This window comes from Archocentrus centrarchus, chromosome 6 (genome assembly GCF_007364275.1).
Source record: "Archocentrus centrarchus isolate MPI-CPG fArcCen1 chromosome 6, fArcCen1, whole genome shotgun sequence".
In the NCBI taxonomy this organism is placed as follows: domain Eukaryota; kingdom Metazoa; phylum Chordata; class Actinopteri; order Cichliformes; family Cichlidae; genus Archocentrus; species Archocentrus centrarchus.
Window position 1 is genome coordinate 23372803 of NC_044351.1, and position 72089 is coordinate 23444891.

Sequence of the window (72089 nt, forward strand, 5' to 3'; positions counted from 1 at the left end):
AAAACAAAACAAGTTGGCTTTTAAGGCTCTTGTCTTTTATGTAAACAGTAAGTGACTGATTTCATTAACTAACTGCTATATAGTTTAGTGTTTATTTTCACAAAATCCCAAATCCTAGTGGTTTAATGTGACCCCAATGAAAAGCTTTTAGGACAACAAATACAGTATTAGGCTTCTTGTTTGGTCCTTTTTTTATGTCTCTTTACATTCATAGCACATAGCAGTTAACAGTTGCAAATGGTGGCAAAATGCATCAACTCGAAGAAGTAATGAAGACGAGTCTCTGCTGTAAGGTCATTGTGGCGGCCATCGGATCAACCTGTTGTGTTCGCTGCTGTCCTCCCCTCCCTTGCAGGCTGGTTGTTATTACAACCTTTAAAGGAAGGAAAAAAATGTTGTCAAAATGTTATATATTATCACCAAAAATTGCCTTAATGAATGACTGTGAGTATATGTGGAACAAAAAGAAAAAAGAAAAAGAAACACCATTGTGACAGCAAGGGTGAAATATTGAGGTGAAAGAGTGGATATGTAGCATGGTGTGACGATAATTAGCTGACATTTTGGGAAGCTGCATGAAAATGTCAAAAGTCACTGTGACAGCATGACAAAGACCGATGAGCCAATGAGTGAGCCAGCAACACCAGCTTGAGTGTGTTTGTGTGTGTGTGTGCTGTGACAGTGACGTGGGGAGAGGTAAAGCCATTGTGTGCTCAGAGGGGGGCTGATGGAAAGATGCTGTAAGATGGAGCGCTGATATGAAGGGAACCTGCTAACAGAAAATGATAAAAACAAACAACTGAATTAATGTGTGCTTGTGTGTGTGGCAGCTGCCCATAAGTGTAAACGTCTTAATATGAGTTTAATACTTGTGGTTGGTCCATTTGAGATGTCTTCTGCTTCTACGGCATCTGAAGAGCCAGAGACAAGACAAATTGACAGAAGGCCTTTTCCGTAACCTGAAAATAAACTGGCTTACAAGCATTAAATAGGGGACTAGGATTTCTATAGCACCTTAATGAAAGAAAAGCGTTAAAATAACTTAGCAGGAGCACCTCTTTTCAGCCTCCTCCTTGCAAGTTTAATCTGATCTTGAAGGATTTGAACCCAGTCTCGCGGCCCAGGCAACTTCTCTATTTTGTGATCAGTGCAGTATTTCTCTGTAAACACTGGAAACAATGCATAGTTATGTTAAAGTTTGCTCAGAAATTTACTGTTAGTACACTATACTACAGTACTGTTGTTGTTTTTTTCTTTGTTACATTTTGGTTTGTTTTTCTCTGCCCTACCTTTAATGGCACCCACAATGTTCTGGTCCAAGCCCTTACGGTTATCATTTAGCCCTCTCTTCCTTTTACCGTTTGGCAAGGAGTTAGCCAGTGTAGCGTCATCAAAGAAGGCACACACCTAAACACACAGTACAGCTCTTGACCAAGCAGCACATGTACATACTGTAGTAGTTCTTTGCTAAAACTCCACATGATTGTAAAATGATCAAAGGGACAGAGAAAATGCTTTTAAAAATGATAGATGTGCACCAGTTTCCGGAACAGCAAGCTGCCTGAGCGTGTATAGTTGACCAGAATGGAGTCTAGCTGGGCCTTAGAGATAAACACGTCATAATCTTCTGCAAGACGCACCTCAGACTGTGAAGAAGTCAAGCAACACAGAGTGTTAATTGTAAAGCATTACTTAAATATTACCAGTTGCAATATAAATCTGTTAACTGTAATTTCCCCATTGTGGGATCAATAAAGTATCATTCATTCATTCATTCATTCATTCAAATGAGTTTTTTAGAAAGAAAAAGAGAGAACACACAAACTGTTTTGCAGAAGTCACTATCATCAGTTCTAGCCTTAGCTCAAATTGTAGATGTGTTGTAAAATAAACCACAAGGATAGCTGCACAAATATTTTTGTCTCATTAAAATCAAGGAAACATCAGGGTACTGACATTTACAACAAGAGCCTAAAACCTATTTTAGCTTTCGAAAAAGAAACATTAAGGCAGCAAATTGTCTTCATATACATGTTCAAATTCACAAGACAGAGAGAGTACAGTGTATCTGAATCAAATCCGGGATGCAAATTAGATTTGGTAAGCACACACGGACACATGTGGTTGCATACTTACATGTACACTAACATGCAGATTACCTCTAATGCCTGGGGTTCCCTTAGTTGGTTCAGGAGAGGAGGTGTGTTGTTGACTGTCACTGGGTTGGTCTGAGGTGGCAGCACAGAAACATCAGAGGAGGTGGGATGATTGTTGGGTGTAGATGAGTCTTGTTTCTCACATTCGCCCTGCTTTACAGATTCCACAGGTGCAGCTTTAAGCAGTGATGCATCCAGAGGGGTAAAACCGGCTCTTCTGGTGCTACATACAGATAGCGGAGTCATCTTATAGATTGGCCTCCTCTTTCGAGGCCTGTGGAGAGAACTGGGGCCTGGACCTAGACGAGGTTGAGATGGCGATGCTGCCCTTTCCTGCCTCTCCAAAGATGCTAGTAATACAGAAACACATTATATTATGTCGATGTCTTTCTTTCAGAGTGTGTACTGGAGTTCATTTACTGACCTTTTTGAGTCTGCATCAGTCTCCTCATTGCACGCAGTTCCTGCAAAATGGCCTGCAAGGTGCCCTTACAGTTACACATACAGCAGGGGGTTTCTGGCACAGGAGGAGGAACAACATCTGCTGGGGAATGAGGATTGCATTTCTTAGTTATTGTTCATTCTAACATATACACACAGGTGTAGATATGCTTTAATATGATATCGCTGACAACAAAAGCTTATATGTGTTTGTCTTGCATGGACAAAGTTTTTTTAGTAGTTTTTGCCTTTCAAACATGCACCTACCATTAGTTTCATTCCCTTTGATTAAACCCTTTGTGCTGTTGAGAATCCTGAGGGCTCTGGAGCGTGTGCTGTACTGGCCACAAGCTGGACCATTTGGGACTGGGGTGGATACGGATGAAGGTGAAGGCCCTGGGTCCTCCGGAGAGTTCCAGCTGTTGCTCTGGTGATCTTCTGACACAAGAGATAAAAGTGCAGGCTGATGTACCCAATTCGGAGGCTTATCCTGGGGCTCCTTTGTTAAGCTGTCCTGCTCCGTACCAACACGCTGATATACTCTGCTGGTCTTATCGCTCAGTAGCCTCATCATTCCTGTGATTTGCTTTTTGATCTCCATGCCTTCATCCTCCAGCCAAACTACAATAAGAGAGAATGGCGCTCATGTCATTAGTGATATCTTGTATGATATATAATATAAATTAATTCTCTAAATGGCACATACCCTCAGGCATAGCACCATCCTTAGGCTCCCCATTGGCATCTTTGGAGCTTGAGTTAGTCACATATGAAGGCTCAAAATCTGCAAGAAAAAGAAAAAAGCGCAACGATTTTGTTGTGTAGCACAGCTCTAATGAAACACAGTCAAACCTTTGTCACAGACGTTACAGAATTGCAGCCTTTTTCTTTGTAAGGTCTAAGCTTGTGATGGCTAATGAGCTGTGATGCCTACCAAGCAGAACCCCCCACCCCACACCCCATCCCATCCCATGCAAAAACCACCACCTGTAGGTGGTATGAAGTAGTGTAGTCAGAGAGGTGGTGTGGACCTTACAGCTTAAACAAAAGTGCACGCTTAAAGCCGCTTGTTAACAAGCTCAGAGTGCGCAACATATTTTCACATTATTTTTATTTTATTATTATTTTTTACAATTTGCTTTCTTGATTCATTCTTAAATATCTAACCGGAATTGGCCATGTTCAGACTGATGTCCAGGATGTTTCTTTTATTTTCTTTTACATGCCAGATTTGAATCCTTAGAGTTAGCTACTGGTTAAACCGAGGCACAGACTGGGCATTGTGGCGTGTCCATCGCTTTTGTTTACAGAGTCGTCTCTGCTGGCGTCACAAGCGCAAGACAAACAACCCAGACACAACGCGGCGTCTTGCAAGGTCTTGCATTCATTCACAGCAGCTTCTACCTCCATCCGTGACCAAGTTTAAAAGCTCTGCGACTTCCTTCTCCTCTTCCTTTCCCCAAACTCCATCTTCAGGGGGAATATCCAGTAAGTCGTGCAGTGGAAAATCGTTCTTCGGGAGGACGAGATCAGTGACTAGGATACACTCAGTCCGGAATCACGGTCCGTCTGCCTTATTAATCAGTTAATTTCTTCCCTGCTTGCGCTACAGATCTTTCATCTCTTCGCACATATTCGCAGTGTTAAGCTCAAACTGACTCGTTCAGTTGTATTCTACAGTCCATTCCCTTTGCCAAAATGATGCTGCTTCTTGGCTTCCGTCATGTAAATAAATTAATGACTTTAATAAAAAAAATCGTCACATATCCCTTTGCGCCACCTGATGGTATGTTCTCATCTAAAAGGTCGAGTCAGACATTTGCTAGTAGTCTCCAAACAGTGAACCGGGTATTAAACAAAAAACAGCGTTGAAGCCGCAAACAACTTTAGAGATTATTAAAATTGCTTTATTTTATAGGTTACTGCAGATGGGAAAAGAGTCAAAGACCAAACATTGCTGGATTGAAAGGAGAAACTGATAATTCAGTTACCAGGTGGATGGATTTTATTACACCTATAAGAATAAAATGCTGCTTATGGCAGTCGCGTTGCATGCATTTACAGAAATGTGGTGGATTTTTGTTATTCTAGTGTACTACACTAAAGAGAGCATGGCCCCTCTCCAGTCATGATAACTAGCAGAAATATAGGAAATAATTTTGAGTCACTTATAACTTGTGAAGCGTTGTTAAGTCTCTTTCCCTATAATTGTCCCCAATTAATATCTTTTATTACCTATCTAGAGCAGGATGTTGGGAGATTTTAGACTTTCTTAGAGTAGGAGCATGCTTGCCAGATACTGCAACTCTGTAAAAACTGCAGTGCTGTGGAAGAATTTTGAGAACCAGAGCAAACAGCCCCAGGATGTTGGCCCAGCTTCCAAATTCCCCAAATTAGAGACCCCACCCTTCACTTCACACAACCCAAAGGATGTTCTACCAACATCCCACCCTCCCCCTCACACAGCCAAAACAGCTCTGACCCATCGCAGCAGACGCTGGACCTCCGGGGCACCCCCTTAGGTCCATGTGTCTGGTGCCATGCGTTTGGCAGCAGGTTTTCTGATCTTGCACCTCTGTGGATTGAACCTGTTTCAGTGCATTTTGATGCTTGATCCCAGGGCAGACAGATCAGTAGGAAATTTAAAGGTTTATAGGCTGGGACCAATGCACTGGGCTGTTTTTCATGTTCTTCAAGAAATTATTTATTGAGCTGGGTTTTTGGGTTTTTTTTTGTTTTTTTAAATTGTGCTGGTCAGTTTTGGTGGGTTACAAATGTCAAGGTACTATCAGATTCACCGCAGAAGAATACTATGCTATGTTGTGTGTTTGACCTTGTTGTTGGTACCTACCTAAATTTTCTGAAAAAAAAAATACAAAGATTCAGCTGACATAGGTCACATTGTTTTTATGCTTTTATTTTGAAACAACTATTTTGAAAATTCGAAAATGTTTTGGGGTTAACTTCCGGTTTAAGCCGTCGCGTTTGTAGCGTTGTGGATCGACATATTTTATATTTTATGTGTCGTTACTTGTTACAGTAAACGAAAAGGATCCCATATTTCCTTTCAGATGGATATACTTAAAGCTGAGATCGCAAGAAAGAGGAAACTGCTCGAAGAAAAAAATCTTGTTGACGTAAGTATCAGACGAAGTTGCTTGTTTTTGTTAGCTTGGCTCTGTCGATAACATGCCGTTTAACCTGGCTAGTTTAGTATTTCTATAACGATCTTTTTCATCCATAACAATAGATTCACCTGTACACCACTGAACCTTTTCTGCTGTACAAAATAAAGCTAACGTTAGGGTTAAGGTAAACGCAGAGTTGTAGCTTACGACGTGTAATAAAAACAGGAACAGCTTGCTACTACGTAACGGAGCTTTCATCATTTATTGTCATGGAATTCTGATTTTACTATGCTTAAACTCATGCTAACATATAATTCTTTATAGCAAACATAAGTAAGCTGGTAGGTAATTTTTGCCAACACCTGGCATTTTATTAGGTACACTTAGGTCAAGCTCATGTGGCATAAATTTGTTTTTCTCTTTCCAGGACTCCAAAAAATTCTTTAAAAGGGCCGATCTTGCTCAGAAGGAAAAAGAAGATTACTTCAGAAGATGTGGATACAAGGTTCATGTCAACATCACCCTCTCACTCTCTCTCTGTCGCTGACACACTCAGACATATTTAATTCATTTCTAGTTTAGTGTGACACACAAATAATGAGCAAACCTTTTGCCAGCGAACAAGATAAGGACAGGTGTTGATGCTCAGGTGTACAATAGTGTCTGTATTTGTGTTTACTGTGGTGTCTTTCCCCAACTTGCCTCTGCTGCCTGCATCTGTAGGTTCAGAGAGAGACTCCTGAGAGCCAGGTATGGCACTGCACAGTGAAAGTAGCCACCAGGATGCATGATAAAAGGATAAAACACACTGTGTCCCATATGCTCCTGCTTCCTAGGCATCCTTTCTGAAAGTTCTTAAGGAAATCTCTTAGGATGAAAGCAGAAATGACATGGTGGATGCTAAACCGTGTCATTTCCAGATTTCCACCATTGTTAATATGTAGTGTTTTAATTTAATATTTATATTTTATACCACAGTCATTATCACAGCTTTGCCTTATGCTGGACCAGTTACACATTAGTCACTTGTCAGAAAGCAAAGGAACACGGAAAGGAAGCTACAAAGCAAAAGTGGGACACTGCCACGGTGTTGATTTCAGCATGGGATTCTGTACTGAAGTAAAAAGAATTTTTGTTATCAAGCTGTGCTTCTTATTTTGCAGATATTTTGTGACAGAAGCTTTTAATATTTAGACAAATTATGGTGTTGTGCAACTTGTTTGCCCTGCCATTTTAACAGCTGCTCAGTGGCAGATTTTATTTCTGTTATACTTTGTGCAAAGCCTAAAACACCAAACTTATTAAGCCATTCTCTTTGTACACAGGCGGTGTACTATGTTTATTTCAGCAAGAGCCGTTGTTTGCTCTGAAGGCTTTTTGTCACCATTTGTTGGTTGTTCTTTTAGATTGTGTTTTTTAAACCACAATCTAAGAGAGCTGGAATGCATGTGCCTTTAAAGCATGATCTTTGAGTTTCTTTGTTGCAAAAAATAGTGTTTTTTTTTTTTCTTCCGATTAGGCCTAAGATGTTGCAGCCACAAAATGATAATTATTATATTAATGTAGCTTTTGATATATATTTGTTACTTTTATTGGTAAGTTATTGTGTTACTTTTCTTTCTTGAAGGGTTGCAGGTAAGGGAGTGATGTGAATGTTTTCAGTTCTGTTTATTTTGTTGTTTGTCTTTTTGCCCTTTGGCCACAAGGTTTCATCTCATGAAGAAACTGGAGATGATTTTTACATATTTCCTTTATATTAGTTTAATTTACCTTGGCCAAGAAAGATGAGTCAGATTAAATTCAGATCCTCCAAATTACATTCATGTTCCCCCAATAATGCTGGTGTATTTCTGCCCCCCAAATCCCTCATGTTGTCCATAAGACTGAGCAGAAAGAGGAAGATGAGCCATCCACCTCAACTAATCCAGTCTTAGAACTGGAGCTCACAGAAGAGAAGCTGCCAATGACACTTTCACGACAGGAGGCAAGTTGCTATGAAATATCAACACTTTCATCTCATTAATGTTTCCTCGAATATCGTAACAGTGTTCCTTTGCTTTCTGGCAAGTGATTTAGTATGTCATTTGCATCGTTTTATTTGTGTAGGTTATTCGACGGCTTAGAGAGCGAGGCGAACCAATCCGATTGTTTGGAGAGTCCGATTATGACGCCTTCCAGAGACTCAGGAAAATTGAGATTCTGGCCCCAGAAGTAAACAAGGTAGGATTTAGTGTTAACTGGGTTTTGGACAAAACATACAGTTCATATTCACACTGCACCCTCTGCTCTGGAAAATTGCATGTCGCTATTAATGTTCTTGAATGTATTAAGGTGGGATTTCATTTATTTTAATGTCCTAATTGCTTAGCATTAGAATGCTGATTGTCACTCATAATATTTGCTGCTTTACTCGTGTCTAGGGTCTGAGGAATGATCTGAAAGCAGCCATGGACAAGATTGACCAGCAGTACCTGAATGAGCTTGTTGGAGGAACAGAGTCAGGGGAACTGGACACGCAACACGACTTAAAAGTGCACGAAGAAAACACCACAATAGAAGAACTTGAGGTACAGCGCACAATGTCCAAGGAGGAAAAATGGACCCCCAATTATTTAATGGTCTTTCTTTCATTCAGATTAAGTTTTGGGAAAGTTTTTTTTTTTTTTGGTGAAGCTTCTTATGTGTTTTTGCTAGACAGGTGTTTTAAATGTTACATATATCAGAGGTAGAGAACTTGATGGATTTATCAGTTTATAAATATCATTAAAAATTGTGGGTGATGTTTGGGTTTTTTTTGTATGTTAATGAAATTATCCCCCTAGGCTCTTGGAAAACTCTTGGCACAGGGGATGATGACGGAGACCAGGATGTTATCGCCAAATTTTTGAGGGTAAGAATATCAAGCTTGATCTTTTGAGTTGGGTTAAAAAAACAAAACAAAAATAGTTTTAACATATTTAAAAAGTGTCGTTCAATAAATGTACCATTATCAGAAAGATAATTCATTCATTATAAGTTATTTTGATTTTTTTTTTTTAAATAGTGAATATCTATCTGGTGTTGGTTATCACTGCATTCCTTGGAAACATTTTCTTCAAAGAAAATATTTCTTGTTGGAGTCTAGTTTCTTCTTGGTGTTTGGGCCAAAGATCTGAACAGCCGAGAAGACCACGTGAAGCGCAGCGTTCAGGGCAAGCTGGCCAGTGCAACACACTCGCAGACTGAGTCTTACCTCAAGCCTCTCTTCAGGAAACTCAGAAAGAAGGTAACGTTTGCAGACTGAGTAAAACAAGCTACAGTGTATGGTTCTTCATGTGTGGATTTATTTTTCATTATTATCCTTTGCAGAGTTTACCAGCTGACATCAAAGAATCAATCACAGACATCATAAAATTCATGCTGGAGAGAGAATATGTCAAGGTATGGCTGTATTATGTAGCCCATGTTATTTTTGCACAGTTGTTTCTATATCCATTATAAACTTTGCAAAATGTCTTTCAGGCAAATGATGCATATCTACAGATGGCCATTGGTAACGCTCCCTGGCCGATTGGTGTGACTATGGTCGGTATCCATGCCCGTACTGGACGAGAAAAGATCTTCTCCAAGCATGTGGCCCACGTTCTTAATGATGAGACACAGAGAAAATACATTCAGGTGAGACCCTGAGTTACAAACACTTAAGTCTTGATTATAACCTGTTGCAGACATGGACGGCTGTAGCTGGCTGAGTAGTTGTTTTACTTCCTTGAAGTCAGCCTCCTGGGCTGCATGCGTAGTTGGTGCAATGTAATATAAATGTAAAATTTCCACAAAATTGACATCATTCAGATGCAGAAAGTGTAATCAAGGCTTTAAAGTGATTTCACACAGTACGAGATGATTTTTTTTTTTTTAACCTACCTATTCCAGTGTATCTCTTTCTGTTTATCCTGCTAAAGGTAGCGCCAGTAAAACGGCTGCATGACCTCAGACACCTGTCTCCCCTGTTTGTGTTTGTCTCTGTGTTTGCATTTTTTGGATGGGCGTTCTGTTAACTGTAATTTCCCCATTGTGGGACTAATAAAGGTATTCATATTCATATAGTTCATTTAGTCCGATTTGGTCCGACAGCTTTTTTTTTTGTTTTGTTTTTTCCCCATTGTTTGATTTTGTTTCATACAGAGAAAACTCCAAGTGCATCAAAATTCATCAGTACAAACCTGTGAGAATGTTCAGTCTGCTTATTGGCCAAATGTGTCAGATGTGGGGTAGGAGCAACAAAGTACAGGAAATAGATGCTGTGTTCTGGACTAGTTAACCTTCGGTTCATTTTATTGCTAGTTGCTACAATTTGTGTACCCTGCACTTTTGTGCTACTATGCCACATCCCAGAATTCTAAGCATACCTAACTACGGGAATGTAGTTAGTTCAAACTTGCAGCCTACACTTGGTAGTTGGATTGGATCAGATTTGATCTGAACCCAATTACAAACAAACCACACCAAGGGGGAAAGTGAAGCAGAGTTTGATTTAAACTAACTAAACTGCACAGGTATGACAACAACCTTAGACTTAAAACACTTTTCACTTTGCAGTAAGATTGAATACAGTCTAATAACCACTGCACATTTAAGACTGTGTTGATTCGTGAACATTATGAACACACTTCTTGCAGTTATGCAGCATGTTTACATTATTCAGTGCTTGTTGACAAATTGGCATTAGAATTCTGCACCATCAGGTAACAATTTTATAAAGCTTACATGTTTTAATAGTACATAATAATGTTCTTTATAGCTGTGCATCTCCTAAAACACTGTAAAAATGTAATTACTATGTAATCTTCATTTTGATTAAGGCTAACATTGGGTTTTTGCCTACTGAATGTCTAAAAAATAACATTGCTAGTCAATTTAGGAAATGAGCTCCTTGCAATGCCTAGTAATAATATGATCCTACTCTTGTCTTAAAGATGAATTCTACCGGAACTAAAAGTGGGATGTAGTCTAAAGTCTCTCTTTTAAACACTTTTCATTCAAAGTTTAATTTCCTTAATTGATTTTTATTTTGTCTTTCTGTACAGGGACTAAAGAGGCTAATGACTATCTGCCAGAAACACTTCTCTACTGATCCATCAAAGTGTGTGGAGTACAATGCTCTTTAACTTGTTATTTAAGGCTGCCTATTTGTTGTATCACAGTTCAGTGTTGGAATTTTTTACACTGAACAAGTTAGGGGTTCTGTTGATGGAATTTTGGTTGTGGCATAATCTTCTTTAGTAAGGGATTACTCTGGAAAAATGTACAACTTAACCAAGACTGAGTTACGTACGGTCAGAATTATGCCAACTTTTAAGAACTTGTACCAGTGGATCTCCTGTCCTTCCTTGTGAACTACTGGGAAAACCTAGAATGTCATTGTGACAGTGAACGTAAATTTATGTGGGTGAAGTCTAATTTGCAGGAAACATTAAAGTTAAGGTCAACAAATTATTTTCATGCTATGACAAGCAGTGTAAGTTTTATTACATCTGAGATGATATGCAGCTTGCTGTAACTATTGCAGATTCTTTTCTATGTACATGCTATAAGAACACAATAAAAACAATCACTGTGTCATCATTGCAGGTGTTTCTTTGTTTTTTTACACCATGTTCTGTAATTGTCAAGATTTTTACTCCCGTCTTCTACAGCTGGACTGCTAATGGGGATATTTTTACTCACCATAGTTTTGTCATTAGAAAAAATGTGAGAATCTGAAATGAAGGACTCTCACCATATCATGCTTCAGTGAAATCTCTGTCCACTTTTTTATTTTTTTTTAAAGAATTCACGGAGATATACGTGTAAGATATAAATACACAATTTAAGAAATCTGTCTTATTTTCATGACTAAACTCAATCCAGAGCATTATTTATTCAGAACTAGATTTGTACATTGATTTCTGATTAAACGCCCTCCAGTAGTTTTGTTAAGACGTCATAATTCTGACCTTATTAAACAGTAACCATGGTGATGTGCTCCATGTTGTGATAGCGTGTTCTCAGCTGCCTGAACCCACGTCACTATGGTTTCAGGCTGTCGGATCTAACCACGTCACTGGAGACCCAGCTGGGCAGGTTGACAGTTGGCAGTGCAAATACCGTGAACTAGTGCCGGATTTTCTTCTGAACTTTCTCATGGGATCCACGTCTAACCCAGCAGAAAGAAGACTGTCTCCTTTCAACAGTTACAGTGGGGAAACGTTTGAAGACAAGGAATAACCTAGTGAAGTAATCCACCCAGTGAGGCTTTTATCTGTTCATCCTTGAGATTAAAGTTAGCTAAATACTTCGGCTTTTGTCCAGCCTGTTCTGATGCATCACTGTCAGTGGTGCCTTGAAATGATGGTCAGAAGGAAAGCGTTTAATTCAGTGTTTTTAAAAAAAGTTCTTTGTGTCCTATAATACCTGAGGGTTTGTGGGAGTTCTGTTATCTCTCAGACCAGTGGGATTTTTAATTTTGGGTGGGGACCAGAAAAATAAAATCAATATTCAAAAATGAAATAAAGGCAAGTAGGTTGTGGAATGCTAAAGCTATCAGATCAGCTTGTGTGGTGACAATCACATGGGCTCATTCAGGCAAATGTCAGATTGATAAGTCTAAAATACATGCTGACAGGCAGCCTGGCTAACAAACACAGACAGTGGGGGGAATTGTGAAGTAAGGCTGCAAATATTTGAAATTTCTTGCTGGAATTAAAAAAATAAATAAATAATGTTAAAGGCATTGCATTTATGAATATATCAGCTAAATTTTTGTATTTATATACATCAGTGAGTTGAAGTCATTATTAAATTATTTAACCAGTGATGGAAACACACTAGTTTCATAGCTACAACTTCCCATTCCAACACTGATGAATTATGCATTCAAATAACTGTTTCTTTGACACGCTCTGCCCTTTGCAAAATGCTTTTTTGTGTGTGTAATTAAAACACAAACATCTGATTCATGTTAAGCCATTGTCTCTGTCTCTTGATCATCCTCTTCATTTCACTCCAACTTGTCCAAAGCCTTCAAATATGAAAGAAGACTACAAACTAATAGCTGGCCCCATCCTATTCTCTTGGCAGTGAGCCTGTGGGGAGATGCTGATTTAATAATGCCTGAACTCCCTGATAATAATGAGGGCTTGTATTCATTATGTGGGGGTGCAACTTGTTTTGTGTCTAATGACCATCAGATCTACGGGCAGCCCCTTTGCTGTCTGTAAGATGTGGGAAAACTGATAAAAACTTGCTCTCTGTGCTCCTTTTGTTCAGGCAAAGGACTGCAGTGGGACCCATGGAGGAGCCACTCATTGCACATTAAAATTACTAGGATTTGTGGAAGGATCATCTCCAGTTACAGAGTGTGGAAATCAAAGCAAAAATGTTGCTCAGATGTTTCTTGGTTATTTTTCTAATCTATTTTTTCATGGTAAATTGTGTTAGGAAGTATTTAAGGTGAGATACTTTGCTTTTTTTTATACTCTAAATGAAAAATTTGGTCCTTACCAAGCCGAGGTTTTTGCATTAAGTTAAGAACATCAGTTTAGTTCCAAAGAGTAACCATCAGTGCATCATTAAAGAATATTTCAGCTCAATACTTTATTTCTGGGCAACCATTCTCCATTCATTTTCCTGGAAAAGCCTCTTCTGTGGTTGCCTGCCAGCTTGTAGGTTGTAACTGTAATTAGAGCTTCATTTCTCTTTTCATCTGGGCTTGCTAGACAGTATGATCGTTGCCAGGCACCTTAGTAGAGGTGGAAACCAATTACTGGTGGAGGTATAGTGTGTCACACCAATATGCCACTCTCTCTCTATGTGTCTTATTTTTTTCTCCCCTTTACTCTCACTTTGAATCCTTGGCAGATAAACGGATTGATAAATACATACACTGTTCCCTCATATTCAGAAACAAATGTAGCAAAATGCCTCTCCTTGTCAGATTACCAAAAGGCTTAGTCTTATCTGTTGCCATTTACATAAACTGAGGTCACTATCACCTATAAAGTGCCTATAAGCAGGGCTCCAATGGAGCTTAAAGGTCAGAAATTTAGTTAAAATGCTAAAGCATATGATTAATGAGATCCATTGTAATCATCCTGGGGTAACAGCAGAGAAATCAAAAGTGATGGAGGATTCTGGTGATGTATGTATTTAACTTTTTTTGTTAGTTTTTTTTTTTAATAATGATGTGTAAGGATCCCATATCACCCTGGTGTGGACAGGGCACAAGATATATAAAACAAAAATGAAAAGAACACTGCTTTTGCATCTTCAACTGCTACTTTCAATGTGCCAATAAATCCATTTTCACTGAGCAGCAGCACCACAGAAATGCATCTTTTCATACGAATTGTCCTCTGAGGAGCCATCACCATGGTGAAACATCTTCCGAGCGACTGCCTCCTTTAGTTCACTGAGGAAATGAAAGAGAAATGAAAGAGGAAAGGAAAGAAAAGATGGTAGTGGAGGCATACTGCATTCGATACAGATGGCTGCAAACATGGTCCTTTGACTGCATTAACTACATGACACAGTGGGATACATGAGAGATTAGAAGGGATGTGAAGCTTCCTACACGCAGATGTAATTTGCAGTACAGTCGCCAGCATCTCTTTTCTGCTTGCTTTTTTTTTTCAAAACTGACAGCAACATTTGACTGACTCATTGATCAGTCAGATTTGTTAGCTCTTTCTTTTTTAAGTTACTGCTTTTCCACCCTGTATGCAATATTAATGTTGAAAAACAATATTAGATGTCTATTTAAAGCCCTGCTTTGGCCTTATACAATACTGTAGGTTTACAGTGGCAGTGACCTTGTGTTTTTGCATATGTGAGAGAAAATCGACTTCTCTTGTTTGAGAAAAAGTAAATCAATAATTTCTCAGAGAGTTAAACCAAAGCACACTGTAAAGTCTCTGCACTTTACAGCTAAGCATGCATTGGGTTTTAGGAGAGAGGAATGGCGAACTGCTTGTCTTGATGAAATATTGGCGCTTTCATAATCAGTAGTATATGCGTGTATTGTCTGGGTTAAAGTGCACCCTTTTCGCTGACAGTCTGGACACACACCTTATTCTACTCTAGGCGAGACAGGGAGGGAGAAAGTGAGAGAGAGTGTAGAGCACACAGCAGCGACTCAACTTACATCTGAGGGAGCGAGGAGGGGACACATGAGGCCAGTCGCAGCCGGTCAGGCTCTGTGCATGAAACCTGCTTCTATCGCACTGTGTAGGTACAAAAATGATGAGAGGACGACAAGCTAATTAAAAAAAGAGAGGATAACGCTTGTGGCATCACTCGTTAATAGCCTAAATTGCTCTCGCGGTATGGACGGGTTACAGTCAGAAAATGCTGGAGTTGGTGGCATCGCGGAAGACGCGGAGGAAAAGTATCGCGCTCTTGCCTATGACACTGCTCTGAGCACTTTGGTGGCAGTGGCCCTGTATGTTGTGATAAAAGTGAGCCTGGACGGCTTCAGACAGTGGCGGGCCAAGATCTCGGTGCTCGTCGTGGGTTCGGGACCCGTGGGACTGACGGCCGCGCTGGTTGCTGTCCGCTCCGGGAAGGTGCTGAAATTGACCGTGCTGGATGAAAGGTACCGGACCGCCCTGCTCTCCCGGCCCCAGCAGATCGCCCTGGATCCCCGCAGTGTGAAGTTTCTGCTGGGACTCGGGGTGGACTTTGATAACATGGAGGGCTGCTGGCACAACGATCATTTCTTCACCAGGATAGGCGTGTTTCAGGAGTACCTGCTGAGCATACTTGAGCAGAAGAAACAGAGGGTGGACGTCAAGGTGCAGTTGGGAACCAAGGTATGCTCTCTTCCTCGGTTTCAGGTTAGGTCAAGTGAGTTAGTAATCATGTGGTCTCTGTATGCAACATATCTCGAATCTTCTCGGTGGGTTTCTATGGATATATAACTTAATTGTCAACATGATCATTATGGCATTCATTCAGAAAGGATATACAACTTCAGTTCATTCAAAATAGACGTTAGTGATCTGGAAATAAATAAATAAATGTGCGATGACTCAGTACAGAAGAGAGACAGACTTCCCACGCTGTCTCATCTTGTAATGACTGACTGTCCAAACCTGATTCTCCCAAAGTGACATATCCCTCAGCATGACACTGAACTCTCCACTGAAACACAGGGAACATATATTTTTCACCACGCAACGTTTTATTAGTTGGCACCAACTAATAAAAACCACCAGCCTTACATTTCATTTTCTGTAGATCAATTTGCTCGTTCACACTAGATACACTATAAAGATACTACTCTACTATTTTCCAAGGGCTTAGAAAATACTGTAAAATGTCAGAGTGAAACCCAGCTGAAATAACCTGTTATGTAAACTGACCTTAGACCTGAGGAGAATCCTTTCTACAGATTTTAGGCCAGTTAAAGTAAACGACAGAATTATAGTAAACACATCCAAACCTATAGCACAAAAAACAACTGATTTTAAATTGTAATCTGGTTTTGATTCCAATGGAGTTCTTTATAGATTTCTGTATAACTTATTTTCACCCCAAATTCATAATAACTCCATGTTCTGGCACCTGATTATACACAGCTTTAATAATTACACCACAGGTTTTGATGAGAGCATAATGCCAAAATAATGACTGATAGCCCTGTTGTGAGCTTCTTCTTTTTTCCTTTTTTTTTTTTTTTAATAGCTTTCAGCATCTGCTTAACAGCAGCTCCTGTTCCCCTGTAGCTAAACTTCACCTCATGACAAAGAATTAACCTACTAACACAAAGATCTCTGAATGGTCGCTCAGAGTGAAGCTGTCAGTGCTCAGAGTGGCCAAACAATGATTTAATGTTCAGTGAATATTTGTGTCATGGCTGGAAAATAAAGCCTAGATTTTATGAATGTGAGTGCTGCCGTGGGTGGTTGACAGTACTTTTATTACACTTTGATGTTTTTCTTTCTTACTACTCATCAGACAGAATAAAAGCATTATTTAATCCGTCAGACGCCATCTCAGCTGATACTGCTTTCTGGCTCTGGCTAGAAGTCGCTCGTCTTTCTTCTGCTCTTCAATAGAAGATGGTAGATGAGGTTGACAAACATGTCAGATTTCATCTTTGTTTAGAATCACTGTCAAGTTCACAATTTCTTCTTTATTGGAGAGGACAGTGAGTTTGATGACGTGTATTTTTACCTCCTAGCGTGCCAATGCTTCAAGGATCTGTGAATACAAAAGGTGTCTTTTAAATCACCTGTTCACTGTAGACTAAATGGATTAGATATAGATCCCTTAGGCTATGAGTTCTTATAACCTCTCTATGGCCTTTTTGTTCTCCCTTTCAGCCTATCAGTCAGTCACCAAGTTGGTCCAATCCTTCTCCTCCTATCCACAGGGAAGATGTTGTTTTACTTCGAGGCAGTGATACATGCAAAACAATTGTAATAAATGTCTCTTGCTGAGAGAACCCCAGCCTTTGGAGGCTATTTTAAAGCCTTGTATTGGTATTTTTACAATCTGTCTGCTTTTTACATTAATAAATGATGGAAGAAGAGGTCAGTTAGCTGGTTGAGGAACACTTGCAGTAATGCAAAATGTAACTAAAAGTAGTAATGAATAGCAGTAAAATGTAGAAGACACACACAAAAATACAAGTTGCAACATTTTGGAAAAATTAGCCAGCCTTGTGCTTGCATTCAGAGATTTATTTAGATTCACTCAATCTTTCAGTGATCTGATGCACTGTAGGTTAAACCCCCAGATACTTTGAAAACATTAAAAAGTATTGTTTAACTAACTGCCAGTGCATTAGTTTACAGGGTGGTGAACCCTCCACATTTTTACTTCAAAAAAATGTAATCTCTTTTGACCCTCTTTTTTATTAACATCGTTTTTGACCATTTTTCAAGAAACAATGGAAGTTCTCTGTTTCTGCATGTTAATATGTTTTCTTTTCATTTACTATTTTCAAATAAATACACAAGGTTTAGATTTTACGCAGTATCCCAACTTTACTTGGAAACAGTATTGTAGTTGCAGCCATAGTAACCTGTGAGAAACCTTGGTGTCTAATGCATAATAATTATTTTTGAAGCCTCTTAAATGGTTTGCAAGTAAACTATAGCTACAACTCCAGTGGAGTGGAACATACAGTATGTTAAAGTGTTGTTATCCACACTTCTTTGCAAATTAGCTGTGAAAGTATTTACTGTCTCTTTTTGTTTTAGTTCAACGAGGATTACCTGCAGCAGATTCCACGCAATGATTGGCCACGTGTAATTGTGGTAGCTGATGGATCTTGTGGCGACTCCTGCTCTGTGTTGGGAATCAGCTCCGACTACACTGTGGAGTCTTGCCATGCATATGGAGCTAATGCAACTATAGAAAGATTAGACCAGAGACAGGTCTGGAAACATATACACACAAACCATCTGTATCTCCATGCATAAACATCATGCAAACACTAAAGAAAACCTGTGTGCAAGACAATCATCAACAGGTTTGTGAAAAGAATAAACACAGTAAAGGGATGTTGTACTGAAGATGACTTTATTTGGTCTCACATTAAGCTAATCTGAGTAGAAAGTGATGTGGACCAGCTGATATAAGCCACACACAATATATATAACTCATATAAATAGCCTGATTTCAGAACACTGTTGAATCCCATCAGCATCAACATTGGCTCTATTTTGATTTTACTCATTGAATTTGAAAAGAGCAGCTGCTGCTCTGATGGAAGCAGGTGAAGGAAATGATAAAGCTTTTGATTTATTACACTCCCCTCAACAGACTCATAATCTGCTCCTGACTAGGTGAATATGAATTAAAGTATCAAAACATCAGCTGTGCTGGGTTTTTTGTTTGTATGGTTTTTTTTTTTGTTTTGTTTTGGTTTTCTTGTCCTGTTGCCACTGATTTTCAGTCCAGTTCTTGTGTAATTTGGCATACCTCAGCCTTTTCTCCCTGTTTCCCTTCCTTAAGAATGGCTTTTTGACAGCCACCCTTCCACTGAGATCTGATGAGGCTTCGGAGAAGGGTCAGAAGCATCACTCAGGTCCTGTGACAGGTCGTTGCTGGATTTCTTTCCCATGTTTTCCAGGGCATGACATTCAGATTTTGTTTTTCTTAAGCTTAGTCCTCCACTTGTCCAATTTCCCCAATTTATTAAGGGCACAGCACACCATCCGAAGATATGCCAAGTTTTTGGCTAATAGCTCTTTGGGAATCAGCTTGTTGGTGCAAAAATGCTATTTTATGCTTGTCAAATTGTGTTATCTTTGGCAGTTTCAAAGATTCAATTAAAGAAATATGAGCAAATTATTTGTTTTGCGACAGGCCACTAGTAACAAAGTGCCTAAAGATACAATTTAAAATTGGTTCTTTTCTAGGTTGCTTGTTATGTCTAGACACAGCACTGGTTCATCCCTTGAGTTAGGTGCCTTTGTATGCTTGAATGATTCACGAATTAAGAGCCTCGAGAACTCTTCCTCAAGACCAATTTACAAAAAATTACAAGAACGTCTGGCTCCTTTGAAACAAAAAAAAAATTTTTTAATGAGAAATGGCTCAAGACTTTTGCACAGTATTCATACATGTTGATGAACTGATAAATATGGAACTCTTTCACAGTATAATAATTTCTAAAAAATTCCTTAAAATGAATCAGCGTAACTGTTCTCTAACTGTATTATATTATATAAGCTGGAGATTCTCCTAAATTGTTTAGATGGGGTGATGCAGTTTAACACAGTTCCACACAGTTTGGTCTGTAATTAGAATAGAATAGAACTTTATTGTCATTATACATACAATGAAATTAATCATTATACACACAACGAAGTTCTGTTCAGAACAACCATCCAAGAGGAGGACAGACAAGACTAACATAGGGGAGATGGGTGTCTGCAGCCGCTGCCAACTCTACCTCTTCTCTGAGCCCTTGGTATTTATTGAGCTTCTTGTGTTCCTTCTTATGGATGTTGCCATCACTTGATAGTGCTACATCTATCACTATGGCTTTCTTCCTCTGCTTGTCCATCACTGCTATATCCGATTGGTTACCCATGAGCAGTTTGTCAAGATTGTCTGTCTGTATCTGTAAGTCCCACAGGATCTTAGCTCTGTCATTCTCAACCACCCATGAAGGCATATCCCATTTTGACCTCAGGATTTCCATGTCATACTTGGCTCAGATATTTCTGTATACTATGCCAGCCACTTGGTTATGGCGTTCCATGTATGCCCTGCCTGCTAGCATCTTGCACCCTGCTGTTATGTGCTGGATTGTCTCAGGGGCATCTCTGCACAGCCTGCACCTGGGGTCTTGCCTTGTGTGGTACACTCCAGCCTCTATCGATCTTGAGGGCTTGTTCTTGTGCTGCCATGATTAGTGCCTCTGTGCTGTCTTTCAGCCCAGCTTTGTCCTGCCGCCTGTAGGATTTCTCGATATCAGCCACTTCTTCTATCTGACAGTGGTACGTGCCATGCAGGTGCCTGTCCTTCCATGATGGTTGCTGTTCTTTCTCAGGTTTCTGCTGCCTGAGGTATTAACTAAGTACATGATAATTTGTGACCATCTTCCTGATGTATTCATGGATCTTTGTTTTTTCATCCAGAATAGTGGTTCTGACACTCAATAGTCCTCGGCCTCCTTCCTTCCGCTTAGCGTACAGTCTCAGGGTGCTGGATTTGGGGTGAAATCCTCCATGCATGGTTGTCTTGATGTCAGTGGCTTCTATCTCCTCCTTTGGCCAGCTTATTATCCCAGCAGGGTATCTGATGACCAGCAATGGCATAGGTGTTGATTGCCTGGATCTTGTTCTTCCCATTCAGCTGACTCCTCAGGCCTTGTCTTACTCTCTGCAGATACTAAGACGTTGCAGCTCTCTCAGCAGCCTCTTCATGGTTCCCATTTGCCTGTGGGATTCCTAGGTACTTATAGTTGTCCTTAGTGTCTGCAATGTTGTCTTCTGGTAGTGCAATCCCCTCAGTTCTGACTACTTTCCCTCTATTTGTCAGTACTCCCGATCCTGTCCAGACCATCCAGACTTTAACTTTTGCTTATAATTGTATGAGTCATACAAATTCATGTGGATGAAAGGTTCTTTATTATATTAGGGCATAGATAATCTACATCAACAACACATAGGGAGGAAGATAAACAAACTTGTTCAGGTGAACAGCTTTCAGGCTAATATCTGACTAATATCTGAACACAAGCATAGTCTCCCTTTATGCCACTATAACAATTCACATCACGTTCTCTTTAGTGGCGGTGTGGCTGCCTTTTATTGGCCACTTTTCTCTCTGGCTGTTTCCTGTAGTGATTGAATTTACCTCCCAGGATATGACCTGGCCGTCCCTACTGTCCTTTCCATTGCCTCCCAGTGGCTGCCCTGTTCTGTCACTGTCTCCCTTGGCTGCACTAAATACTGTTTGATCCCTCTTGCCTGGTTTATGTCATTGAAAAGAAAAGTAATCAATTATAGCTTTAGGGGAAAATAGGAAGTAACTGTTAGATTTAACCACTGAATAAACATCAAGCTATGCACAAAATGAGTGAGTGAGCACATCTTTGCAGGCAGATATGGTGTCTGTGATAATGCCTGGTGATTTTTTCCAGATGCACATTGCATCCCAAGCTCTCTCCCGCTCTCTCTCTCTCTCTCTCTCTCTCTCTCTCTCTCTCTCTCTCTCTCTCTCTCTATATATATATATATATATATATATATATATATATATATGTATATATGTATATATATACATATATACATATATATATATATAGAGAGAGAGAGAGAGAGAGAGACACACACACACACACATACATGTCCTAATGTTATGATATGTAACATAATACTTATTTTATTCCTGGTGCTATTTAATTCAGTCTGAAATCATTTGATCTAGTAGCTCATCCTTCTCTCCCTTTTTTTTAAACTTTAGGTGCCCACTCCTGAGATCCGTGCTCACAGCCTTTACTTTGACCTGTCTGCTTATGGCGTGGAGGCGCTCAGAGAGCACAGAAACCCAACAACCAAGCCTGGCTTTCACTTGAAGATCTATGGCACTTTCAGAAACCGCTACATGGCCCTTGTCTGCCCTTCCTCTGACACCAAGATGGTTCGCTTTCTTAGGCAAACTGCACACTCCTCTGTAAGACTCTTTGTTGGCTTTGGTTTTTTTGTATACTGTGATGGTGACTCCAGGTGAGAAATTTATGTGGCTATATTTGGGTGTTAATGAAGTGGAAAGGCAGATGATGGTATTGCTGGCCTCCACCTCTTATTCTACCTGCTTATTCATCACCTTTCATCCAGCAAATGGCCTTTAATGCACTGATACATGAATCTGTTAGTGCCCCCCACCCCCATCCCCATGTTTCTTGTAGAGCAGGCTGTTGGTGTTTTATTTAAAGTCCTTAGGATTTCATGTCAAGTAACATTTTGATAATATGTAGCCTGTAGCCATAGCGTGTAGTGTAATACACACAGGTACGTAGCAAGGCCATCTTTGGAGCTCTTGTTGCTATGTGGGTGGCCATTTAAATACACTGTTACTTGGTAACAGTTGACTGTGCAAGTAAGGGTCGAAGAAGAGCAGAGTTGAGCAGCTGGAAAACTGTGAGAGCAAAAGGAGAGGCTTTCCACTCAGTGTGCACAGTTATGCTTGACAACTTTCATTGAACACATTTCTTCTTCAGTTTTCATGCATTAACATCATTTTAATGAGTCAAATCCAATGATAAAAGGAACAGTTCAAAACTAATTAATGTTTCATTTATACCATATATGACAAAGACAAGCATTTACATTTGATAAGGTTAGCTATAAAAATGCACATTAGACAGACTCATTGAAAAGCACCAAATGGTGGAGACATTCTGGTTTGAGAACTGAAGAAACCTTTTGGTGAAACATCTTCAAGAAACTTAAAGAAGTCCAGTCACCTTTTTTCAAGCTCCAGAGACTACCATGACCTGGCTGACTGAGAACCTTCACAGACTCATTGTAGAGCACTTTTTTGCATGTGTAAACATCATAGGAGTGACCTTTAATCCTGCTTTAAACTTTGCCTGTTTTTTTTTTTTTTTGGCCCAGATCATGAAGAACATTTTCCATCAATCTTTCAATGCCTATAAGACGGACATAGAGCCTCGTCTCAACGATGTGACCCTCCATCACATGCAGTGCAGCCGCCGTCTCTTTGAGATTCAGTTGTCGCACAGGCGTATTAGTGCTGCCTACATAGAAGGGGACAATGTGGCGGTCACTGTGGAGGGTGAGGCAGCACGTGTTCTTAATTTTGACACAGGTACGTGTGTATTCAACGTCAGTTATTGCACTGGCATGAAAAGGAATGAGTGTTTTTTTTCCATGGGATCTCGTTCAGCAAAATAAAGAAGCCTTGAACCGATGAGAAAATTAAAAAGAGTAGGATATGAAGAACAAGAGATGTGAGGAGAAGATAAATCCTTTTTATGCATGCAGTATAGCACATGTTGATGGGTGTGTGAGTCATTACTGCACTCAGTGGCCTTTCAGCCGACGCTTATCTCTTTTGTCTTAATGCTGCTGAATATTTATTAGTGTGCCACTGTGTGGTTTTCATTTAGACCATAAGAACAACTTCAAGGCTGTAGTTTAATATTTGTCTGAAAAATGTCGACTTCTTAAATATGTGTTTGCCTTAACAGATAGATTTTATTTGATGCTGTCTGTGGTTTACCTCTCCTCCTTTCCTTTCCTTTCCTTTCCTTTCCTTTCCTTTCCAGGTTGTGGAGTGAATCTAGGCATGCGTGGCCTGGAATCAATGGGGACATTCATTTACCAGACAGCCACAGCTGTGGACCAGAATGATATTCTTGAGGCGCTGTCAGCAAAGATGCTGCACTCTAGACAGGTGGCTGAAACCTTCAAGCAGACAGGTCTGGCTGAGTCAATGTATGAATGAAATAGTAGTGAATGCATATTGCATATTGCCACCTAGTGGAAAGTGGTGGTGGATTATTTACTGGGTGTTTGCAACAAATCATGCAAATCATGCAAAAAAATGGACCACTGGGGTGCTTCTATAGCCAAGTTATTAAGGTCACATACCACATGGGTTCTTATTCCCTGAGTAGTGAGCATGTGATTTGATTCCCAGCTGGAAGGATATTTACTACATTTCACATCCCTGTTCTCTTTCCTAGTATTTTGTGTTTGCCTGCACTGCCTTTTTTTCTGAAGTAACCTTTAAAAAGAAAAGGAAACAAAAAAAAACCAACAACAAAGTAAAAACAAAACAACTGCACTGCTCAGTGGAAGCATTCCAGATGTAGCTCTTTTGTGATGTATAGCGAGTGAATCTATTCATGCTGAGAAATACAGAACTGGAAAATATTTGCATAAACAGATGGATAATCTACTTTTTTTTTTAAATTAGGTAAACCGTTGACTTGCTGTCCTAAACTGAGCTGATTGCATTCCCAAATGTGTTCCCAGAGAAAAACAGTGTGTCAGTATCATGAACTTGAACTGATATCCAGTATACATGCAGAAGCAGCTGCTCTAAAGTGTTCTTATTTTTGTCTGCATGTGTTTGTCTAATGATGTGGTGATAATTATGGTGACAGCATTAAGGATTTCCTGGAGTGGCTCATTTTTGTGTGCTGCTTTGTAAATGAGATTTTTTTTTGGGGGGGGGGGGGGGGGGGGGGGCATATTTAAGACATGTATTTGGAGTTTTCCTTTTTTATATATATGTATATTTTAATTCAGGTGATTTAGAATGTTTCAGTGACATGAACCTGTTAAAGTGCCAATAAAGACTGTGACAAACAGAAACTGAAATAGTGAAATTTATGATGGTCAATTAATCTCTCTAAAAACCTTTCTATTTGTTTAGACAGAGATTAAATGCAGTTCAAAATTCAAAACTACCAAACATTTAGATGCTAGATTATACTAGTCAGAGTCTAAAAAAATCCCAAACTTATTTAAACACATATACAAATGCAAATCAGTACATTACAATAGATTATCTATTATTATATCAGTACATTATCTGTGTATTATTAAATGCATCAAAACTTTATTGATAATGATTTGTTTTAAATGAACCAGATTTGTCAACATTTTTTTCAAAATGAACTGAAATAAATAGAGTGTATATTTACAGATAGATTCCACATGAAATGGCACTTCCCTCTAGTGGTGTGTCCTGTTTGTTGCATCTGCTCTCAAACTTGAATACCTTTGAGTCATGTTTTTATTTGACCGTGAGTTATTCCAATATTTATAATTTAATGTACCAAAATATTGTATCCCTCTATGTACAGTGATCACTAGGGATCAATAGGGACACAATATATCCTCCGTAGTAAGTATTTTGAGAGGATTCATTACCAAAATGAATGTTTATTAGTGTCTTCCTTCCTTTCAGTCTTTTTCAAGTGCATAAATCCTGCCATCATTTTGCTTATATTACTTCAAACTGCATTGCTTGACTGAAAACTAACTCAATGGTTTCTTTTATCAATTTTGTCCTCTAATCCCCTCATGTGTATATTTAGTACCTTTCTAGAAGTGTTATTCATAGTCTCTTACTCTATCTAATACGTTACATTATAAACTGTTTTGTAAAATTATGAGTGATGCAAATTCATCATTCCTAGATCTTAATTTGAGCATGTATTTGAGATGCAAATTATTTAAAATGTGCTGGATTACAAATAAGATGCAACAATATTGAGTTACTAGTGACATATATATATATATATACATATACACACACACACACACACACACACACACACACACACACACACACACACACACACATATATATATATATATACAATCACCGACCTCTTCAACAGGCCACCTGTTTAATTTCTCGTTAATGCAAATATCTAATAATCCAATTGCATGGCAGCAGCTCAGTGCGCAGTTCAAAATTAAGCATCAGAAAGGCAACAGAAGAAGATTTAAATGACTTGATGGTGTGGTTGTTTGTGCCAGATGGGTAAGTCTGAGTTTTTCAGAAACTGCTGATCAACTGCAATTTTCTCACACAACCATCTCTGTGGTTTACAGCGAATGGTCTGAAAAAGAGAATATTTAATCCAGTGAGTGGCAGTTCTCTGGGTGGAAATGTTTTGTTGTTGCCAGAGGCCGGAGAAGAATGGCTAGACTGCTTTAAGCTGATAGAAGGGCAACAGAAACACAAATAACCACTTGTTACAACCAAGGCGTGCAGAAAAGCATCTCTGAACTCACAACCTGTCAAACCTTGTCACAGATGCTTAGGTGCCACTCCTGGCAGCTAAGAACAGGAAATTAAGGCTGCAATTTACATGGACTCACCAAAATTGGGCAATAGAAGTTTGGAAAATCATTGCCTGCTCTGATGAATATTGATTGGTGCTGCACCACTCAGATGGTAGGATCAAGATTTGGCAAAAACAAAACAAAACATGAAAGCATGGATCCATCCTGCCATGTATCAATGATTCAGTTTGTGTTTTTATAATGATGTGGGGGTGTTTTTTTTTGTTTTTTTTAAACTCTCTGGACCCCTTAGTACCAACTGAGCATTGTATAAATACCACAGCCTGCCTCAGCCTACCTCAGCCTACTTGTTGCTGTTCATCTCTTTATAACTACAGTGTTCTGTATCCATCTTCTGATGGCTGCTTCCAGTTGGATTACGCACCATATCACAAATCATCTCAGACTTGTCTCTTGAACATGGCAGCGAGTTCAGTGTAGTCAGTGGCCTCCACAGTCACCAGAGCTCAATCCAATAGAGCACCTTTAGGATGCAGTGGTATGGGATAGTCACATCATGGATGTGCAGCTGACATATCTGCAGAAACTGTGTGTTGCTGTCCTGGACCAAAATCTCTGAAGCATATTCCCAGCACCTTGTTGGAGCTGTGCCATGAAGTATTAAGTTCTGAAAGCAAAAGTGAGTCTAACTCAGTATTAGTAAGGTGTACCTAATGAAGTGGCCAGTGTACATATGTTTCCATAAAAACTTGACTTTTATGAACTTTTTCCACAGGTAACCTTTCTAAAAAAAAAAAAAAAGAAAAAATTACACTATAATAGCGCTTCAAACTAACAGAAATTTGTGTGACAGAAAAATGCTGCATCTCTAAATATTCACAATTTGAACCATATCAATTAAATATTTACTCAATATTTATTTATTTGCTTCATCCCATTCTTCAACAGATAAATTCAAACAGGCAGATGTGATGGTTATTTTAAAACATGAGCAGATTGGTGGTTATTTTAAAATAATTTCTTCACTTTTTTTTTCATCAAATCAAAGATTGTATGAAGCAATCATTAATTTTCCAGTCTCAGAGGGTTTCCATCCATAGAATTAATTACCAGTAAAAGAAACAATGAAGGGAGTTGAATGAAAACATCTATTATTAATTATCTTCTGATAAACCTCTACTGTGGTGTACAGAGTGTATCTGCTTTCTTTATTCTTTCTATTACTGTACAAAATGCAACATACTGTTGTCCTAAACAGTTCATTAGCAAGATCACATCATGCTAGTGACTAAACCAGCGTATACATACAATGTCTGCCCAGTTTTGTAAATTTACAACTTATTTCTGAATTAAAAGCACATATTGACAAAATGTTTACACATAAATTTCTGCAGTTGATTTATTTATTTAGTTTTTAATCTGCTGGAATGGAGTGTTTCCTGCAGAAAAAATTGCATACTCTAATAAGTCAGATAAGAATAAACAGACTACTGGATTAGTATCAAAATGTAAACAGATCTAATGCTAGACTAAATTCCTTTTAAGACCAATATATTTGCAGCATGCTAAACACTGATACGATCTGAGCTGCAGTCAATAGAGGTGAGAAACAATGACCTGTTGAGATCTATTAAACTGCTCTGTGCCAACCTGTCCCACCCACCAGCATTACAGACCATTCAAAACTCTCTTTCCCAAAGCCGTTTGCTCTATCTAATTAAAAACATTCATCCGCTAGCTATGGCCTCCAAGGTCAATAGTCTGGACCTCTGAACTGGCCTTTGCTGTAGCACAAGGCCTTTCATTAGATTAAACACAATAATGAGAAAATCTTTTATCTTTGCATATAATTAAAGCTGGAATGAAGGACAACTTAATCAATGATGTGGAATGACAAGTTCTTAAATGAATTAGAACTGCCAACGGGAGCTTGGCTGCAATCAATAACAAATGTTAAGAACAGACTAGATGGGATGTAGTAACAGCAAGAAGCACCTATCAGTCCAAATAAATCTTTTACTGGTGGTACACACTGGGATTTTTCTTTGTGTGCATTTGGCATGACGTCTTTTTATGACTTCCCATTAATTTAAAGTTACACAAGACACAGAATATGCACTGAATATCTCATGAAGTTCATTTTGCACATTTTTAAAAATCAAAAATCCTCAGTTGTAACACATGCAGTAGACGGTAAAGATGCCTTAGGTGCCTTATTTTAATAGCATCATACAGGCATAGGAGGGCAGTGTTGTCCTTTGAAATAGATTCCAGACTCACTGTGAGTCTAGCACATACACTTCAGACTAAAAGGAAAAACTGGATGAAAATGAACTCTTAAAAATACTTTTTTTTTCAAATAAAAGCAAATAGATAATACCGCAGTTTTCTCAGTGAATAATCTGTTGCACATAATGCTGCTAGTTTGATGTAGAATTTACTCTGACCTACGTAATATTAATTAATTCCAACTGAACAGTTGCAGTAAAAATGAAAAAAAAAAAAAGAGTAACAATTATAGAAAAATTAGTCATAGTCATAGTCTAAAGCTTTCAATTAGTGTAACCAAGGGAAAAAAGAAAAAAGCAGTTTTTCCATTCTATGCTGGTTGTGTGCGTTTGTATTTGAGGAGATGGGAAAGGATGTGAGCACGAGCTTGTATTGACAAGCCATCAGTTGCTGTCTGACATACAGACAGGAAGTCACTGTCACATGACTGAGATATCGGCACCTTGTCCGATTGCACAGAGGGCCTCTTATGTTTGCTGCCAGCACAAATACAGGCCAAGTCATTCATGCACGCACACACACACACACACACACACACACACACACACACACACACACACACACACACACACACACACACACACACACATTCAAAGAGCAATGAAAAAGAGTGAGGAGATATCAGAACAAATGCAAAAAAAGGCTTTGTTATGTTTAAAGTTCCCTCTTATTGTTGGATCAAAAGTGTTCTTTCTCCCATTTGTATAAACAGAGCAGGCTGAGTTATGCAGCTGGATTTCTACCTGACTTAAGTATCTGTTGAAGAATTTCAGGTCCTCTATCTGTTTGGCTCCTATCTGTCCCATCTCACTCACAGCCAATTTCCCTAAACTGTCACAGCTAATAATTGGGCCTCTCTGTCAGGAAGGAAATCAGGCCCACTGTTCTCTCTAAAACACACATCCTTCACCTCTCTCTTAATCCTCACCTCTTCCCTTTTTCCCTTATTCTCCTCCTCTCTTATTCTTCTTCTCGATCACCCTGCTCACCTAATGCAGTAAGTTTCAGCTCTCCAGATAGAACACAGCCACCTCTTCCATCTCCTCTTCGTTCAGCTCCTAGTCAGTCTGGGTTGGTGTGTGTGTGTGTGTGTGTGTGTGTGTGTGTGTGTGTGTGTGTGTGTGTGTGTGTGTGTGTTCGAAGGGGTGTACGCTGTGTGACAGTGGTAGCCTCAGGGCCAGGTTGCTGTTGACAGGGACGAGGGTCTCTGATTTGAGGAGAGCCGTCACACCAGCGACTGCAGCTGCCTCCCCGAGTGACACCTCCCTGTTAGTGGGGTAGATGTGGACACGTGTGTGTGTGTGTGTGTGTTGGTAGTGTTGATGGTGGGGTTGATGGACTGACTGGCTGCCTACAGAGCTCAGGACAAACAGGGAAACTTTCCCTGATGAGCTGACAGGCCCTCATGTTGAACACCTTGCTGGGCTCTGGCTGGCGCTTGGACAAAGTGTAAAAAAGGTGAAGAAGAAAACGAAAACATGAGTCAAGCAGGTCAGGAGAATAAGAAGAAGAGGAAAAGGGACCTAAACAGCCCCCAATCGTAATGTGCCATGCTTCTATGCAGCTTGTCTGTGTGGGTTTGTGCGCCTCCGGAGTCCAGGCTGTGTAGATCACCATTCCACCTTATCTAATTTCATTAATGTGATCCCCTGTCCATCCTCTGACGGCTTAATAGCCATTATTTGTGGTTCCCTTCAAATAAAGGCTCAGCAGTAAATTGCAGTCTGTGGAAATCGAGATATAAACGCCACCCTGCATTACTGTATAATATCTTTCCCTTTAATTAACTGAAAGCCATGCTGACATTTATTGGATTGCAAGTTACTTGTTAATGGCAATAAATTGCGAAACAAAAAAAAAAGAATCATTGCTTATTTTACATCAATAATTTGTGGACCTTTTGCTAATGATTATTCATTACTCGCCTATGGGGACTGTCGTGTTTGGTAAGCTAAAGTGAATGAAGAATGTAAAGATTTAAGTGGGCAGCATCTACTTAGCGTTATGGCTTTGGTGCCGTGTATTAAATGCCTTGTTCTGTCGCTGTCCCTTTATCTTGTCTTCTGCATCTGGCTTTTGGCACAGAATGTGTTCAGTAAAATTTATTGCACCCTCATATTGAACTATATTCAGCATCCAGTCATATTCGCATGCTAAAAACACAATAAAAAATGAAAATTGAACTGAAATATTTGTTTACGTGCTATCCTGAGTTCTTGTTTGATGAAGATTTGTAATCATTTTTATGAGGCTTTAGTCACCTTTTCCAAAAGCAGCATGCTATATGTTTGTCAAATCCATCATCCAAAAGACTTTCAACAGACCTGCTTCTTTCATAGTATGTCGCATAATAAATATCACACCTCATATTTTAATCACCACTGGCATTTTGGGAAGCAGCATATTCACCATTACTGAAATACAGCTATAAAATCAACCAGCATGTGTAGCTACAATTTGTTAAAAATAATTTGCTACAGAATACTTTATTAGTAAATACTTTTTCACTTATTATGGGATTATTCATATAGAAAGCAGTCCAAAAAGGTTCATAATTAATTTTTTTTTCACTTGATTGGACTGATTTTATTTATTTATATTCTATTGTAGGATAAAAATAGATAACACAAGATTTAAGATACAAATTTTTTATTTGAATTTTTTTAAATTAATTAGCCAAAAGCATGTGTTCCACATGTGTTGGATAATCAAGAAATGTGGCAACATACTCAAGTACCTACAGTATGCCATTTTCATTTTGTTTCCAACAACAACAACAAAAACTCTTTGCAGCAAAGGAACCAATTTCCCCCAATAGTGCCACTCTGTGTGCGCATCACTCTGTTGCTACCAGCTTGCTATTCGGAAGAACATATTCCCTGTCATGGTGGGCACCCGTCAGACAGGCTGGTGGCTCTCATCAGGAGCTGCCACTTACTTGGTGCTGGCACTGGTCTGGCGGGGAGGGAACAGAGATCTGACAGCCCTGCCACAAAAATAAGATCCTTCAGAGGCCAGGAAACAAAACTTACTCCCCCACCTCTCTTTGCACATAAATGCATGCACAAACACGCACACACAAACACGTACTCAAAGTCAAAAAGCGCAGTCGGTCAGAGTGTACGCATGCAGCTCGGGCCTGTCAGTGCAGATCTAGTTGACGTGGCTCCAGATGTAGGGAATGATTGGGCAGGGAGAGAATGGCAAGTGGAGGGGGGGCATCAGGCAGACAAAAACACAGTTTAAATGATGGGACGTGAGCTGCAGAGCCAGCTCACACTCAGCCTGATGACCCCTCCGCCCAAGTGTACTCTTGCTCTATGGTAACCTTTTCACGTTGCCATCCTGCCCCTGGGTGTTTGCCCCGGTTATCCTTTCTTCTGCATCATCTGTTGTCTCCTGGTTGTTGATATGACCAGAGACAAGCTCTCAGAGAGACGTCCCTCTCCACCGATATCACGCTGTGCCTCTCACACACTTGTCTCAAATGCCTCTTACTCATCCCTTCTGATGCCTCCCATCAACCTGCGAATGAGCAGCTCTGACAGGGAGAGAGAGAAAGACAGAGGGAGACAGAAACGGAAGAGGGGAGGGGGCGAAAGGGGGCATTAGAGAGACCTGTTTATTTTGCAAGGCTGACAGAAAACTCTCCGAAATGCTGAGCTGGGATCGCGGTGAGTAACATAGACTGTGACTTTTTAGGGGAGAAACAACCTGCTTTGGTAAACTTGGAATGACTTTGGAATTATCTGGCCTCTTCTCATATTGTGGAATGTCAGGAGAGAAATGCACTTCAGCAGTTCGTAGCTGCACTATGGAGTCAAACCCAAACCATCTGAAATGACAGGTCAATATCAAATTGTCTGCAGTTCAAAATGTCATCTCTCTTACTCTTTCTCTCCATCTCTGTCTCACTGGATCAGTTTTCTACAACATTGTGTGTTCAGGCTTGTGCAACATCAACCAGAATCAGTTTTGTGCTATCAAATAGTTTCTCAAAGACAGTGGGTGGTTGAAGGAATTCAGATGGGGGAACAGTGTATAAAGCGTTTTTGTTTAGTTGGTTAGCTGAGTGGTTTAGAATGTCTCGTAAAAACACAAAACAGTATATTGTATTTATATTTACTTTAAAGCTAGTATTTGTCTGGAAGTGGTTCAGCTGGATAACCAGACCAGGGCTTGTGATTCAATCCCTAACATCTTCAGAAGTTGAAGTGTCACTGGACAAAACACTGGACCACAAGTTGTTCCCAATATGATTACAGCTCCATACCTGCACTAGTGTGTGTATGAGTGAGTGAATGAGAAACAGATTGTGAAGCACTTTGTTGATCCTAAGTTTAAGAGACACTCTTTAAATGCAGGCCATTTACCATTGTGCACCAGTTGTACTGGGTAAGTTGAGTAAGTATGCCCTATTGTACCAGTTAAATTGTTTAATAAAATTACATTTTTAATAAAATGGGTAATTTTATTGAAGAATTTAGTGAAATAGCGATTATTAATTTTATTGCAAAGTTCTTTGTATGGAATTATTAGTGTGTTTTTCTGATAGTTAATGAAAGCAACCCATAATTCCTATATCAAACATTTAAAAAGGGTCAAATTGGCTCATAGACAACAGGATGGTTAAAAAAACATGATAGCTTTACGTGAAATCACCAGCTTGTCGCAGATAGAGCTCTTAAACCAGCTTTCTCCACATGGATCTCCACATGGATCTACAGTTAATCCAGAGTTATCTGCACTTCCTTTACATAATATTAGCTCAACGTCCCCCAACACAAAGGGAATAAATCTCATCAGCCATCTGGACAGTGCATTTACAAAATGATCAATTTCAATCAAAGCAAATTAGAGGAAAGCCTGATGTATTTGACAAATAGATCATTGGCCTGCTTTACCTCTGACCTACGTGTGACGCTTTGTCGGACTATAATCTCTTTAGAATTATTGGAGCATTCAATTAGCCAGATTAAATGACACAGCCAAGAAACATGTTGGTAATACAGTGAGGTAAAACTCTACCATCAGCCTCTCTCTCACTACCCATGTTCTGCTTCTCTACCTTTCTCTTCTTTTGTCTTCTTTCTCACTCTCATGCTGCTCACCTCACAACCACAAATCACGAATCCAAGTTTTTCTGCTTTTTGCACTTGCAAGACTGTGTGCGTGCGTGCGTGTGTGCGTGCGTGCGTGTGTGTGCTATTTGGACTGTAGATGTGCCACTGAAAAAGGTACAGTACAGAAGGTTATAAAGAATTCAGCAGTGGTCTGTTGTCTCATAAGCAGAACAGCAAGGAAGTGCAGTGGACAGTTATTGCACACTGACCCTAAGTGAATAAATGTTTTCTGTGATTTTGAAGAAACCAAAATTAAACAGAACATTTCCCTTTAGGCTCTTCTTTCAGAAGGCTGCTAGTATACTTGCAGCGAAAACCACCAGCTGGAGCACATCTTTCCATACCTGCGACAGGCATGATTTTTTACCAGCTTAACAAAGAGCTGTAGGATGTGAGCTTTCAAAGACTAGAAGATGACTTTGACCATAATTGGGTCTTGTAATACAATTGTGGTCTCCAGCAGGCTGCTACTGCAGAACTTCTACTATAAGTCTTTCAGTATAGTGTTGCTGACTGTTGATCATTCGTGACCGCAGTCTTGTTTTGTCTACTCCAGGATGCTGATCATTAGATACAGTGCTTGTTTGTTCAGTATGCCGACTGAACAGTGCTCGCTAGCTTCTTGTTTTGGTTGTAGATACTGTTAAGCTGAATTTTGTTTTGAATGGACTCTGACAGACTCTCATAGATGCTAGAATGGAGTGGAACCAGAAGCTTTCTTGTGCTCCTGGCACTGGTCCCAGCTGTGTGGCGTTGGCATGGTCTCCCTGTTCTTGTGTGGTTTTCCTACAGGTACTCTATCTTCCTCCCACAGTCATACATCACAAGACATGCATTTTAGGTTAACTGGTAATTCTAATTGACCATGGATGTGGGGTAAGTAATGTGCATATAATAAGGCATTGTATAAATATATGGTTAATAGTTGTCTGCAATTTAAAGCACTTTGAATGGTCAGTTAGACTAGAAATGTGCTATATGAAAACATTACCTTATATAGAATTCCGGTGTCTGTAGTAACACACACACACACACACTTAAAATCTACCTATTTTCTTTGGTCACAGTTGAAATAACAGTTCAAGCAGTGAAGCCAGTGAAGCCCTTTGCTGCCAGCCACTTACAACCCTTCAATGTTGTCTGCAGGGGGACCTTTTCATTATAGTGTGTGTGTGTGTGTGTGTGTGTGTGTGTGTGTGTGTGTGTGTGTGTGTGTGTGTGTGTGTGTGTGTGTGTGTGTGTGTGTGTGTGTCACTCCAACTTCAGCCAGCTACATCACAGAGCCCGTATAAGCTCAAGTCCCAGGGGTTGCGTTAATGTGTCACTGGACCAGAGCCTGTGTGCTGCTTCCTCCTCCAAATATTCTGGGCACTATGGTCACCTGCTCATAATCAATTCCTTTGGGGCCTTTTCCTCAAGTACACACTAAGAGACACACACATACGCACACAAACCATCCTGCAGGGGCTGATATGTGCCAGCATCCACTTGCATATATGTACGACTGCAGGGACATTTCCTGGCCAACAAGTCTTTAGGAATAGATGAGCAAGGCACCACCAGCTGTAAGGGAGCCAAAGAGGACAAAGAGATATTTGGGATTACTTTAAAATATCATGTCTACTTTCAAAAGTTTATCACTGATGTCCAAAGCACACCTTACACTGTAAAAAAAAACAACAAAAGACTGCTTCTGCTCATTGGTGCTCATAACTAATATTTTTATATAGCCCTGTAAAAATAGAGTATGATGAACACCTATTTACAATCTGAGTATCAAGTAGTGTGTTTATTGGCCAGTCAGATATAAATCCAAATGTTTAGCTGGTCCCAGGTAGAACATCTCTCCTAGGGCACTAATATGTCCACAAAGCCACCCTGTGGGTCTGCCTTTATTCCAAGCATGGAGGACAAAAGTAGACACATTTCTTCAAACAAAATGCATGGATCCCTGCACAGATAAGCGAATGTGTCAGCTGCTAAAATGGACTGAGTTTGTTCCATTAATTACATCGCATTTATAACCTCTTTGGTCCATGCAGTTAAATTATATTATAGTGCGCCATTTGAACTGAAACAAAGCTATTAATAGTGCAGAATAATAAAAGTAATCATCTGTTGTCTGTGGTACAAATCATACCTTTTCTGCATGTGCAAACTATATATGCTATATTTATATGAACTGGTTCAATTGTGCTTTGAACAACATAAAAAGGAATGATAACTTTCTGTGTACATTGGAAGAGATTTGTGTGAACTGTAAACTGGACCACCTTAAACATCCCTTAAGCAGTAAAACAAAAACCATATACTGAAAAGGTTAATTTTAAAAAAATGAAACATTGTTACCTACTGTCACATAGTGTATTTACTCATTTTAGGGTTTTAATAAAATCATTTCACGTATATTGTGGTCAACTTTAAATTAAATATTTATGATATTTTACACACAGTAGCTCATTTATCCTTGTTTAATTTTTTATTAACTAGAGGGGGGGTCAAAATAGTGCCTTTATTTCATTGGCACAGCAGAACAATATAACTTTGCATGCCAAACTGAGAGACTTTGCAAATGAATTGCAAAATGCTTCTGGCCCTGCTCAGTAAAACAGACTGGACTTGTAGGTGTGTTTTATTTTAAAAAACAAACAAAAAAGTAATTTGTCTGATTTTTTTTTTCTTTTTGTTATTTTGATATTTGTTTTGTTTTTTTAATGTAATGATCTTTTTCTAGCACATTTAAATAAGCTAAACATTTTATTTACTTGAATTGTTTAACTGAAACTGCTTCAATTTAATTGAGCCAATAAAATAATTTTATCCTATGTATTCCTTATTACATTTTCACTTCTGTAAAACATTATGTTAATGAGTCTTATTGTGAAACAGTGCAGAGCCACGCTTCATGGGTGTTTAGTTAAAAAGAACAACAGAGATAAACACCTTGTTTATCTTTAAGTCACCCACCGGCCCTACGCAGTGGACTTCCTGCAAGATCCCCATTAACAATAGAGCGAAACAGGTGCTGAACTTCCCACCTCTCATTAATTACTGGTCTTTAATTTCACAGTCCTAGATGTGGTTGTAACAAACACCCCCACATTCACATACACGAACAGTTTGAGCCATAAACCCCTTTCTGCCAGTGGCTGATGCATGGCACCCTGTTGACACACACTAACAGTGATATATACCAGTGGATGAATCTCTAATTAAGCTTTGGCAGGGACTCCACAGTTACTTAGTGGCACACTTCATTATGTGCACACACCCGGCTCCAAAGCTACAGGCCTATCGGTGATTTAAGGTAACATAGAAAATCCCCTTGCTGCACCGCATCTGTTTCGTCTCCTGAAACATTTTTCTGTCTGTGGTTGATGTATCTTCAGGTTTCAGTGATTTTAATTTAAAGATACAATCTAGAAGTTATTCAGCTCCTTAAACTTGTGGATATAGTCCCATACACTATGAAAAAAACATGTCATCAGATCAGATTTTTGTGACTTTCGATAAACCACAGATTGCTGGGAACCATTAAACATCGTATCTTAGGTTTCCTCTTCAAGAAAAACATGCCACCTAATTTGCAGCATCTGAAAAACAAAAAGGTCCTGCCACAACGACATGGCAATGAATAACTGAAACAATATACAGCGGACAGCATTATGAAACAGCTTTTGCTCCCGGGCTCCACAGCCAATCAGTGAGTTGCGTTATGTCTGATCACTACATGCACCATGACAGGGAAGGGTCAAGAGTCCTGACCCCTGATGATGGCTGGGGTGACAGATGTCATGTCAAGTTTGTAATGGCTTTGTTTTAATGACTGAGTGAGTCACTGCTTGTATATACACAAGGATCACTGTTGAACATGTACTGGGATCGCTGTCACACAGTTTTCATTCTTCTCTGATGCAATATACTGTAACAACTTCTGAGCTGTGTGTCACTCAAAATAACAATGTCCTGTCGCCCTGCTGGAAAACTAATTCCACGTGAACAAGTAAAACACACAAACACAGTAAAAATGCAAAGTGTGTAAGCACTGCACATTGTTATCATTAATGGGTAGTGAAAACACCAGCCCATTAATAGTGATCTCCTGTCATACTCTATTTTAAAAGTAAATAAATAAAGTGATGCAACTATTCACTAATTAGCCATGTCCAAATTTTGCAGCTGGCAGTATCGAATATAACTCAACCTATCATAATTTAATTTTATGTAATTATATGTATGACCATTGCAGTGCACTGAATTCTCTCTCTTTTTCTCTCTTGCTCCAGGCCCATTTCTCTCTTAACCATGGTCTTTTTTTACATCATTGTTTGACCAGTATGGAGGCCTACGTGTGTCTACAATTTATAACAAACGAAACGAGGACTACAAATGAATCACAGGATCACAGGGGGTGTGAAATTCTTTAAGAAGTGTTAAATGCTGAGTCGTGTTAAATTAGAACCAAAGAAAGAGACTCTCTAAAGAATTAGCACTTAATTAGGTCTTAATTAGCATAATTATGCATGCTAACAGTGTCTCGACAGAATAGCAGTTGTCAGGAGGGTTGAACCATCTGTAACAGCAGAGGATTAATACATCATCTTTTATATCCAACAACGCTTTACCTCTTCTATATCAAAGTGCTTTTCATTAATCAATTTCCCATTTATTGGACAGGAAATTTGGCATTTTTCATTATGTGCCATTATACCACTCCCTTTGCAGCTATAACAGTTCTAATTAGGCCTCGAGTGTATCCTCAAACACAAACACTTGAATAGAAAGGCACACAGATGTGTGCATACACACATGAACATTTACAGCAATTGGCAGCGCTGCTTTATGTTGACCATACTTAACGTCGATGACATGTGCAGGGTCTGGTGCTAGTAAAGAAAGAAAGGGAAGAAAAAAGATATAAAGGTGGGGGAGAAGTGGGAGGACTGACAATGAGGGGAGGAAAGACAGAGAGTGAGAAGAAAGAGGAGAACATCAGTAATCAATGAAATGTCTTGAACTTAGGAAACCCTTTTCATGTTTGGTAATCAGCTAAGAGTACCTGTATGACCCTTTAAAGCTAGAAAGGGGATGAGGACAAGAAGGAGAAAGAAGCCTGCTTAAAGAGGACAAGATATATTTCAGCTTTATATAATGATCCTTGGGGTCAGTCAGCAAAATATAGCCACAATTCCAAAAAAAGTCAGGAACCTACATAAAAAGTAAATAAAAACAGAATGAAGGATTTGCAGATCTTATAAACCCACATTGTATTCACAATAAAACATATCAAAAGTCTAAAATTAGAAAATGAATCATTTTAAGAAATAAATAAGGTCATTTTGAATTTGATGGCAGCAGCACATCTCAAAAATGTGGGATAGGGGCAACAAAAGAATGGAAAAGTAAATAGTACTGAAAAAATAGCTGGATGAATATTTTAAAACTAAACAGTTTAATTGGCAACAGGTCAGTAACATGATTGGGTAAGGCAGATGTTCACAAATCTGTGTTGTCTACAAATTTCAGAATAATGTTCCTCAAAGAATTATCGCATCATCTACAGTGCATAATATCATCAAAAGATTCAGAAAATCTGGAGAAATCTTTGTGCGCAAGGGACAAGGTCAAAAATCAATACTGGATGCCCACGATCTTTGGTCTGCAGCCCAGACCTCAGGTAGCACTGCATTAAAAACAGGCATTATTCAGTCATGGAAATCACTGCATGGGCTCAGGAACACTTCCAGAACTCACTGCTTGTGAACACAGTTCACCGTAGTATCCACACATGCAGGGTAAAGCTCCATCAAGCAAAGAAGAAACCATAAATGAAGATGATCTGGAAACACCATAAATGGGCCAAAGCTCATTTAAATTGGACTGAGTCAAAGTGGAAAACAGTTCTGTGGGCAGACAAATAGAAATTTGATTTTTTTTTTTAAAGCATGGATCCTCTTAACTATAGAGGAGACTATCCAGGTTGCACTCAGTCCAAAAGCCTGCATCTCTGATGCTATGGATGTGAATTGGTACCTATGGAACTGGCAGCTTGCCCATCTGAAAAGGAACCACCAACAGTGCTGCAAGATATATACAGGTTTTAGAGCAACATGTGTTCCCATCTAGATTACATCTTTTTCAAAGAAGACCTTGCATAGTTCAGCAAGACAACGGTAAACCACATACCACATTTATTACAACAGCATGGCATCATAGGAGAGGTCTGGGTGCTGAAATGGCCTGACTGCTGCCCAGACCTTTCTCCAGCTGAAAAAACTTTGCATATCATGAATCAAAAAATTTGACAAAGAAGACCCAGGACTGTTGAGCAGCTAGAATCCTATATCAGACAACAATGGGACAACATTCCTCTCCCAAAAGTCCATCAAGTGGTCTCCTCAGGTTCCAGACATTTATGGACTATTGTTTAAAGAAGAGGGGATGCTAAGCATGGACCTGTCCCAACTGTTTTGAGACATCTTCCTGCCATCAAATTCAAAATGAGCTAATATCTTTCTTAAAGTATTAAATTTTCTCAGTTTTAACATTTGATTTGTTTTCTGTGTTGTATAATGAATAAAATATGGTTTTGTTAGATTTGTAATTTCTCTTTTTATTTACATTTTACGCAGCGTCCCAACTTTTATGGAACTGAAGTTTTATAGAAGAAGTTCAGTTGCAGTAATTGAACATTATAGCCTTCTGTCAATCCTTTTGTTCAATTTTGTATATTTTTTCTAATATATCTAGGGTATCCGGATCAAGATTTGCTGTTCTGTCTGCAATCCAATCTTTTGCTCTCTGCACAGACTGTTCACCTGAATCCAAAAACCACCTGCAACACACAACATGTCAATAGGACTCCCACTACAAATCCATCCCAAAACACATTTAGTGGCAAAAAACCTGTATCCTACCTACAGATTGTATACACTCATATGCACACATCTGCTTTTGGTATCATAAAGGGATTTTTTTTTTCCACCTCTGTCTATAACTGTAATCATAATAATCACACTTAGTTCTCTAACCTTAACCCTAACATTTCTTACAAGATTGTAAACACTTCAACTCACTTTTCTTGGAGCTTTCAACCCATCACACTGACTTCATCAGCAGATGGAGATTGCACAGTAGCTTTTATCATATAAACCACTGCTCTTGACATCCAAGTTAGTTTCAAAGTTTGAAACTGCATCACATGGTCTTGTAAGTTGATCTTGATTTCTGAGTTAACCGGGCTTCATGAATCAATTTTTAAGCTCATTTGAAATATTACTCAAATGCAATTCATCACAGCGCATTAGGTAAACATGTTTCATTTGAATTGCTGTCTCCTTCATCATTATACAAATTGGCTAACAAGTAATTCTAATGTCTTTCCTTGTTGGATTTCCGCTTCTCCCCCTTTTCCTATATTCCGTCTGAGGAATCGATGTCTTGATGGATAACAAGCATGGCACATCTCACCTTCCTCTTTAGGGAAGGGTGACAGAATCAGTCCCAGTGCTGCCATTTCCATCTACCAGCCCTCGAACACGCACTGACACACAGCGAGGTGTGGTCAGGGCACATACACAGCATAGCTGCAATCTATAAGAGCCCTGAGCCTTAGGCGACCTTGAGACACTCAACTCAAGCTGGCCTTGCCAATAGCATAAGTGGGCGTGGGTCTGTGTGCATGTGTGTACATTTGTATATGTGTTAAGCATGTCTCACCTGCATACATTTATTTCTTCTGAACTTACTTCCCCTTACCTCTTTGATATAAAAGTCTTCTAACTGATGTACATGCTAATTCGCTTCATACGGTTTTTAAAGTGAGAGTCAAACACTTGAACAAGGTCTCCCCCTCTCCATTTCTCCCCCCCTCTCCTCCCCTCCCTTTCCTCTCTCAGGCCCACAGGGACATTAGCATTATCGATGAGCTCACCCCGTCACCTCAGACACGGGCTCTTAAAAGAGAATAATTTCATGCAAATGAGATATTGATGAGCTAATGATTAATTGGCTGCCTGACTGTGTTAATATGCAATAGCTGTCGTGTAATATGCATTTCTAATGACTCTGTCTCAGTGTGTTCAAACAAATGGGCAACTTTGATCATTGGGGTACTCAGAGGCTTTCCAGCATGTTAGCTCGGGGATAAAGCTTTGCCAGAGGGGTTTGTGCAAACTGCCATGGGAATGGAGCCATGGAGAAAGGGGAACTTCTCTTGCTTTGTGTGGTGAAAAATTAAGTTGTAGAGCTTGATTGATATTAGATCAATTCTTCTCAAAAGTGTATGGGCAACCCTGACTACATCCAAATTACAGATACTCCAGCTATATTTTACATTTTACAAAACTTTCTGAAAGTCTGAAAATGAAATAATCCTACACAATTTACAAATAAGTAGGAAATATGCAGCAAATTATTTGTTATTTCCCTGATATTTTGTTACGAAATTAACTCTTTAAAAACTGCAAGTATACTGTGTTACAGTAGTATAAGAAAAGGTAACACTATGTCAAATTATAAATGATAGAGACACTGGTTGCACTGCAGTTTCTAATGCTTCAAAATAAATCAGTGCAATACTGATCATTCAAGTCTAAATGTGCTCAAATTTGGAACAAAATGCAATCTAATTGTTGTGTATTATTCTATTTTTCATTACAGTCTGCACTCCTTAGATACTAATGTATTTTAATTGGAAGTGCATTTTGTGCCAGCACTGTGTATTGTGTTGTTGAAACTCCTCTGCAGGGACACATGTGGCAAATAAAGAATAAACACTACTAAAGTTTGTTTATTTCAACACAATTTGTAGTCTTTTTCTTAACCTAACCAAGTAGTTCTTTTGATGCCTAAATCTCACAAAACTGTGTATTTTTAAAAAAAAGCTGTGACAAGTGTAGAAAAAAAGTGTAAAAAAGTGTTTGAAGGCAGAATTTTATGAACCTCTTTCAAACTATAAAAACCTACACTAAAAAAATCCATACATTTTAAGCAGAAAACTGGTATTCTACCTATTTACATGTTGGTGATCTATGAAATAGAACACCATCCTTACATCTGATCTTTAAACCTGTTAGATTAATTATTTTAGCAGGAACTAACCCAAACTGTAAATTATTCATACCAGACCCATCTCTGCTCCATCCCATCATGTCATATAATTTACCATAGATCAAGAGTTAATAATGTAGAGGGTTTTAAAAATCCTGAAGAGATGCGTGTGGGGTAACTGAATGTGATGATTGTTTAGCTTTCAATAGCAAGTGTCATGATTGCTGAAAATATTATGTCAGGTCAATTTGTGTGTGCTTGTGTGTGTGTAAATTGCTGCAATGGCCCATGAGTGGGCCTAATCATACTCACTGCAGTTGCCCTTGGGGACTCGCATGGATCTGTTCAATTGTCATTCAGCCTCTTGTCCATTTTTTTTTTTTTTCGGTTAGGAGCAGGAACGGTGTGCATACATTGCACCAACTGCAATCCAGGTGAAAAGGATTCAGGTAATGTGGTTAATGCAGGACCTAAAGACAGATAGGTGGTGAGACAGGGCTGGACAGGCACTGGAACAGGCAAACCTGTGGCCAGACCTGTCAACAGAGATAGGTTGGCTGACACCTGCAAGTGTGTGTGTATTTGTGTGTGTGTGTGTGGCAGTTGATGGCTGCCACTCAGACAACTAATCTGCCATCAGCTGAGTGACAGGGGACTGTGCTGTTGCCCTGTCCTGCTCATTTAATCACCAAGTGTCCAACGAGGTTTCCTACATTGTTATCTGTAAACATCTCAGGATGTGCACTCACAGAGGGTGTGTGTGTGTGTGTGTGTGTGTGTGTGTGTGTGTGTGTGTGTGTGTGTGTGTGTGTGTGTGTGTGTGTGTGTGTGTGTGTGTGTTTGTAACTGCTCAATTTAATAATGCTCTAATGGCTCTGAGTTCAAGTCATTGTGCTCAAACTTTGAGTGTTTAAGGCATGTGTGTCCTTGCGGGACCTGTGCATTTACGTGCAGACGGTTTTTCTGTCAAGGTTCCGTTTGGTTATTGTTTCGCAGATTTGCTTTTGCGGACATCCCAGTCAATACTTTTGGTTAATTTTTCAGATGAATTAAAAAGAAGCTAATAAAAAATCAAAATCATTGTCTGAAGATAGCCAGTGGTTTTGGGACTGCATTCCAGCCAATTTCTCCACATGGACTTGAAAGTCAAACATGAATGGTCAGTACTATTCAGCCTACAAGTGTACAAATGGAAACCAGAAAGCTTGCAGTACCAAAAATATTTTCTTACCTAAAGATTTTGGCATTTTTAAATGACTAAATTAATTAAGATGCAGATATTTTTTTTGAGTAATGGTTCTGCAGAATTTGTGGTGCATCAGCTTTGAAGGGGCAAAATTTGCTCTACATGAGTGATCAGCAACTTTGACACCAAAAATGTAGACCATAGGTGCTTTATGCATCCATGTTGTTGTATCAGAAGTTGTTGTTTGCTATTGTCTTTTACACATTATAAAGAAAAAGCGGTATTTTCACCAGCAAAGGTATCCCCCAACCTGCCACTGGAAAAAGACACAGGCAGCACTATATGTCATCAGCACTGAAAAATCTGAACAGCGCTGGACAGACAAGAACAGAAGTGAGTTTCCCAGCTGTGATATATCCTCTGGTCAGACAGCGCTGTTATTTCCCTCTTTCATAAATGGGCATTTTTATTGAATTTACTCACTGATAAATAAATGGACTGCCACAGACCCGTCTAAGCCTGCCCTGAGGAGGATACTTGGCAGGAGTTTACACAGTCAGCTTTCTTTCTCACTCTTTCTTTCTCTTGTGATAGTGATTTTGTTAGAGATCAGAGAGAGACGGGTATTGAGAAATATTGAGAAAGCCAGACAGACACAGAAATATCGATAAATCCTGGATGTATGTGAAAACAATCTCAGAGAGCATTAGTTTTTTGAAGGAGCAGCAAAACAACAGATACTACATATGGATGAATTAGGTAGAACAACAAGTCCTCCAGCCTGAACAGTCATGTATCATAGGTCATTTATCCCTGACATGGATTTTTTTTTTTTAGGAAAACCAGATACAGTACAAGAGTACAAGAGGGAACTGAAACTTCTATAGCATCAAAAGGTTTATTTATTTATTTTTATATTGATGTTAATGTTAATGTATCCATACTACATCATACTGTAACTCTCTATTGCTAATACAAATAAAATTTGAGTATTTTCTTTGTCTGTTAGTTAGCATTTATTAGCAGATGTTGTTATGCCTGGCAGGCTTCACGTTTGTTCTCTTTTTTGCTCTCTAGCTCTCATTCTTCCTTTTCTCTGTAGTCTATCTCTCTAAGTCTCAGGTGAAATTCTAGGTAGACACTTCCTTGTTAGCCTGCCTATGGGCGGAGCTTCTCTGGCTTGTGCAACCTGATAATCCTGTGCAATCTGTGAATCTGGTGCAACCTGAGAAACCTTTGCATCCTGAGCCTCCTGAGAATCCATTGCCAAAGTCCCTGTCACCAGAGACTTCTATGGGCCCTGCTGTGCAGCCTGAGCTTCCTCAGGCTGAGGAAGAACCCTGAGAACACTGAGCCTTCAGAGACTCTGGTGCCAGCAAACCCAGAACCTGTGAGGCTACCTGAACTGGTAGAATCAGAGCCCGAGGGTCCCGCACAATCTTCATCTGAGCTTGAGAGTCCAGAGCCAGTAGGTCTCACGCCACCTGAGAGCCCAGAGCCAGTGGGTCCCACACCATCTAAACCCGAGTCCATGAGTCTCTTGCTGCCTGTGCATGAGCCCTTACCCAAGTTTGAGGGTCCAGTACCACCTGGGTCCAAGGGTTCTCTGTCTTCACTGGTGATCACCTGCCGAGACTCTAGGGGAGTTCCGTCACCTCCATTGCCACCAATGTTGACTTCCAGCCAAGCCACCATAGTCCCATCACCTCCATCTATGCTGGTGTCTGGCCATGCCACTAGAGGGTCTTTGCTGTCAATGCTGGCCTCCAGCCAAGCCATCAGAGGGTTTCCATCGCCGACCGCCAGCCAAGCCTCCTGAGGAACTCCATCTTTGCTAATGCTGGCATCCTATCTGACCTCCTAAGGGGCTCCATCTTTGCTGCTGGCCACCTGGCCAGCCTCCAGAGATCCTTTGCCTCCATTGCTGGCCTCCCAAATGAGTGTTTTGTTTTATGGACATTTTACCAGCCTTAATAAACAGCTTACCTTCTGTTAAAATCTGCCTGCCTACAATGTCTACATTCTGAGTCCACAACACTGTTTCCACACTGTCTGTATTAACCACAAACCCTGACAAAGTACTTACTAGTGTGTCTGCCCATTTCCACCACCACTCACCCAGCTGCTTTGGATTTCTGCGTGCCTACTGTTTACCCCTCCAGAGCTCCCATACAAGAAAGAAGCAAGTAAAGCCATTGTAACTTATCACATATTTTGTAAGATCCTGTTGAACTTACTGTGCCTTGACCACTCCTAACTCCATCTCTCTTCTCTAGCAGTGCTCCTGGTTGCATTCCTGCTAGAGGATCACTTTCCCACATCACTTACCTGCTCTCAGTTAACTCATTCCTACTTTTTAATAAACACTGTGAAAATGCTGTCACTGTGCTAAATCTGAAAAAAACTTTGATTGGTGTTTCATAATAAAGAATTCAAGCATGATAATTCTGTGCTGAAATTAAACTAAACCTTACTTGATGACACATTATAACACCAGATCTAAGTGCAAATAAGTGCTTGACACACAGGCAAATGTCCATGTGCTGGTCGGGTCTGATCAAGGCAAAGATCCATTAGGTTAGTATGCAAATGTATGTATATTAGGGTCATTGATCGGTGTGAGCAGGCCATTTTTAAGGCTTGGTGATGCTAATGAGGAGGGAAGGGCTGGCATGACCTGTCTGGGTCTAACTCAATACAGTGTCACATTACAGCACAACTCAATCACTTACAATCCTGAGTGGACCAGGTAATAATGTCACTTCATATTGGACCAGAGAGCATCACAAGATGACTCTGACCTCTACAAACCCATAGAGTGATGGTGATGTTACAGCTTCATCTAGGTATAAATCTACTTTAATGTTTTCACTCATAGTCAGACTCTTAGAACACTTTTAGGTACCAAATTTCACTAGATCTCCTCAGTTATTCTGAATCTGTTCCGAGTTTGCAGTTATGGTAAAATGTTTTTGTAGCAGAAATTTGACATAAATCATAAAATCTAGAGACTATGTTATATTTTGTTATTGGTATAAAATCAGTTCAACACAGATCAAATGAAACGATTCAACAACAAATTAAATGAGAATTAAATCAAAGAAATTGAATAACTATGGGGAGTGAGGATTTACAGTATGCCGAAACATATTTCACAATCACATTTATAACAGAAAACCTGCATAAGAACTTGAGATATTAAATTTGAAAAACATGAGCTTTTATGAGCCAGGGAAGGTCTTAGAGAATGCTACTAAGTCTATTATAGGAAACAGGAGCCAGTGGAACTGTTTCTGGACACTTAATACAGAATATGAATTTGTGTGTGTGTGTGTGTGTGTGTGTGTGTGTGTGTGTGTGTGTGTGTGTGTGTGTGTGTGTGTGTGTGTGTGTGTGTGTGTGTGTGTGTGTGTGTGTGTGTGTGTGTCATCAGCATCATCATCAGGTCTCATGTAGCATATACACAGAGCTGATGTTTCCACTGGAGATGAATCTGGGCAAGGATCCCATGTGCAAAATCCTCTCCAAAGTTTTTCCAAGTCATCAGTGACAACATCAATTTATCATGAGGAACACCATCCTTCCATCTGCAGCACTTGGGTCATACTATAGGACTGCCTTGGTAGGACAGTTTTGAGGAAACTACTGAAGGTGTCCAAAGCATCAAATTCGCCACCATGCAGTTTCCCATAAACAGCAGAGTTCACCAAGGCTGTGTTGCAGCTCCTGATCTCTTCAGCTGTGTTATTGTCAAGCTTTTATCCAATGTATATGATTTGGAATACTCTGATGAAGCTGAAGCCTCTAAAGGTAAACTGGGCAAAGACAAACCTGATGTTTATTGGTGATTACTCCTGTCCTCCATCAATTTACACTGGTCAGGACACTGTCAAATTTGTGTCCCTATTTGTGGATTCCCTGGACTTGGAAACAGGTGATCTTAAACCTGAAGCCAATCACTGATGAGCCTTAGTTGCTGGAGTCATACAGACTATGGAAAAAATGTTCAGTCTTCAAGTTCTGCATCTATCATGCCTCAGTTCTCTCTGTTGTACTGTATGGCTCAGAGACATGGTTACTCAACAAGACCCTTTCTACCTGACTGCATGGATTTGACTTTTAAGTACTCAGCGCAATTGAGGGCACATGATGGTACCCTTAATTTTACACATAATTTTAAAGATAATGTAAAAGTGCTCTGGTAGATTTCAAGCTGTTTATGAAGCAAGAATGTCAAAACGAAAGAACATGGCAACACAGGTGAACAAACCACAAGCCTTCTGGAACAATGTCCTTTGCACAGATGAGACTAAAGTGGAGAAGTTCGGCCATAATGCACAGCACCATGTTTGAAGAAAACCAACACAGCACAACTCATACCAACTATCAAGCACGGTGGTGGAGGGGGTGATGATTTGGGCTTGTTATGCAGCCACAGGACCTGGGAACCTTGGCCATCTTTGTGGCAGCTAAAGCTTGGTATAAACTGGGTCATGCATAAGGATAATGTAGAAAATCTACAATAGAATGGATGAGAAAGAACAGAAAGAATTGTGTTGCAATGGCACAGGAAACATATGCAAACTTCACACAGAAAGGTCACAGTTGATCAAGAGGATTGAACAATGAACTTTTTACTGTGTGGAAAAAAGTGTTCTCCACTGCACCATAGTTAACTGTTAATGAAAAATACTGTGATTTAGCTTTCGTGGGACTAAAATTGTGTTTAATCTAACGGAAACATTTTTCAGTTACTTTAAACCTATATAGAATTGCTGGGATGGAGTGCATCCGTTCTGAAAAATGTCACTTTTTTCATTCACAATGATTTATGATTTTCAAAGAAACAGAGCCCATACTCATACCTACATTTTCTTACCTAATGCTGTTAGCAAGACAAATTACAAAGACCACAAATCTGGGACAGTAACCAGAAGTTACTGATGAGGTAAAAACTCTCTGAGGACAGGGAACCTTATATCAGCCATACATACAGTATGTAAACTGTGTCAGAATCCATTGTGGGTGAGGGGCCTGTGTGTACGTGCACATGTGTGTGTGTATGTGTGAGGCTATACCATCCGCAATAACAAGCTCTGACAGCTCCCACACCCCTCAGTGCAGTGTGTGTCTATGGGCTCATTCAGAGTGACAGTGTAGATTAGGGGTGTAATCCTCGCAGAGCTACAGGGGATCTATCAGTACCCTGGGCCCCAGACACACACACACACACACACACACACACACACACACACTGTGCTGAAAATTAATTGAAATGTTAATGGAGACGAAGACGCAATTCTTAATTGCTTGGTGCTGGATTAGGACAAGATCGTTTATGAAGAGAAATTAAATCATGATCCAGGGCAATCTTGGTTGTAAAAAGGTTCCAGGCATGTGCAGGAGGGTCATAAATGAGTGCTCATTATCACAACACACAAACCATGACTGACACTGTGTTTTCGTTACCAGGTCATGTTAGCAAATTGAATAGGATGATTAGTTAACGATATGTACTCAAAGAAAGTTCACTGTATTTGTCTTTTTTTTTTTCCCAAAATGAAATATCTGAGGTGGCAGAAAAATAAAAGCAGTGTTTTGAGTTTTCCCCGGATGTGTCGAGGAAAAACACTTAGAGGGAGGCTTTGATCTTAGTTTTAATTAGCTCCTATTCCCCTCTAGTATTCCTCTTTTCTGTATTTGCAAGAAAGCATACGAACAATGCTCACAACGAGCGCTCTTCTGCCGATATCAGCATTTTACTTAACTTTCCCTCTTAACTTGTTTTTTTTCTCTCTTTACTTCTCAAAGTGTATCCCCTCTCCCTCAAAATGTCATCATGTGTAGGAACAGCAAAAAAGGCTGAAGTTATTCTTTGTTCAGTCCATCGCATCTCTCTCATTCTCTTTGCCTTAAGATGTATCAAACATACCAAGTGCATAATAAATTTATCATGTGGATGTTTCTAAATCAATATTAATTTCAGGGCTTTCATGAAGGCAAATCAATAGCGGCATCACTAAGAGGCTCCTTTGCATGTTGAGCACCTTGTCTCTGCCAGTGAATGGAGATGTGATGAGAGGTGAGAGAGCATCCATGGTGGTGCCAGCGGGGAGGCCCAAACTCACTCATTATCTCCCCTCAATTAGACCTTCTCGCTTTGCCACCCTGGGCCTCCACAGAGCGAGCGCGGGCTCGCGCATGCGTGCGTGTTTCTATGTGCTTTTCACCCTGCTGAGTTCATCATACAGACAACTGAAGAGTGTTTCCACTGAAAATCTCTCTCACTGATCACTTAGACGTAATTGGACAGGCCAATTCTTTCTCTCTCCCTCTTACTGTGTTTGTGTGAGTATGAGAGTGCTCCACAAATAGTGATACACAGCTTTAGAGGGTTTTGTTTGCACAGAGCAGTGGTACAACCAACAAATGTGAAGTTCAGTTCTGTTGCATTTAGGGCTTATATAAAAACAATTAAACACTGATGTCATGTTGGTGTTACACACATAATAATATTGTAAAGTACTTATCTGGTTGATACCATAAACCAAATTCAAAAATTGGACATAACCACCATGATATCACCCACTGGTTTGTGAAGTTCCTTCTTGAAGTCTAAAGCTGAGAGTTCCTCCCTTTGCCATCTGGCTGATTTGAAACCAGACATAACCAGTGAGGGGAGGATCTAAAACCTGAGGTCGCTGCATGCTCATATAGTTGTGACTTGACACTCACAACATAGGCCCACTCGAAAGCATACAATTCAAGGATTCAAGGACCATAATTTTAAAAAATGAGCATCATGTTGCATTCATTGTGACTTGAAACTAGTGACTAAGACCATAAAATCATCACGAAGATGCTTACTGAGGCTAAGCTATAATCAGATTTTTCAGAACCAGAGGAGTCACCCTCTTTGGGCTTTTAGGAAGAATGCAAGTTTCAAGCACTTCCACACTGGCTTCAGTATGGCAGGTGGCAGTACTGGATCTTAATGCCGGTTGCCAATCTGTATAAAAAAAAGACAAAGAGGATACAGTAACTAACTAGCTACTGCTTTATTACGTGTTTAGAGCTGCAGAAAAAGATCATGTTGGACATGACAGATGAAGGGAAGACACTGTGCACAACCAAAAAAAAAGTTAGCTTGCAGGTTTGGGACTTTTTTAGATTCCGTAAAAAAAGACAGGATGTTGGTAGATACCTAAGTATCTGAGAGGTACCAGTCAACAGTTTGCTTAAAGAGGGTACAGTACCACCAAACTGATTGCCTGTATCGTCCTGCAGATTTCACCACAGAAGAAGGGGTCGCTTGATTCTGTTTTGTTCAGTTACTACTTCACACATTTTAGTCACAAAGTCAACTGAGAGAAGAAATCTGAAGCAGTTCAGAAAGGGCAAAACATGTGATCTCAGCTGATTTTAAGCCGACTTTCAGATTATCTGGTCCTTTAGAAAAGATATTTCAATTTTTCCATTATGCTTCACAGTTTGAGCTTCCTTTCATGTTCCTTGCAGCTAACATTTCTAGGGTCTAATGTTTCCACCACCTACAATTAGTTGTATGATTTCAGATTCATGTAAATATTAAACATGTTTAAAATCAAATTTGCATTGCTCTTTGTTGGGTTAGATTTCACATTCACAAAGCAGAAAGTTTCAGGATTATTGTGCCTATATACAGTTTTAGACTGACACTCAGATCGGTTATGTGGTTGATGTAGTCACATCTTCCAGTCAAAATGAATACATTTCAATAATATTCCTACATAGTTTATATATTTTAACATGCTTGAATTCAAACTGCTCTGTTGCAAGACATTGCAGGTCTTATTGTGTGCCCGTGCAGGCTGTGCACGTGTGATTTGGGGCTGTAATGTATCCCAGCAGCACTGTGGTTCAATTGTTAGGCTGAGTGAGAGTATCTGTAGCACAGCAGAGGGACTCCAATCCAACATTTATGAGGTCTGTGTGTCTGTGTGTAAGTCTCTGGCCTCTTGTAGTCTCAAAACACAGGTTATAACACAGGAAGAGTTACACACATGGCTGTTAGTGCTCTTGACAGCACATTTGCCAGGCATGCTTTACAACATGCACCTAAAAAAAAACAGACAGATGCACACACAGACACTGGGGGAATATCAAGAACAGTGTTCTGGGCTCTAACGAACTAATCAGTCTGCATGTCGTTGTATACCTGTCTGTGAGTGTGAATAGAAGGAGAAATAAATGGGTCGAGGTCAATTTGTGGGACAGAGAGCTTTACAGAGAGGGAGCATAAGGAGGCAGAAAGTGAGAAAAGGCAATGGATAAAAAGTGAAAAGTTGAAGTGTGTATAATCTTTGAGCAAAGTGAGGAGTAGCTGCAGAAGTTTTGTCTCTCCATCAGTAGTCCAGTTCCTGGTCCCTTGGTGCGCCTTCCTACCCCCCAGAGGGCCTGTTGTTTAGGGCTGCAGAGCCACCTAGGCCTTGATGAATTTCTCCCCGTCAACAAATTAAGAGCTGCTATTGTTGCTGTGACAACAAGGCATCCCGGCCGCCGTGGGGAGCACCATGGAGACCAGTGACAGAACTCCAGAAGTCTCCTAATCATCCCCAGCTGTCAGGAAGCACCTGGCCTGACACCTCTGCTTAAAACCTGTCTCCCAGGCATAAGATAATTACAAGTGCCAGCAGAGAAAGAGAGAGAAGGCAGGGAGAAGGAGAGCTGGTGGGAGAGGAGAGAAAGAGAGAATTCTTTCTTATAAGTGGCTGTGTGAGGAATGGAGTGCAGGAGCTTTTTTATACAAGTTCCCATTGAAGTAGAGGAAGTGTTCAAAGGCAGAAGTGGAGTTGAGTGTGGGGAGGTGTCTGGGGTGTCTCCCCTCTTCCCTACAGAGAAGGCCTGGGAGGAGGTCCCTAGATAGCGCTGTGGGGGACAGGTGAGGGACCTGTCACTGGGCCCACATTCACATACATTTAGAAGACAGGGACTGTTTGACTGGTCCAGTACAAATGCTTCATGGATTGCACCACATTTGGGAACTATCTTCTTTTTTCAATATTGTTTAAAAAAAGTTACACTAAAGTTATAGAGGCTCTGGTCTGCAGTACATACAGGATAGTTTCAGGGGTAAATAGAGTAATGACTTGGAGAAAGTGTGCACAGAGCTTACAAAACAAAAACCTCGCTGCTGACATGTCAAACCGCCTCTCTGTTTCTGACAAAAAGAAAAACACACAGGGCTCATGTCACACCAATGCTCTCTATAACCAGGCCGATTGCTAAGTGAGAAAATACATGCCAAATCAAAAGTACTGAGCTGCTGAGGAACAGCAACGCGTTTCACCCACTCGTACACACTCACACAGAGACACACACGCTTACGTTTCATTACAGCCTCTCATTTCTCAAGCAGCAGGGCCTTCCTTCAGAATAACACTCCTGTCATCCCAGCCACAGGGGGCTAAATTATTCAAATACTCTAATTCTTCCCTTCTTCCTCCCACCCACCCTCTCTCTCTTTCCAGCACTCTGCCACTCATAATTTGTCTTTTCATTGTTGCCAATTTAGAGGCAATCCCTCCCATTAATGATGCCAACTGTTCTAAATGGTGTCGGAGCTGAGTGAACGGAGAAGGAGGAGGAGAAGGAGGGAGATGTCAGCGAGAAGGAAGCAGTGCACGTGTGGCAAGGACAATGCTCGGCATTTTACAAGCTGCTGTGCAGATATAAATGGATGATATACTGACTTTCACCCATCTCGCTCTCCTGCCCTCCCACACGCTCTGATTGTTAAACAGCCTTTGTTTTATTAACTGTTTAAATGTACATATGTGGCTTTATTTGCCTGTCACTAGTAAGCATATTTTGGGAGATTATGAAATATATCTACATCTGTTTTCTGTGCAGGCTCTGCTCGGATGCATAAAACTCTGGAATATATTTTCACTGCGAATCAATTAGATCATATACTTTTATGGTTGTGCCTTTGTATTGGCAAGTGGCGAGCCATCTAGAAGCCACTTCCTTTTTGTATTGACTGAATGAAAAGTACAATAAAACTGAATACATCAGCAGGGACATTGATGATGCAGCAAAATGGTACTTAGAAAATTGTTATTGTCTTTTTATGTGTTCTCTGGAGACCCGCTGCATCTACAGATATATATAGAAAATTACATTCAAATCATGAATATTTGAAGTTGAGAAATAATTTATTCACTTTCATCAATCAGTGTTATGAACAGGAGAAATTATGTCAATATTTCATCTTTGAAAAACATGCAAAGGCAGACTGTACCTTGTATCAAAGCTGAATCTGCACATTTATAATATAGAAAAAACAAACAAATACGTGTTTAAATGTGAGCTGCATTATTCTCTGATTTTGATATTTGAAAGAAAAAAATATCAGGACTGTATTGAAAGGAATTTTTCATTTTTACCTCTTTTAAGCAGGTGAATTATGGAACATCTGACCTTGTCTAAATAAATCAAAATTATAGTAAATAAATTACTTGTTGGCTGAAGGATGATGGATCAATGTATGAAGCTCATTAATGTTTTTTTTTCATATTACCACTCCTCAGTATTTGTCTGTGAAATATTGATATTCTTTGTTAAAAACACCACATATTAATTTTGAGTTTGTTTTTTAAAACGCATATAGCAGTTATTTTTTTCTTTAAGTTGAAACAAGGTAGAAGCATTTCAAAATCATGCTCAGACATTAGCAGAAGTGATCACAATCAGAGGTAAATGAAGAATGAAGCTGTAGATACAGAAAGACGGTTGGAGAGAGAGAGAGAGAGAGAGAGAGAGAGAGAGAGAGAAAGAAGAAATATTGATTAGTATGAGAAAGATGAGTGAGAGACAGAGAGAGTGGGTGAGAGAAGCTTGGTTAAGCTGTGTGATGGAACTGGGTTGCTATCTTAAATGAGGAATCCCATATGAAGGTCTGGATTAACCAAATTTAATCCCTCATCAAACAGACAATAACAGTGCAGCCTAATCCCCCCCAATTCTCAGATTAGTGCGCTCCTGCTCTCGTCTTGGCAGCGCAGTGGGGACCGGTGCCGGCCCGTTGAGCTCTCCTCCACAATGACCTCTGGATGAGAACAGGCTTACAAGCTGCACGCCTGAAGCTTCATCACAGCAGCTGCTAGTCAACCAAGTTTCACCACATGAACGGTTATTAGGAGACTTTCACAGGACATGGGGAGGGTGAAAGAGAGGACATTTAGGAGTTTACCTAAAATTTGGGAAAGAGTTTCATTTTCAAAGACAGATGTTCTCAAAGTACGTCTGAGATTTTTACAAAATGTTAAGTTATAGAATACGATTAGCGAGACAATTACATTGAATGAAGCTCATTAAAAGGTGTTTCATTGCAAGTGACTTTGAGGACCTTGATTGTACTACAAAACCTGTAATTAGAGGTTGAGATATGGAGGATGTAATTACCTCCAAGAGTGAGGACCCTGGAGTAAACAAATATGTTCGTCAAGCAAATAAAGGATTAATGTGTATGTGCTCACTTCACTTCTTAACCCATCTGATTCATCTGGGAAATGCAAAGCACAACATAAGGCAAGAGGATGAGAGAGACGGCGAGAAACAGTGAAAACAAGAACAGAGAGAACGGAGTCGGACCAAAACTGCTGACACCAACTCTTCTGTGCCGGCTGGATGAGTCTTTTCCTCAGATAAAACATAAATAGGCAAATGCTCATTGGGAATACGTGTTTGGTTGAGAAATATTTATTTATGTTTTTATTTACTTTTACTTTGAAATTTGTGAAGTACCCTCAAACAATTTGATCCCACATTTTCACTTATTTATACATTCATATAGTTCAGAATAATTCAAAGGAGTTTTCCACATTTGAAGCATGAACACAAAATTCTATGGAAAAAGGGTTGTGTGAGGGAATGTGCACACGCAAGGCAGAAGTCAAGGGTTTGTTAACTAGTTTAGTTTTGCTGATGAAATCATCCACCACAAGTTTAAGCACACAGCTGATATTTTGATTTTAACCTCTGTTGACTATCTCCAGCCTTTTCTGTTGCTTGTGCAAACGCTGAGTTTTAGTTTCTCTCTTAATTAAGGTAATTGTGATTGAAGTGTGGCCCGTTTTACTGCAGCCTTGAGGCAGAAAAGGTTGTGGGGTTTTTTTGCAGCGCTAAGCTGATAGTTGAGTTGGCGAAGGTACCAGGTCAAACCTGAGACCCTCCAGGACCAAGAGACAGCTAGTGTGATGTCAGATGACCTGTGGAGGCACGGCGTGCTAATAAAGATGCACAAAGACAAGCTGAGATGACTCTTTTGACAAACCGGTGTACCTGAGTGAGGGAAAAATGAGAAGGCAGAGCACTTGAATGCACATGACAGCCTCTCAAGACAAACAAACACATACATGTAAGACAGCAAATATACTGGGAATGAACCCAAGTCTTGTCCAAAGCAAGATAAATAGATAAATAAATAAATAAATTATTGCTCAACACTTACATTTTTTAACATCCCTAAATTTATGATATGTCAGACTACAATGTCAGCCTCTCCTTTTCTTTTCTCTCCTGCACCTGTACCTATGTACAGTTATCTATATTTTTCCCTGTTTAAATTGTGGGTTTTGCACTTAAAGGAATTTTTTTACTGTGAAATTAAAATTAAGGACCAGCTAGATTTGCCAGCATTAAACTGTTTTTCACAGTAGCACCTGTAATCCACAACAACAGCTTCTTATTGTACAAAAAAGAGAACAGTACTGAACTGCAGAATCTTAGCTTTACTGAAAGTAATGTCAGGATATCAGTGACAAGATGTCAGCTTTATCATAAATCCCGTACTCCTCGAACCACATGGGTACCTTTTTAACAACTACAGGAGTGATAGTCATGGCAGTCTTTTTTTTGTCAGCTAAATCTTAAATCTGTCACATATACACTGAAAAGCATCACACATTCACAACAATCTAAGTTTAACTAAATAAAGAACTGAATTAATGTTTATAACACTTCTGATGTCATGACTGGAAGTTAAACATTTACATTCTCATGAGTCTTCACAATCACTAAAAGAAAGACATCCGCATTCACAGCATTCAGGTAAATTTGCACAAAGGTACATTACTGTGACCATATTCTGTATTTTAGAGCACATTGTTTCAGTGTATTGTTAAAATCTCATTACTGTTTCCATATACAGTAGTTAAATACTTAAAATAAAATGTTTTGTAGTGCGTAATACAAGCACAGAAATGAGAATCCATGCATGAAACAAATCTGTCTTTGGTCATGTTTCATTTCAGTCCCAAGGAAAAGAAAAAGCATGAAATCTTTTCATATAGAGAAAAACAAGTGAACAAACAAAAATCCAATGTAAAGTACTGTGCAATGCGTGTATATCTGCACTCTCTGGCATACTTTTAATTTTCCTGAATTATTTCTTCTTGAATACTATTGTATTATGCAACTTCCAATCTTTTTCTTCCAGGAATATTCTTTCTTTCTTTCTTTCTTTCTTTCTTTCTTTCTTTCTTTCTTTCTTTCTTTCTTTCTTTCTTTATATCTTTCTTTCTTTCTTTCTTTCTTTCTTTCTTTCTTTCTTTCTTTCTTTTTAATTAACAGTACTTGTATCAGTGGGACTGTTAGAGTAATAATCTATTTCTCCAGTTCTTTTTTGTGTGTCTGCAATTGGTATGTTAGTGTGCATTGTATGAGCTTGTGTGTATGTGTTTGAATGAGTGTGTAAGCATTCTTTGGAGCAGGACCAGTGCAGTAGTTATGGAGCTCAGGCGGCCAAATGTTGTACCGCTGCCAAAAACAGTAAAGCAGCCCCCACTGATATCAGTTATTAATATTTAACTGTCCACTATTAAAGTTTAAGGCGGTTGAGATGGAGCTGGGGGGAAAAGAGGCTACTTCATGATCACTGTCCGCACAGCACTGTAAACATGTTCACTAAAACCCCCCTGACAGTGTTACAGTGTGGATTTAGGTAGTGGGAGGCAATAGTGCGCAAGGCTATAGCCGTTCTGTGCGTGTGGTGTTACATTATGCGAGGAGAAGACACTGGACATGATAACGGCATTTATTCTTGCAATGAACATGATTGTAAAAGAAGTCTGCATGACAAGCAGAGGAATGTAAGCACGCTGACAACCAGTGACCAGCATCAACAACATGCATGTCTTGTAATACAAATGAACTGATGGAGTGAGCAAAAGTCATGTTCAGAGGTTACATTTTCTGGCTGCTGATTGTCATATTTACTGTCTTCAGCCATCAGGGTGCAGCGGATCTTGTGCCATTTCCTTTGTCATAAAGCACCTATAGATTTACTTTTATTTGTCACCATAAACCTGCACCAGAAAACAAATAAAAACGCCATATGGTTTATTGTGTTTTATATTCAAGACAAAGCAATAAATGCATAGCTGAATATAAAAAACTTATATGAAAAATATAACATGTTTGACAGACGTGCGCATATTACACGTTCATCAGAATTGGTTACAGAATTATTTTTCAATAAATGTTTTTGCCCCATGTAAATGCATTTTGGACAATCATGTTATCAGACTGTATTACAGTGTGAAAAGAATTTAGTCAAACTTGTTGCCCCCATCCCAACATGCCTATTTTCAATTTTCAGGTTGTTTTTTTTTTTTCCAGAGATCCTCAGGCGTGACCTCCTCCTGACATTCTGAGGTAAACAAGTCAAACCAAGGTTAAAACAGGAGGAAATGCAGTGTGATATTCAGCGATGTTCCAACTTGCTCATGAAGAGGTTCTAAAAAAGAATAGGCTGGCTGGCTAAAAGTGAGCATGAAAAATACCCCACCTCCACGTTGACCCATATCATCCATTATGTGTGGTGATTATGAGAATAGAACAGCCTTATGGGTAGCCACAGTTCCAGGAAACAATAGCTCACTGTCAGGCTGTGTTTTAACCATAGGGTGACCAGGTTTGTTACAGTTTGCTTTATTGAAGTCTCACTAAAGTCACAGCAGATGTATTTATTCTGATTGCTTCGCTGAGCTGCTGGATCAGTCAGTGACCTGCTTCAATTTATATTCAGATAAATGAACCAACAATTGTACCACACACAGGCATCTTGAAAGAGGTCATGACCACAAAGAGAGCACAGCTGACAAGGTTTGTAATACATGGGGCCTGCACATGATGCTGGATCATCCGCACACCCTTTTCTCTCATATAAATCAAGGGCTTGAAATAAAAGGTGTGTCTTTCCTTAAACTGCTTTATGTCACAGTGCTTCTCATACATAATGCATTCATTCAAATGGCAATGTTCTGCCTTAAGAAATAACAGGAGAACCCAAATCTTTGCAAAAATTAGTCTTTTAATGAAATTTCCATGAATGCAAATGCAGGCCAGGTTTCAGCGTAATTCTGCCCAGGAATTAAACTAAGTTGGCCCGGTTTATCTTAATAGCTGATCTCAGCCCAGTGGGGCCGGTATTAAGTCTGTCGGTCGCAGCACAGTGCCCAACGCAATCACAGCTTTGCCTTCTCTTGCGTAGCTTCCTCCAGTGACCAGCACAGAATTAACATGTGCGTGGACATGCACTCACACACACACACACACACACACACACACACACACACACACACACACACGCCTCAGTGGATTCCAATATGATGTTCCTCTATTGATATTACGGATGTAATTATACTGAGTTGATTATTAAGAGAGATTTGTCTGTGGAATTTACAGTATTGTTTAGGAAGTTGCAATCAGTTACAGCCATATTTCAAACTTATGCATTTGTATTTAATGATTTCAGTTGTTATCCACTAACAAACTGTTTAGGGTAGTTTGGGAATTTCTTTTTATTTTATCATATAACCTTAAAACAAAAAATTACAATAAAGGTAATCAATTTCAGATTTATCACAGAAATGTATTTATGCTAAATATTGGTGTAATTATGAAGGTTAAGTATGTGCACAAGTGCTCTTTTAATTATGTGACATTTAACTTAATATAAGTGGGGTCAGAACTTCATTATCAGGCCATTTGAATTCAAACTGATTTGAGATGACAGCTTGTGGTCTGCTATGGTAAGCATGAGCATGTGTGCACATGTGTGTGTGATCTGTATGTGTATACAGTAATTAATGTCCATCTACTTGCACAGATCCTTTGCAGTTTTTCCGACTTTGTCTGTTGTTCACAAGCATCGTCCTTCACAGTGTATTCACTGAGTGCATGGAGTGGATTTCTGTGCTGAAAAGAAGTGTCATAATGGTTCTCCTCGCAGAACCATTGTGTGTTTGGTATATAGCTTCCAGTGAGAAGTGAAAAACCACTGGCCCCTTTACTCTATTCTAGCACAAAGTGACTTGGAGTAACTGCCAATGATAACTAGTAATTACATCCATTTAAAATGTGCATTATTTTACCCCTGCACTGAATAAACTAGTGAGGCAGAAAATTGTCCAGTTTTATCCTCTCCCTCATAAACACGCATTTTTCGAAAGGAAGCATTTATTTTTGACAGGTTTTATCCTTGAGTGAGGCTAAACATTCTTGAGGAGTTTTCATATTAATTGTCACTGTGACAGACTGACAGAGGGAACCAGACAGACAGCAGGACAGACATACACTTAGTCACAGTAAAGTACCACGGGCCAAAATTAATCTCACCATTTCACTACAGTGACTCTTACCCTGAGCCATTGAACTTTGATAGAGGATTCATCTTTTGAACCTAAGGCATTTTGACAAAAAATATTATTTGCACCAGTCCACAAAGAGAACATGATTTCTTGGGTGGAAATATATTTGAATGGACATGTGCTGTCTATTCACTGAGGGGAACTTTCTCTTAATACCAGTCTGGCTCTGTCCCTATATGTGTGGACTCATTGTATGCATGTGGCACAAAGAGTGATAGGAGTCTTTAGAAAAGAGCGAAGCTCTCCACAGATTAGACTCCATTAGCATTTAAGGTACTGTCATAAATTCCTCCCAAAGTGAAGGGGAGAGGCAGGACAAATGAAGTAGGATTAATAGGGGCCCAAGCCTGACCGATAGTGGGGATTGTGAGGCAGGGTCACCTTGGGATAGAGGGGCAGGGTGGCAAATGTGCATGTGGAAGACTAGTAGAGGTAAAGGTAAGATGGACTTAGACATACAGGAATGACATATGAAATGTTCTGTACAGCTGAATGTTGATAAAAGAAAAAAGAGCATGGAAGGTTAAAGGTGAAAGGAGGCGATATGAGTTAACAGTGCGGAGGAACAGCGACAGTTTGTTAGGTCTCTGACCTCCCCTGCAGCTGACCCGCAGATAGGTAATGAGGTCAATATAAGGAGACAGATAGCTGCTATGTGTCAGAAGGGATGTGGGTGAGGGTGAACTACTACAAATGCACACCTGTGACTTTTTTATTTATCAACAGCCTAAATTGTTCTCATATAGTCAAAACAAGTTCAATTTAAAAAGAAAGTTAATCTTTGTTAGTCCAGAACTTGAAGTGTTTAAACAAATCTGCAAAAATATTAGCCTCACTCCATAACAACAACAAAATCGTAGATCTGCACAGATTCTCAACATCTAACTATTATACATTTAGTTGATAGACAAGTTGTTGGCATGCTGTTTGCAAAGGTGCACGCGCGCGCACACACACACACACACACACACAGGGTGAAGTGGAAGAGTAACATTTCTAATAATAATTCATTAGCTCATTGTTTTGAGACGGTCCCTAAATGCAGCTTTCCAGTTTCCTGTCAAAGGCACTGCGGTCAAGTGAGCCGTCATGTTTTCAGTAACTGCAACAAGATATTTCTGACGGCTATCTGCTGATTGTTATGACTCTCATAACCGCAATGATGTTTCTGGTAATTTGTGTCAGCTGGTCTGTGGAACTTGTGCTCCAATGCATCAGAAGGAGTGAGTTGGCGGTTGTGGGGAGAATTTATTTGAATCTGGGCAGGTAACCCACGCGTGTTGCGTGATGTTTTACTACGGTTTCACAGTGCATAACGCGCTTTGAAGTACTTGATCTGATTTAGTGGATCTGTCGGAAGTGTTACCTTATCAGCAGCTACTTGTACACTACTGAAAATGGGTGCAAAACATGGGTAACAGCAGATGTTCAAGGCATCGCCTTTTACGTTTGAAAATGTTTTGATGCGTTTTGCAGCCAGTGTGTTTTCAAACATTTTCTACTGCCAACAGCTGTCTGCTGCAGCTTACAGCCACCAAGTGAGGTAGAGTTAATTTGTGGTCCACAACAAAAAGCTGAAAGATTCTTAACCTCTCAGAGGAACAGCAACACCAGCTTTTTTCCTGTTGGCGCCCAACAATTTCACAATAGTTTTAATGTTCTGCTAGAATCAATATACAATATGAGCCTACAATAGGTCACTTATATTTACTTGTGGACCTTATATAAAATTTGCAAGTAGGCTTCCTTTCTGGCTACAGATAGTAGTAGGTCTTTTCCAGTGTTGCTGGCCAAAAGCACTTAAAGCATGAACACATTTATACAGTCCCAGACCTGGACCAGGTTTTATGCACACTGCTCTAAAAAATTAAAGGACCACTTTGAAAACACATCAGATGCTGCATATAAATACTGATATAGACTGGGTAATGTGTTAGGAATGAAAGGATGCCACATGGAAATGAAAATTATCAACCTACAGAGGGCTGAAATCAAACACACTCAGAAAATCAAAGGTAAAAAATTATGTGGCAAGTTAGTCCATTTTGCTGAAATTTCACCCCAGCAACTCAAAATGGTACTTAGTAGTTTGTATGGGCCCCCATGTGCTTGTGTACATGGGGGCATGCTCCTAATGAGATGACAGATGGTTTCCTGGGGGATCTCCTCCCAGATGTAGACCAGGGCATCACTGAGCTCCTGGACAGTCTGAGGTGCAACCTGGTGGCATTGGATGGACTGAAACATAATGTCCCAGAGGTGTTCTATTGGATTTAGGTCAGGTGTGGGGGCCAGTCAATGGTATCAATTTCTTTATCCTCCAGGAGCTGTGTGCATACTCTCACCACATGAGGCCGGGTATTGTTGTGCACCAGAAAGAACCCAGGACCCGCTGCAGCAGCATCGTGTCCAAGGATTTCATCCTGATGTCTTATGATAGTCAGCCTGCAGCAGTCTGTGGGTCCCTCCACCACTGACCTACCACCAAACTGGTCATGCTGAGTGATGTTACAGGCAGTGTAATATTCTCCACAGCTTCTACAGACCCTTTCACATCTGTCACATGTGCTCAGAATGAACCTGCTCTCATCTGTGAAAAGCACAGGGCACCAGTGGTGGACTTGCCAATTCTGCTATTCTATGGCAATTGCCAACTGGGCCCCACGGTGCTGGGCAGTGAGGACGGGGCTCACTAGAGATGTCAGGCCCTCAGGCCACCCTCATGAAGTCTGTTTCTGATTGTTTGGTCAGACATTTACACCAGTGGTCTGCTGGAGGTCATTTTGTAGGGCTCTGGCAACGCTCATTCTGTTCCTCCTTGCACAAAGGAGCAGATGCCAATCCTGCTGGTCAGTTAAGGACCTTCTGCGGATATGTCCAGGTCTCCTAGAGGAACTTCCCATCTCTTGGAGTCACCTCCATGCTCTTGAGACTGTGGTGGGAGACACAGCAAACCTTCTGGCAATGGCACATTTTGATATGCTATCCTGGAGGAGGTGGACTACCTGTGCAACCTCTGTATGGTCCAGATATTGCCTCATTCTACCAGTAGTGACACTGACCCTAGCCAAATGCAAAACTAGTGTAAAAACAGTCAGAAAAGATGAGGATGGAAAAATGTCAGTGGCCTGCACCTGTAAAACCATTTGTATTTTGGGGGTTGTCTCATTGTTACCCCTCTAGTGCACCTGTTGTTAATTTAATTAACATCAAAGCAGCTGAAACTGATTAACAACCCCCTCTGCTACTTAACTGACCAGATCAATATCCCTGAAGTTTAATTGACGTGATGTTCTACTCTGATTAAAGTGTTGCTTTATTTTTATTTTTTGTAGTATAATGTGTATAATGCACAACACTTTTTCAGTCGCACAAACACAGCCAAAAACTGCTGATTTGTCTGCCGTAGCTTTGTTGCTGTATTGTGTTTAATCTCTTCATATTTTTCTAATATAATAATTTGATGGTCTTTGTATAATCAGAAACTGTGCTTTCAGTAGATCTCTCCATGTTTGTGATTGGTCAGATGCTGCCAACACGACCTCTTTCATATTAACACACTCACAGCTAGACTGGAAAAGCCTGGGCTGATTTATCGAGTTGATAACTACCTTCATGTGACTGCTTAGCCTCATTGTCAATGTGAACCCAGATAAAGAAAAGATATCCTCGATATGTTGAACTTGCTTCATAGTACAGACCCCACATTACAATTGTGTGTGTTGGTCTGCAAGCAAGTAGCCATGTGATTTTTTTTTTTTTCACAGATTAAAACTACTCTAAAGTAAAGATTACTTGGATTTTTTTTTTAAGTTTGACAAACTGTATAATTACACCAAAGTTGTTTTTAGGCCTTTAAATACATCTTTATTCCCTGTTGCTTTGTCTGGCAAAAAATAAAAAATTGTTGGCTGCCTCAAGAAGCTAATGTGAAAAGAAGAAAAGGAGACAACACATGTTGTGCTGTACAGTATTGATTTGACAAACTATGATTAAACTCTACTTACTGTGTTCCCATCCATTTTTAGGTTGCAACTGAAACCACAATTAGACTAGATGCTGAATCACTGACTTGCAGCAAGTCTGTAACAAAGTTTCCCCCTCCTCTGATCTGCAGTTTGAATTGACTTTCAGCCAGCCAAGGAGGTGAGGGTGAATGTCTGCCTTTATGCAGCTTAACTCCCAACCTTTACAGTAGCAGGGACAAGGTGACTTACAGGTAATCTATAAGAATAAGGAGCCAGGCAGGCGCCCTGGGCTTTTATTAGATCTCCAATACTCCCCGGCCCCAACCCCAGTCCTAGCCTCAGCCCCAGATTGGCACTTGCTGGCTCCACCTAGAGAAGGGCTACGTCGCAAATTACTCCAGACAGCCACAATGACATCCACCTAAAAACCACCTTTCCTTTAACAGGGCAGCTAGGGCAGTGGAGGATAGAAGATGTCAGTGTCTCCTCGTATTCAACTGTGGAGAAAGTGAAAGAGAGAGCAAGAAAGGCAGAGAAAGAGTAGAGGGGTCTATCCGTCAGAGCTTAAGGAGTTTTCTAACAGTACATTGACCTTGAGTGCTTGCCATTGATTTCCAGTAACGCCTCCCAAACAGCGTTGCGAACCCCGCCGAGCACTGCGGGACCCTGATTGGGAACAGATTTCCCAAATTCCGATAGCGTGCCACCTGCCCAGGATGATGGATAGTCCTCCTGTATCCCATCAATCCTCACCTGCTGCCGAGGAGGTGACACCTGGGCCAGATTTATCATCATATACGACATCAAGGTGAGGAGCCAATCAGGGAGAGGTATACTAAACTGAGGCCCCTCCCCCACGGAGGGCTCCATTATGTTTGGAAACAGATTTATTCCTGCAAAGTAACAAGAGGAGGGGAGATGAGGAGGGAGAGGAAGAAGAGAGAGGGAAAGGGCAGAGAGATGACTCTCTGGGATAAACAGAGGTAGAATGAATGATGCTTTAAGTGTACCATTAAGTACTACACATTCATAAAGTTGGGGAAATCACCAGAGGCATTTCAAAATGAAGGATTAGAGGGAGCAATATCAGACTTTTAAAACGGTTTACAAGAAACCCTTCTCTTGTATGTTAATTAATGTACCCTGGTTAGAAGCAGCTGTTTTTACAGTCAGTACAGATTCAATTAACTCTTGAAATCAGTGGAATGGCCCTTTAAAAATAAAGCTAGCAGACACTGATACCGTTATTACTGACATATACCCAACTAATGTTTATATGTATATGTTTAAAAATGTTTTTGTCTGTATCACTTCAGGACCAACCAAAATACAGTCTATCACATGATGAACTGATCTAATTCCATTGCTCAGAAATGGTCATCGAAGCAGAAGAGGTGATCACAGGACCATGAATGCGCTAATCCAATTAATATCCTCCTGTTCCTGCCACTGATTTTATGACTAGTTAAAAACCTTCTGCTGCTTTTATGGCTATTAGAAGCTAAGTGTGAGCTATCTTCTACTTCACTCTATTTTCTCTCCCCACCACCATTTGGTGACCCTAAAAATTAAGAGCCTGTAGGGAGCGTAGGGTTCAACAGAGGCCAGCCACCTCTGGTTCACTGCAACAGAAATCTAAAAAACTATCCAGAATGAGACCTGACAGTTGTGATAATGGTCCTTGAATTGCCAGGAGTTTTCGTCTCTACAATTAACCTACCCTCTCCCTTCCCCCCAAACCCTTTCTTTGCCCTCTTCTGCTCTATAAACCCCTCGTCCTTTTCCATCCTTCCCTCCCTTTCTCTTGGCGGAGCTACAGCGGTTTCTCCAAGGCTCACCAGGCACAGTGCTTTAGCCCTGTGTAATCCTGCCAACCCTATTCCATTAGCCACGCGGACTAAAGAGCTTAACAACACAGCCCCATCGCAGTACAGGGAAAGAGAGAGGGGGAAAAAAAACGACACAACACAAATTCCTCAGAATACATGGCTGCTCAGTCAGTATTTACACTTTCTCTCTCTCCGCATGCCTTGCCATACCTCTTCCTCTGTCTCTTCATCTCCATGTTGCAAAGGAGCCCAGAATGGATTAGAGATGGCATCAATGGGATGAGACGTATTACCAATCGATTTGGAGAGAGCGTGTTGTGCTCTTATGAGTGGAACACTTTGGATCTGGCCATTGTGCTAATGCCAAACGTAGCTGATTTGAAGATGAAGTTGTGAGGAGTGCCTGTCTCCCTCACTCTCTTTTTTCCTCTCTCTCTCTCATTCTCTCTGCCTCTATTGCTCTCTTCTCTCTCATTTCATCCAAAACTACTGTTTCCATTTAATCACTGAAGTCGCTAAGAACTGTTTTGTGGTTCCACTGTATTGCCAAGGCGAAACATGTTTGGCTTAAGAGGCTATAAAGTAGCTTTGTACTGTTCTAAGGAGAAAGGAGGATAAACAAGCAGATTGGGAGAAACCTGATCAGTGTTAATGGCAAAGGTTTAGTCTTTTGTCTTTCACTGATGCCTTGTGCCTGACAGCCAGAAATGCCATTCTACTGATTAGATAGCACTACTGAGAGAGTAAGACAGCCAATACAGAATAATCAGGCCCATATTTTTCCTTCATCTTCAGTAGATTATAAACATCAAAGTTTACTGAAGTTTTGACAAATCATTCATAAACTTTATAACACATAAACACTGAAATAGTTGTTCATTAACACAGTATTAGTAGAATAGTGCTAGAACTGACAGCAGCACTGGATGAGGGCCTTAGGAAGTAGGGGGGCCCACCAGGGGTCTGGGCAGGTTGTCAGCTAAGGGCATAGGGTGTGGGGAACAGGGGCAGAGGCTGCTGCCATATTTCTTCATGAAGGCGACAGTGACAGAGGAGCGACAAAACGAATGGCCTGTCAAAAGAAATGAGAACAAATAGTTCTTGCACTACATAGTAAGAGGACCCTTCAAGCATCAAGGGCTGGTTTGTTTGGAGGCAGAAACCAGAACCCAGACTACAACTAGCATGACTGCTAGCCACTGTCAGCCCTGAATGTTTGTAGAAGCCGAAAGACAGTGGTGGTGATCAATACTGATGAGGGCTTTAGCAGTGAATTAAATGTTCAAAAGTTTCAGTTTTAATTCAAGTTTCAAGGGAGATATTTTGGCACCAGAGTCAGACAACAAGTGCAAATATGATGGCTGGACTTTGGGATCACTGTACTGTGCATGCTCCAACCCAGTTCTTATGCCCAGCCATCAAATACTGCTCCTGTGTCTGAAGCCTCTGGTATCTCAGAGATGTGCACAAAGTATCCATTACTGTTGGTGCTGTGATACAGTAGCAGCAGAAAAATTGGGTGCTGAGAAGACGTCTGTTTTCTATTCTATTTTTGAATATAGAGTGTTAACCGGGAGCCTGCACTGTGTCTGTTGGAAGTTTTGCACTTTAGTCTTTGTTTTGCTTTGGGATTTATTTGTTTTGTTTTTTTCTTGCTACTTGTTGGCTTTTCACTGACTGTTTAATTAGTCAGTAGTTGATGTCCTGGGAGTGCGGACGGTCACGTATGCTGGCTTCCACTTACTGCTACTAGAATAAATAAATAGAATGAAGCCACCTTTAATAATATCAACACTTTATCTACTATTAGAAAAATCTAAATATGTGCTGTGAAAAAGGCAACATGTGGCTCAGTGGTTAGCAGTGCCTCACAGCAAGAGGATCCTGGGTCCAACCTTCACAGCACCCATCTGTGTGGATTTTGAATATTCTCCCATGCTTGTGGGAGTTTTCTCCAGGTGCTCCATATGCTCCAGGTGCTCCGGTTTCTACTGTCACTGAAAAACGCACTAGGTTAATGCTGCCTATTGAGAGCATCCCTGGCTCAGAACACCCTCAGATTAGATTCTTAATCTTAAGAGTTTCACTTTCTGATTAAATAAAGCATTAAAAGTGGAAGCTCCTGTGTAGGAGGACAGGACCTACAAGACATCCATATTTCAGATTTTTCTCCTTCACCTAAGATAAAGTGATGTGCCAAGCATTGAAACAGTTATTCCAGCCTGATCTTCTCTCAGAAATGCTGGTGCGTTAACTTGGAATACTCAACAATGATAAACAGTCTTAAAGTGAGTATACCTTTGGTGTAAAGTAGATATAAATAAAAAACCAAACTATGTTACCTTTTGGTACTTGTTTTTGTGAGCAGCGGTAATTTGAATCTCAGCAAACATTTGGCTGTTGAATAACCATTATTTGAATCCATTAACAATCTTAGGTCATATTTAAAAATAGTTCCAAACTGAGTTTTGTGCCGGTGACTGTGACCTTACCGGGCAGTCTTATGGATATTCTTCATGAGCATCTACTGGACATTTAACAGAACGTTGGATATCATCTTTATATCAAGTACAATAAAACAAAACAAAGAAAAAGTCTAGCAAGTGGGGACAATGAAACATACAGTAACTCATGTACTGTGAGTTGGAATCCTTCTTGAAGCTTTATCCTTCCTGTTGCAGCATCTGCAGCTGAGCTTTACGTTCTGCTAATACGGAAAAGACAATGGGATAATTTAACATTTCTGATGCCATACAAGTGAACTTACCATGCAACAAACAATGAAAGAGGAATATGTAAATATACATATATATATATAAGTGTCTGAAAGACGGATGTCTGATGTATGTGGAGTGGACATTCTTTGGCCATCTGATCTCAACCATTTTATAATGAAATAAGTTCTTAGTCAAATTTTATTGTATTGAAGAAAGAAAAAAAGATCCATGTATTTTTTTTTTTTCATAGCATATTTCTTGGTTTGTAAGAGAAGGTCTGGCTGGACCGCTGACACGATACCTGACTTGAAAAGGTCTCCTCTGGCTGTGTGACCATGTTGGATTTTTTGCCTTCTGACCATGACCTTTTTTTGACTGGCAACACTACGTCACTGTCTGAACAATGTTTGGTGGGACTCATGAGTCAGTATTTTGATAAAGCTCCAGCTTGTATATATTACACATCATCTATTTAACACAACAAACTGTCCTTTGAATATGATGTCACTCTATTGAATGAGTGCTCCATTTTTTATTTGTCTTTATCTCTTTCTCCCTTCATAATATGTCTGTTTTTTTTTTTTGCCAAATTGCAACTCCTCTGCAGCCTGCTTTTTTTTTTTTTAATTCCTCCCTCCGTCTGCCCCTCTCCACTTCTTTTTCTGTTTCATCATTAGAGGCTGTCCCACATTGAGAGGAGAGTAATCTGAACTATGTGTCCCAGGGGCCCATTCCTTTACTTCCTTCTGTAGGAATAAGCGACCTATTGATTAGTTATCAGCCCGTAATTGGGCTGCGATCTCTCTCGCCCTCAGATATCCCCTAGATATATGACACTCCTGACAGCCTGAGAGGTGGGTGAGGAGGCAGGGGGTGAGCAGTGGCGAGAGGTTCCTCCCGCCTGCCTGCCAACACTTTACTCAACAAAATGCCTTCTTGACCGCATAGATGCCAATTGCTGCCCACTTCTCTCTTCTTGCAAAAGGATTTTCAACATCATGCCAAGGGAAGATTATTCAATCTTTCAAATTATACAGCCAGCAAGAGGTCCAGCAGGATTTTATGCTCTGTGTTAACTATGAGCACCCATTTTTGCCATTTTCTCATAGGAATAAACTCTGAAATTGTAATCAGAGTTTTAAAATGAAAATGGTGCGGCTTACTGAGAAAGAAACTTATATAAGCTCAGAGTAAGTACACCATTCGCATATGGATAATTGCCTGTGAGGGATTTCAATACAAATTGAGGCTCAGGAAGCGGATAAGCAACAGGAAGGGTGTCTCTGCTCCTGTGTAAGCATCCAAATCTACTGTGAGTGTGCAAAGAACCATGACTAACTCTGACTAAGTCTGTTTGTGCGTTTTTAGGAAAAGCTTAAAGATACTTTCCTCTCTTCTTCATCTCGCTTATTTCTGTCATACCCCCCCACCCACCCCCACCCCAAGAAAAATCATCTGTCGCTCTCAGGATCTCTCTTCGTTTGAGTGTTATATAGTAATGTGCATACATTACTCGCCCCATGCTTCCACATTTTCCAATCATTTCCCTGAGGTGTTAATTGTGAGTGTTTGTGAGCTTCATCAGAGGTTGCAGAGAAGACCTGTTCCACTGGGTTCTCCAGACAGACACAACATGTCAAACCCTCCATTTAGCAGGCAGATTAAAGCTTATCACTGCCCTCCTCCTGTTCCCTCACTCCTCCCGTCTCTTCCTCAAAACCACATCTGATAAACATCTCATTTCCACACTCAATATTGCCATAATCAAAAGCCCACCTATTACATGAGGCTTGTTCATCATCTCATTTCACTCACCCTTCAGTCCAGTAACGATCAAGCCTTTTTACCTCCGTTCTCCCTCCCCTAGAGAAGTGAATATCCCAGTGGAAGTGCATTTGTCTCATGGCATTAATCTAGTGGAGATGTAAAGGATTGCTGTATGAGGCCATGGTGCTCTGTGGGCTGTATTGTCTCTGCAGCTTCCTCTGTGACAGAGTGCAGAATAATGCAGAGAGATGTGAGTTTAGTTTGCCTGCTCTCTCACACATACTCCCCCGCTCCAAATTATTCTTCAATTTCTGGGGGACAGATGAGGGGATTATCACAGCAAATTTAAAATTAATATTTGCATTCATCTGCAATAATCTTAAATCACACTGTATGCAGAGGTGTTTACATTCTCATTTTTTCTTTTTGTCTGAATCTCTAAATACTCTCTGAAATAGTCTCTCTGGAGAAAAGAAGCTTGTGTGGGAAGACTTGGGTTATGTGAACTGTTGTATCTACTCGCTGATGTCCACAGAGTTAGGTGTCCTTCAGCCTCTTGGAAACCATTTGTGTACCAATGCAGCCAGTAGTCATCTTCTTTCTTTACTTCAATTTTCATCCAGTTAGATTTACCATGGTTATCATGCCACATAGCGTTTATTTGCACAGTATGATTCTTATATGTCAGCATTGTAATTTTTTTTTATATAACTTTATATTCTTCAATATGTTCTAACTCAGGGTAGCACAGTCGCTTGGTGGCTTGTACTGTCACCTCACAGCAAGAAGGTCCTGGGTTCAAATCCAGTCTGGGGCCTTTCTGTGTACAGTTTGCATGTTGTGCTCCAACTTCCTCCTACAGTCCAAAGACATGCAGGGGGTTAGAGTAATTGGTGATTCTAAATTGACTGTAGGTGTGAATGCAAGCATGAATTGTGAACGTACTTAGCTCCACTGCTTAATAATGAACGTAAACAAGTTATCAGTTATTTTAAAAAGTTGTATAATTATGTTGTTTAGATTGCAATCTTTAAAAAAAAAAAAACATTGAATTGTTTATAGCTTATTTTGATTTTTTAGTACCTATATGCTATAATTTTTAGTATCAGAGTATCATAATGGATTAAGAACTTCTGAGTCACCCAGTCACAGCAGGTGTTGTCTTGGCCTGAAGAAGAGTTAATCAGAAGAAGCATGTTGTATTTGGATTTACCTTTTGTGAGTGTGCATGTGTGTTGATGAAGATGAGGAGGAGGAGGAGGAAGAGAAGGAGAAGGAGGACTCTTTGCAACTCATCTCTATATGATGGCACAGTTGGACTCTGACTAATGGGGAAACTCTTTATGTATATGAGTCACATTAATAACAGCACAGAGTGGACAGTGTGGACATTAATAACACTGTACAGTTGCGGAGAGCATATAGCGCAGTACATATACTGGAACAGCCACATCAATAATAACTCAT

At 39.9% G+C, this 72089-nt stretch overlaps 3 protein-coding genes across 4 annotated transcripts; 2 read left to right on the top strand and 1 right to left on the bottom strand.

The window, feature by feature from the left end:
- Nucleotides 1-239: 239 nt before the first annotated feature.
- On the bottom strand, nt 240-3213 carry bend7 (BEN domain containing 7). The gene is made up of 8 exons (XM_030732401.1): nt 2865-3213; nt 2581-2697; nt 2160-2506; nt 1539-1646; nt 1290-1407; nt 1056-1169; nt 870-911; nt 240-373 (listed from the first exon to the last, which is right to left on the bottom strand). The coding sequence occupies exons 1-8, from the start codon at nt 3196-3198 to the stop codon at nt 315-317; spliced, it is 1239 nt and encodes a 412-aa protein (XP_030588261.1). The 5' UTR covers nt 3199-3213; the 3' UTR covers nt 240-314.
- Nucleotides 3214-5560: 2347 nt separating this feature from the next.
- prpf18 (PRP18 pre-mRNA processing factor 18 homolog (yeast)) lies at nt 5561-11330 on the top strand. 2 transcript variants are annotated; one of them, XM_030732547.1, is made up of 11 exons: nt 5561-5734; nt 6153-6230; nt 6449-6475; nt 7608-7709; nt 7832-7945; nt 8146-8293; nt 8542-8615; nt 8850-8990; nt 9074-9145; nt 9227-9382; nt 10792-11330. In XM_030732547.1, exons 1-11 carry the CDS (start codon nt 5669-5671, stop codon nt 10870-10872), a joined length of 1059 nt encoding a protein of 352 aa, XP_030588407.1. In that variant the 5' UTR covers nt 5561-5668; the 3' UTR covers nt 10873-11330. The 2 variants fall into 2 exon arrangements, with proteins under 2 accessions (XP_030588407.1, XP_030588408.1); XM_030732548.1 differs by lacking the exon at nt 6449-6475.
- Nucleotides 11331-15066: 3736 nt separating this feature from the next.
- On the top strand, nt 15067-24388 carry LOC115781441 (uncharacterized). Its single transcript, XM_030731082.1, has 5 exons — nt 15067-15552; nt 17950-18126; nt 21671-21880; nt 22825-23038; nt 23499-24388. Exons 1-5 carry the CDS (start codon nt 15067-15069, stop codon nt 23675-23677), a joined length of 1266 nt encoding a protein of 421 aa, XP_030586942.1. The 3' UTR covers nt 23678-24388.
- Nucleotides 24389-72089: the final 47701 nt, after the last annotated feature.

Coding starts and splice junctions, on each gene's coding strand:
- LOC115781441 (XM_030731082.1), top strand. CDS start 15,067: ATGGACGGGTTACAGTCAGAAAATGCTGGAGTTGGTGGCATCGCGGAA. Junction 15,553..17,949: donor AGGTGCAGTTGGGAACCAAG/GTATGCTCTCTT, acceptor TTTTTGTTTTAG/TTCAACGAGGATTACCTGCA. Junction 23,039..23,498: donor TGTTCTTAATTTTGACACAG/GTACGTGTGTAT, acceptor TTTCCTTTCCAG/GTTGTGGAGTGAATCTAGGC.
- prpf18 (XM_030732547.1), top strand. CDS start 5,669: ATGGATATACTTAAAGCTGAGATCGCAAGAAAGAGGAAACTGCTCGAA. Junction 6,476..7,607: donor GAGAGACTCCTGAGAGCCAG/GTATGGCACTGC, acceptor GTTGTCCATAAG/ACTGAGCAGAAAGAGGAAGA. Junction 7,946..8,145: donor TGGCCCCAGAAGTAAACAAG/GTAGGATTTAGT, acceptor ACTCGTGTCTAG/GGTCTGAGGAATGATCTGAA.
- bend7 (XM_030732401.1), bottom strand. CDS start 3,198: ATGGAGATCAAAAAGCAAATCACAGGAATGATGAGGCTACTGAGCGAT. Junction 1,647..2,159: donor GGGAACCCCAGGCATTAGAG/GTAATCTGCATG, acceptor ACTTCTTCACAG/TCTGAGGTGCGTCTTGCAGA. Junction 912..1,055: donor AAGGAGGAGGCTGAAAAGAG/GTGCTCCTGCTA, acceptor CTGGCTCTTCAG/ATGCCGTAGAAGCAGAAGAC.